Source organism: Gopherus flavomarginatus, chromosome 15 (assembly GCF_025201925.1).
Source record: "Gopherus flavomarginatus isolate rGopFla2 chromosome 15, rGopFla2.mat.asm, whole genome shotgun sequence".
In the NCBI taxonomy this organism is placed as follows: Eukaryota; Metazoa; Chordata; order Testudines; family Testudinidae; genus Gopherus; species Gopherus flavomarginatus.
Window position 1 is genome coordinate 735712 of NC_066631.1, and position 71564 is coordinate 807275.

The window sequence follows — 71564 nt, forward strand, 5'->3', positions numbered from 1 at the left end:
AGCTTTCGTGGGTGAATACGTTTGTTTTCATCCTCTGAGTACTGTCACGGATCCACAGGGTTTGGTCTATGCCCCAGCAGTCCCTTGGGAGTGACCTCTTCAGTGTGACAGTCCCCAAAGACCCTCACAGTTCCACAAAGGCAGGTCCACAGCCTCCAAGACTCTGAAACTGGGCCTTCAGGCCCCAGCAAACCCTGTCTCTCTCCATTGCTCCCTACAGTGAACACAGCCAGTCAGACTCCTGTGGCAGGTTTGTTCTACAGCTCTTCAGGGAGGGTACAATGCTCTCAGAGAGGATTTGCAGTGACACAGGAAGTCTTTCCAAAACAAGGTAACAATTTATTAGTCACCTGGCCTAAAGAATCTGAAAGGCTTTAGGTTAACAAAGAAAAGCAAAGGTTAAGACAGAGTTCAGCCTGGCCAACCGTAGGCCTGGGCTCCCTAGTGCTAAGTGTGTGTGAGTGTCTCTCCAAAGGCCAGCTCTTAACCCCACCACCTTACACCTTTCCTCTTCGTTCTCTGGCTGGAGCCTTTGTTCTGAGTACCTGTAGGGAGGTGGGGCAAATCTCCTTGTTGTTGGTTGCTAGATGTGAACAGTCCCACCCCCTGTGGTTTCCATTGTCTTTCCAGATCCTGCATTGATATGGGGCAGTTTCAGCCAATGCTTAACTACCTATAGCACCCCAGACAGATATGTGACACAATGCCTCAAGTCCCCTCCTGCCTCAAGAGCAGATTTTTAACCCTTTATGTTCCAGGCATAGCAATGCAAGCACAGAGGGAAAATGAGGCATGCGTAAGAATCATAAACATATTACCAAAATTCCCACTTTGTGATATTTACAACCTCAGGGAGGCAAACCGAGACCCTCTGAGGGGAGATCCCAGACCTCGCTGGGCTGATACAGGGGATGGATTCAGTCCTTCTCTTGTTTTTTGCCTTCAGACAGTTCATTGTTTGGCCAATTTAGCCCAGGTGCTTCCTTCTGGAAAAACCTAGAGATATTTTATTTTTCCTTGTATTAATCTTATTTATCACTCTGGGCCAGAAACTGCATGCAGCTCCAAGGGGGAAGATTATCACAGCTCCTCCAAGAACCAAAAATAGTGGGGGCATTTGAGGTGAATCACTCAGTTTGTCAACACCTCCAAAGAGGTGCCACCCCGGGGATGGTTGTATATACTGGCTTGAACTGGGTTTCCGAGAAACCAACAGACAAAGAAAAAGTTTTATATAAAAAAGCTGGGTTAAAACGGACTCGGGGCTGTCTTCTGCCCATGAGGTGCTTCAGCCCTTGTGAAAAGTTTGGAAAGACTTTGGCCTATTAGTACTCCATAAGACTAATTGGTGATTTCTGGTGTGTTTGGAGTGTTTAAATCTGTTTGTTGTTTTTATTATGGTTTCTCTGTAATGCTTTTGTCTTAAAAATAAATGTGCTTGTTTAGACGGAGCTTTGTGATAATGTGTAACTGCTGGCAGTACACAGTTCCTAGCCCTTGGAGAGAAAGCAAAGCACAGGCCGTTAGGCAGACTGGCTCGCTGGGAATATAACAGTGTAGGGTAGGAAGCTGTACAGCCCTAAATTCCCTGGTGAAAAGGAAGTTGGACAAGGGTCCCTGCCAAGAGGCAAGTGACTGCAGGAGAGCTGAAACCTGACTGAGCATTCCTGGAGTGTACCTCAGAGGGGGCAGACAGAAACAGGTGCAGTTACCCTGAAACTCTGACAACTATGCACCTGGGGATGGGTTAGATAGGACAACAGAGTTTTTTCCAGCTCCTATGATGCTGTGGTTGTGGTGTCCCACTGTTCCATGTATACATCCTTCCTGGGCACAACTGGTCTTCCTGAAGATCCTTTGGCAAGACATATCTAACCCATAGATGTTGGCTTTTTGTATTCATCCCATTTTGTTGTCTGAGTTCCACTACACAAACGAACGGTTCATCTGAAAAGTAGTCTTGTTCTTCAGAGACAAAACCAAGCAGGTGTAGAACTAGCAATGTAAGGCTGAGTTTGCTGCTTTCACAGGCTAGACAAGGTGGGGTGAGCAATTTAGCCACAAGCTCACCACGCAGGCTACACCTTGGTTGGAAGCTCCTTTCTTCACAGATGAATACCTTGATCTTTGCTCTCTCCCTTGTCTCTTCATCACCTCAGCAGCCCTAGGTGGTCTCTCAAGAACTGTACACCTGACTTTGAGATGCTGAGTGTTATCAGCTGCTGAAACCACAGCTTGAACCAAGAAAGCCTTTGCTCTCACTCAGTTAAACTAGTTGCACTAAGTAATATCAGCTCCAGGTGAGTTGACACTAGCACCATGACATACTCTTTCCAGGGGTGCTCAGTGACCAGGTGTTAACTGGTCAGCTGATGCAGTGAAGCATGTGTCCTGACAAGCTCAAGAACTTCAATGCAGAGGAAGCTTGGAATTTTTTCAGATCAGCTATACAAAAATTATTTGAAATTTGCATACTAAGGAAAGGGAACAAACAAGCAGGGAAAGGCATAAGACCCATGTGGATGAATAACCACCTCAAAACGGTTATTAGGAGTTGATCAGCAAAGACAGCTACATTGTGGAGGTTAGAAAATGTTGGAATAAAGTGAGAAAAATTAAAAATCAAGCTGAATGAGCTCCTGTCAACGAAAATGAAATAATAACGAGGGTTTTTTAGTTATATAAACAAAAAAAAAGAATACAGAAGGATGAGGTTGAGCCAGTATACAGTGTGGATGGGAAGGAGGTTAAACCTAATGTAGCTATGTCCCTAAAACTAAATGAAAAGTTTGCCTTGATTTTCAGTAACAATGATACTATGAAACATGTGCATGTAGGCAGTATGGCTGATGGAATGGAAATTACCACAGCGGAGGTGGAAAAAACTTAAAGATCCTAATGTGCTCAAAATTGGGGGTACCGGATTAACTTTTACCTCAGAATGTTGAAAGAACTTGAGCATAACATTGCTAGTCCAGGTGCGAAGATCTTTTAATAAATCTTTTTGGGGGTAGTCCTATATGCCTGGAGAATAGCTAACATCAAATTGTGACAGGATCCCCAGGGTGCAGCCAGGGACTGAGGGACCACAGTATCCTCTTAACTCTCTCCAACCTGGGCTGTCTCTCACAATGTTTTGCTAGTGACCAGCAGCAAACCCCTCCAGGTGCTGCTATCATTCAGCACAACTCTATGTGGAGCCCCACACCTACCTAGATTGCATGAATGCTCCCAAAGCCACTCATGATCACACAGAGAGAGGCACCAGAGCCAAATCACCCCAGCTCCCAGCACTGTACCTCAGGAATATACCGTCTTGCACTGCTCCGGACGAGCAATGCAGATTTATTAATTGGTTCACCACTTCATCAGTGAAAAGTAGATATACACCAGCCTTTGCAAAATCTGAGCAGATTTGCCACACACTTATTACAAACACACTGGTAAAGATAAACAGTAAAACAAAAGTATTGACTACAAAAGATACGTTTTAAGTGATATGAAGTGATAGGCAAAAAGTCAGAGTTAGTTACCAAAATAAAACATAAGCACAGAGTCTAAACTCTCAATCCTATTAGACTAGGCAACATCTAGATGATTCAGTTTTTCTCACCCCACTGGATACTGCAGTCCTTAATATACAGATTTATCCCTCAGACCTGGGCCAGTCCCCAGTTGCAGTCTTCAGAGTGTCCTTGTTGCTTGCAGCATAGGTGGGTGAAGGAGAAAGGCTAAGCATGGGCCCCCTGTGTTCAGTTTTATACCCTCAGTCCATGTGTTTGGAAAACACAAGTCCAGGTATGTCGAGGGGCATTGCTGAGTCTCCTGGCAAGGTTCAGCAATTTCCCTGGTGTGGCCTCATGCATGTGAGTCATTGTATTGTTGCTCTCTTGCTGGACAATAGTTGTTGATGGGTGGACACCCCGCCCAGGTGTTGGTTACTTTCCTTGCTGTTGCCTCTGAGGAGCTAATATCTGGCTGATTCTGCAACTTACAGCATGTTTTAGTGACAACTATACTACACAATTCTCATAACTTCATATGCATTAATGATACACGTATATGGATAGAGAAATGACTTTCAGCAGATCATAACCTCTCCCCCATTATCTTACAAGGTGTGCTTTATGTGTAAGACCGCGATTATATACAAATGAGGAATATGGAGGTTCCAAGATGCTCTCCCAAGGTATAGAATGGGACACATACCTATATTTTAGAAAAGGGGAAAATGTGATTTGGGGAGTTACCAACCTTTTAGTGTGACCTCAGTAGCATGCAAGGTTTTAGAACAAATTGTGAAGGAAAGACTAATTAAATTAATAGAGGTACATGGTAAAGGGGATGTAATTCAACATGGGTTTACCAAAGGTAGAGCATGCCACATACCCTAACCTGATTTCCTTCTTTGAGGAAATACCTGATTTTTTTAGATAAAGGAAGTGCAGTAGAGACAGGAAGGCCACAGGTTGTGCTGAAAGGTGAATTACTAGACTGGTGAGAGGTTACTAGTGGAATTCCTCAAGGACCAGTCTTGGTACCAATCTTATTCAATATTTTTATTTATGACCTTGGCTCAAAAAGCAGGAATCAGCTAATGAAATTTGCTGATGGCACAAGGTTGTGAGGCATCATCAATATGGAGGAGGATCAGAATATTATACAGGCAGATTTGGATGACCTTAAAGACTGGAGTGACAGAAATTGGATGAAATTCAATAATACAGAGTTCACTTAGGGTCTAATAATAAGAATTTCTGCTACCAGCTGGAGGTTCATCAGCTGGAAATGCTACAGGAGGAGAGAAACCTGGGTGTGTGGGTCGATCATAGGATGACTATGAGTCACCACTTGTGATGCAGCTATGAAAAAGGCAAATGTGATCCTAGGATGGATCAGGTGAGGCATTTCCAGTAGAGATAGAGAAGTATTAATGCCATTGTACAAGGCACTGGTAAAACATCATTTGGAATACTGTGTACAATTCTGGTGACCAATGTTTAAAAAAGATTATTTAAAACTGGAACAGATACAAAGAACTGCTACTAGGCTGAGCAGCGGAATGGAGGGCCTGTCTTATGAGAGGAGACTGGAAGAGTTTGACTTGTTTAGTCTTGCAAAAAAGAAGGCTGAGAGAGGATATGATTGCTCTCTGTAAATACATTAGGGGGATAAACACCAGGGAGAGTAAAGAGTAACTTAAGCTAAAGGACAATCATGATACAAGAACAAGTGGATATACACTGGCCATGAATAAATTCAGGCTGGAAGTTAGAAGGTTTCTAACCATCAGGTGGGTAAGGTTCCAGAACAACCTCCCAATAGGAGTTGTGGGGACAAAAAACGTCATTAGTTTTTAGAGAGAGCTGGATGCATGTATGAGTGCAATTGAATGATGGGGTTGCTTGTAATGGCAGGGGGAAGGGCTCAACAGCTTGTTTCTGGTTTATGTCTTCTGTTCCTAACGCTCATATTCCATTTCAGCTGGCCATCAGCAGGGACCAGGAAGGGATTATTTCCCCACCAGTGTATTCTGAGTTTTTTTTTTATCTCCTTCCTCTGAAGCTTATGGGATGGCCACAGTTGGAGATGGGACATTGGACTGGGCAGGTCAGGACTCTGAGTTGGCACTGAACATTCTCTCTCAGGTACTTGGCTGGCTGGTTCTTGCCCACATGCTCAGGGTCTAACTGATCGCCAGTATGGGGTTGAGAAGGAATTTTTCCCCAGGTCAGATTGGCAGTGACTTTGGGGCTTTTTCACCTTTCTGTCCAGTGTACGAGTACAGGTCACTTGCAAAGATTGGCTGGGTATATCTCACTTAAGTATTCTCCTGCCACTTTAGGAGCCTCGGGCATGGGTGCACTTCACTCCCTCCTCTTTTCTGTCCGTTGCACATAGTAAGCTAGTCTCCTGAGGGTCTCATTTACTTTGGTCTCATTTCTGTTGTTGTGTTTAATGTATTGTGCCGGGAGGTGTTGGTGGCCTGTAATAAACTGGAGGTCAGACTAGATGATGTAGGGGTCTCCTCTGGCCTTAACTTCTGTGATCTGTTCCTCATCTGGACCCTGGAGAAGAACTGGTGTTTGCTTTTCCCTCTCTGTACTTTCCACCTTAGTGATCTGTGAGACGAGATGTTAAACTGACATGCCACCTGCTGGTGTATTGGTTGGTCAGGTGCAGTTACAATTTCCCTCAACTGCTGTCAGAGCCATGGAGAAAAAGAAGACGAAGGGCTGAGAGATATGGCACTGAGATTAGAGGTCAAGCCAGCACCTTTTCTAAAACAGGAAAGGGCAGGTTGGTGGGAAATGGCCGGTACAGACATTAATCAAACCTCATAGACATGAAAATGGACAAGGCAGAAAATATGAAGCCTCTACTTCCTCCAGTAGGTCCCATTTCCTATGTACCCTGGTTTTGCCGAAGATCATTTGTCTCTGAATACTTTCCATGCAGCCCCACAAAGGTGCCTTGCAACAACACGCATAGGACAGGAAATATCAACTCAGGTATCTTGGCCTCCTGCTGGAGTGGTAAGGGCTGAGCCTTAAAGGAGCACTCCACCTTTGGCCCTGACAATAGGAGTTACTAGGTATCTGTCTCCAAGTATCACAAGAGTGTAAATACCTCATGGGGGGGGGGGGGAGTGCCATAATTGACAGTGTAACTAGAGGGAATAAAATTGGGATAAAATTGTGTATTGAAAAAAATGGCTGAAAATAAAGGGAAACTGCACTTCAATGAGCTGCATTTGGTTATGGAATGATCTCCTCGAGGGAACGGGTTGGAGAAAAATTATACCAGCTTCAGTAAATCTATTTTAAACCACTCCAGTTAAACTGGTGGAAAAACCTAAATAATACACATTTAAACCAGCTTACCACTTACTTAATTCACTTTAGTTTTTGTTGGTAAATTACCTACAGCAACTGTCTAGTGGGAACGACCCCTCACTGACAACTCCTTGGACCCTGATTCTGAAGGCTCAGGCTGAGAGATGATGCTGGACAACAGCAGAAGCTTCCCACAGTTCATTCCCAGCAGTGCACAGAAACATTTCTTTTTAGTCATTGGGTGATTAGTCAGGGCTCATTGGCTGGTTGAAGACAGGCTTTGGGTGTGCACTTCTGAGCAATCTCTGCTGATGCAACGTACTCCTGAGCAGTATCGCCACCTGCCCAGCACCACTCCTGCCGGTTCTGCCAATGGATCGCAATCATGAATGGTAGCATCCTCTGCTAGTCCAGCTCAGTGAGGAGCAATGGTAAAGCATCAGTGCAGTAAAATGCTATCAAATGAGAACACTCCAGTTGCTCACACTGGCAGCAGCATTTTACATCCTCTTTGCCCTTACTTTGCATCACTGAGTATTCAGGGTGTAGGGCAACAATGAATCAGTCTCTTGCTCTGTAAAATACTCTTTTTGCAGCACGTTCTCACTTTTTGCCTAGAAAGTAGGTGCTGGAACAAGGGGTGCTGGAGGTGCTGCCGCACCCTCTGCCTTAAGTGGTTTCCATCACATACAGAGTTTACAGTTTGGTTCAATGGCTCTCAGCACCCCCACTATACAAATTGTTCCAGCACCCCTGGCCTAGAGTCATTACATTTAAAGGTGTGCATAGAAAACAGAGTCATAGCCACATAGACTGGAATTTGCACCCGCACCTGACTGGTATCTCACCTAGCTAGGCACCTTGCACCAGGGCCCAGTGCTAAAGTTTGGGTTCCAATATATGAAGGCATCTAACCAGTGGCCTGAGAGACCTGCCATACCATAAGCCAACTCTCAGGCCATCCAGTGGAAGCGACTCAGGAATGGGCTCAGAGAGCATCGTCCTGACTCTCTGGTTTTGGCTGCTGTTAGCTTTCAGTTCCCCCTGAGTCCTGCCCTGAGCAGATGGGGGGCACTAGAATAGTTTGGGTCTTGGGGTCTTTGCACCTGCAGAGAGAGGAAATGTGGTTTCTTTAATGATCTGATAGATGCCATCCCATGAGCACAGAATGGAAGGGAAGGTGTGTTCAGCCCTTCATTCTTTCTTGCACGTTATATTTCCTGCTTTGTTTTTTTCCTTTAACCCTCAGGACTCTGAGGCCACAAAGGCTCAACCACCTTTTCCTCTCCCTCTCCCAGTCATGCCCAATGGATATCCCACCTTCCACTTTCCCCAACTCCCTCACATCTTAACTCTCCTAGCCCAGTTCCAGTCTCATCTCATTTATATAGGCCCCATTACCATTGTGTTAGGGCACCTCTCAGGTAATGTGGATTTATTCTCACAACACCCCTGGGAGCTAGGTCAGTATTAACGGATGAGGAAACTGAAGCAGAGAGAAGTGATCAGCACCCAGACACTCCGATTGCGAACCCCCACACTCATGGGCAGTGGATATCATAAGCTGGGGAAGGCTGTGCCTCCCCAAACAGCCAGGCATGACCCTGCCCATGCCCCACCCCTAGGTCCCCACCTGCTTTCCACTGTGGTCCATCCTTCCTAGTTCACCCGTGCAATGGCTTGGGCTTGGGCTGGGGCTCTGGGTGCAGCCCACCTGCCTGGTGCTCCAGGGCTGGCGAGGATGTGGCCATACCACCCACCCCCCTGGCACTTCAGGGCTGGGGGGCTAGGACTGCCCTGGGGATAGGGGCGCTAGCCTGAGATGGGGGCCAGCAGCTGTGGTGGGGGGTTCAGGGCTGTGGTGGTGGGTGGGGAGGTGGAAGGTGTTAGGATATAGATATTCAGGCCTGTCTGTAAAGGCCTATACTTTAAGAATTTAGGTATATGCTTATTATTTAGCTAGTTATAGAGACATAACAGAAAGAATGTAAGAGTCTTCTCTCACTGTGACAGTCTGAGGCCCTGTTCTTAGGCCAATGCCTTTGGCTAAGCAGCAGAGGCAGCCATAAACTGGGAAGCCTACGGTCACATCCTCACATTCCAAACCAGTCATATTGAAATAAGGCAATCTGGGGCTGTTAGAAAGGGGATCCGATCTATAACCTCTAGAGAAAGGGAAGAGCCTAGAAGATGTAAAAGGAAATTTAGTTTGATAGTTTTCTGTTTGGTAAGAACTTACTTATCAATAGACACAGCTGGAAAACCCTTATGTATTTATAGATGTAGTTGTGAAATCCTCGCTTCTGCATTGTTTTCTCATTATAGGTCCCACTTTGCTATTGTTTATTGCATGGTCTCTGTCTGGTTCTGTGATTGTTTCTGTCTGCTGTATAATTAATTTTGCTGGGTGTAAACTAATTACGGTGGTGGGATATAATTGGTTAGCTAATCAAGTTACAATATGTTAGGATTGGTTAGGTAAATTTCAGTAGAATGATTGGTTAAGGTATAGCTAAGACTATTATATAAATTAGGGGCAAACAGGAAGTAAGTTGGGATTCGAAAATAAGGAAAAAGGCACTTGGATTTAAGCTTGCTGGAAGTTCATCCCAATAAACATTGAATTGTTTGCACCTTCAGACTTTGGGTATTGTTGCTCTCTGTTCATGTGAGAAGGACCATGGAAGTGGGAGAGTGAAGGAATAAGCAAGCTCTCTAACATGTTGGTGCCATGACTCAGAAGGGGCGGGGCCTTGGACAGAAGGGGCAGGGTTGGGGGCTAACCTTCCCCAGTTTGCAGTCCATTGTCCTCCGATGCTCACACTCCCCTAATGGAGGCTGCTTAGTGCTGAGTACTTTTGAGAATTTGGTCTCACATGATTTGCCCCGTATCACAGATGGAGTTTGTGACAGAGCCAGGAACAGACCCCAGACTTCCTGAGTCTCAGTCCAGAGCTTTCAGCATAAGAGCAATCCTCCTGAAGGCAGCTCCTTGTTTCCCTTCTGACAGAGCAGGGTCACACTGTCCAACCTCTCTCCAAGTCTGTTAGCAGCAAATGAAGTTTCATTTTTTAGTTACACATTGACTCCTTGACTTGAAGTAAATACCAAAAATACTGAGCTGTGAAACTGACAAGGCTGACTGGCTCCCACAGGGAGTGGGCGGAGGGTCACCCTGGCTTCTCGCCCAAGCTCTCAGATGGGATCAGGGGGAAGCCCCTTGGCGCTTCTCACTCTGACTACCTGCCAGGAGCAGGATTCAGCTGCCCAGCTCTCCAAAGGATAGACACTGTGCCACCCTAACTACACCAACATAAGCCTTACGCCTCTCGTGGAGGTGGAGTTATGATGTCACTGTAGTAGAGAACTTACATCAGCAGGAGGAAGACTGTAGTGTAGACACTGATATAATTAGGATGACATAAGCTGCCTTATGTTGACCTAGTTGTGTAGTTTAGATCAGCCCTGCCCTTTGCAGGGGCCAGTCAGAGACAGCTGAGTCCCTGAAGTGGAGAGAAGGCAGTGTAGTGCACACGTGGAAGGGGCATAAACCTGGAGTCCAGCCTGGAGGTGCAGCACAGAAAGTGCAGCCATGGGGAAGGAGATGTCACTTTTGTGTCCTTCATGTTATGGGCTGTTCCAGGTCCATTCTGAGCTGCAGCACAGCACAGACTCCCTGAAGCACCATGTGCTACTGTACCCATCTGCCCCAGAACTCCTACACAAGGGCTTGTGATGGTGGCTGCTTAGGGCCACTATCTGCACTGGAGGAATTCTCCCTTGGCAGCTGTGACACATGAACAGCCCCTGTGTACCACTGGAATGAGGGTTAGAATCTGTCTCCTGCTTTCCTGCATCCTGCTACTCTCTGAGGCCTGGGAAGGAGTGAGTCTATTTCAGCCTTTCACTGCAGGGATTTCTGCTCATCCTAGTCAGGAGTTGTTGACAACTAAGTTCCTGTAAGCTGTGTGGCCATGCAGCCATCCGGCAGACTATTTATCGCTGCACAGGAGCCCAGGGAACCTACTCAGGGAATTACTGCAGCTGGGGGAGGGCTGTGGGGTGGCCATGGGGAAGGGGCGGCACGTCGGACTCTTCCGCGGCAATTCGGCGGCGGGTCCTTCGGTCCCTCTCGGAGGGAAGGACGGCTACTGAATTGCCGCCGAAGAAGAAAGCGGCGCGGTGGAGCTGCCGCCAATTGAATTGCGGCTTTTTTTTTTTCTGCTGCTGCTTGGGGCGGCAAAAATCCTGGAGCTGGCCCTGCTCAGGCCACAGTGCTGCCCGGATCCCTTCCCAGCTGCTATAGAAGTACATGGTGGTGGTTTTGTACAAGTTCTCCAGCAGCTCTGCATTCTCTTTGGCCTATAGGAAATCAGGGACACATGAGCTCTCTCTGGCTAGAAGTGCCCTTTGACTGCCAGCACATGCTTTTACAAACCACAGGTAAATAAGGGAAAGAAGAGGTGGTTGGGTAGAAGTGGGAAAAATGGGACTATGTGGCAGATTTACATTTCCCATCACCCTCCCTCAAATATCCCACCCTTACAGTTATTTACATTATCCATCACACATCCCCCCCACACACCTCTACACTTCCACAAGCCAGTCCAGTCAATAATCTCATACAGTTCAACCTGCAAATGTTCACCTGGATCTCTTTAGTCTTCAACGCGGCTGTGCTACCAAGGTGCTTATTAACTGCAGTTTGGAATCTCTTCAGACCCCAAAATGGGAAACAGAGGTGAAACGTAGCTCTGCATTCTTGAAAAAGAGTGTCACACCATTTAATTGTTCCCTACCGAGTGCTATGTTCATTCAATGAGAACTCATCTGCGTGACTGTTCATCTATTCCAGGATAAAAAAGGATTCATCTTGATGAAATTGGCAGAAAACATGCAGGAATGACTAATAGAGGGGAGAGCTTCCACTGAAACCCGGAGGTAGCATCAGTGTCTTTTGGGAACAGATATACCGATGAAAGCTGCTTCACCAGTCATAGCTGTGGTCTCTCTGTTCTGGGGAGGCAGGGGCCTGGGGTGCAGGACCGGCGCTAGGGTTTCTTGTGCCCTAGGCGCACAGCCATTTCGCCACCCCCCGTGCTGATCCAGTGGCTCTGATGGAGCTGCCGCAGTCATTCCTGCAGAGGGTCTGCCGGTCCACAGCTCCGGCTCCTGCAGTCATGGCTGCGGGAGGTCCACTGGAGCCACGCGAGCAGCCGACTGTCCGCAGGCATGACTGCGGCAGCTCCACCGGAGCTATTGCAGGAAGGATTGCTGGGAAGATATGGGGTCTGTCTGATCAAGAAGGAGAAGAACATCTTCATTCACTGACTCACCAACCTTATGAGAAGAGCTTAAAACTAAGTTCAGAGGGGGCAGGTGAAAAAAGCCATCAGGTGAAAAAAGGTAATCTTAATAGAGGACTAGATCTTTGGGGAGAAGTAGATGTGGAAAATTGGAGTAGAATTATAGGAGAAATGAGGGAAATCCATGGAGGCATCTGCTTAACATCTTAGATGTCTATACACAAATACAAGGAGTAATAATAATGGGGAATAAACAGTAAGAACTGGGAGTTTTAGTACATAAGTCATAACTGAGCTTAACTGGCATCACAGATACTCGATGGGCTAAATCTCATGACTGGAATATTCGTATAGAGAGCTATAGCTTGGTGAGGAAGGACAGGCAGGAAAAAAAAGAGAGGAAGTGTTGCATTGTACACTTGTTCTGAGGTCCAGAAGGAGGTGAGAAGCAGACCAGTCGAAAGTCTCTGAGTAAAGATAAAAGAAGGAAAAAACAGGGGTGGTGTCCTCGTAAGGGTCTATTACAGACCACCAAATCAGGAAGAGGAGGGAGATGAGGCATTTCTAGAACAAATATCAGGATTTGTGTTTTGGATATTTCTGTTAATAATGGGAGACTTTACCTACCCAGACATCTGTTGAAAAAGAAATATGGCAAAACACAAAATTATCCAGTAAGTTCCAGAAATATACTGAGGACAATGCTTTAGTTCAGAAAATGGAGGAAGTAACCAGGGGTACAGCCATTTTAGACATGATTCTGACCAACAGGGAGGAGCTGGTTGTGAAGGTGAAGGTGATTTGGGTGAAAGTGATCATGAATGACAGACTTCATGATTCTAAGGAAAGGAAGGAATGAGAATGATAGAAGAAGGACTACAAAAAACAGACTTTAACATACTCAGAGAATTGGTAGGTAGCCACCCATGTGGAAAATATCTAAGGCATAAAGGAGTTCAGGAAAGCTGGCAGTTTCTCAAGGAGACAATATTAAAGGCACAACCACCAATGCAAAGGAAAGATAGGAAGAATAGTAAGAGGGCAATATGGCTCCATCAGAAGTTTTTTAATGACCTGAAAATCATAGCAAGGGACAAATGTAATTGGAATTCTTTTTCCATATGGTTTACTGCAAAGAGTGTCATCACTCTGAATGCTTTAAAGGCAACATCACTTCCAAAATCAAGAGTTGACTCTACATATGGCCATACATATGACACCACACTATATTAAACACAATAAAAATTAATTTAGTTGATTTGTTTGGCAGGACATGGAAATTAAGTATAAATTTCAATTCATTGTAAAACAACATAAAGTCAATATTTTTAATACAGTTCAATAAGGTTTCATCAGGCTTTTTGATCAACCAAATTAAAAAGCAAAGGAGACCAACCAACCACACTCAAGGGTCACTGTGCATTCTCCAAGGCAGTTTCTTCTCTTTCTTTGTTTGGTGCTTTTGTTTTATATAAATTCAACCAGGAGCAGATTTTCAGATAAAACCAATATTGGAAAGTGTGGCAAACAGAGAGAGGGACTAAACCAAAATTCAAAATGATGTAGAGAGAATGAGAAATTCTACACTGGAGCAAATGTAGCCACCTATTGGACTGCTTACGTGTATAGGCCCAGATATTGAAATGTATTTAGGTTCCTAACAGCTACTGATTTCAGTGCGAGTTAGAAGCCTAAATATCTTTGAGGATCTTGTCCATGTAATTACCACACATACCTGGTCAGCCGCAGATTATGTGATATGCTACAGTCACATCGATGTCATAATAGTGCTTGCATAATCTGAACTGGCTATCCTGGCCATGACAGACTGAGAGGCAGCTGCCTATCAGTACGGGAGCTTTTTGGAGAAAGAACTGGAGGAAGTGTTGAGGAAAGATTAAAATAAATTTGTGACTGAGCAGGAGGTAACCGACAGAGGTAAGGGTCAGCATTGTATTTTCTATATCCATTCTATATTCACACACACACATTCAGAAAGCACAGGCATACAGATAGATTCGCTGTAATGTTCTCCATTTCTATGACCAGAACCTCAGCTGCTGTAAACTAGTGTCGCTCTGTTGTCTTCCTTGTAGCTGTGTTGATTTACACCAGTTGAGGAGTTGGCCTACAGCCTCTGGACCTGGAAACTTTCCTGAGAATCTGAGTTTCTATTGAATGTTATGGGGGAGGTCTTCCTTCTTTTGTCCCAGTTTATGTTTATTATGGGTACTCATTTTGTGTCTTCTGCATCCATGGAGCCAAGATCTAACTGTGGAATCCATCAGAGATGGGGGAAATTAGAACAAAAAATGCAGAAGGGCTTCTCCTCTGGCTGTCTAAATGAAGCTCTGCTAATATCTTAAATGCAGGATAAGAAAGCATGGGGTCACATTTCTTAGCAACACTAGTGCGCCTAAACCCACACTATCACTACTGCAACTAGATGGGCAGTGTAGGTTACAGTTCTTCTTCGAGTGATTGCTCATATCCATTCCAGTTAGGTGTGTGCGCCGCGCGTGCACATTCGTCGGAAAACTTTTACCCTAGCAACTCAGTGGGCCGGCAGGTCGCCCCCTAGAGTGGCGCCGTCATGGTGCTCGATATATACCCCTGCCGGCCCACCCGCTCCTCAGTTCCTTCTTACCGCCCGTGTCGGTCGTTGGAACAGTGGAGCGCGGCTTAGCTGACCTCCACTTCCCTAGCTACTCGTAGTTCTCGTATATGCAGTTATAATCCTTTTTTATATATATTTGTATAGTTATACATTTTTTCTTTGCTAACATAGTTAGTTTAGTAATAGTTAGCAGGGTTCAGGAAGTAGCCCCTTCCATGAACCCGGCACCGGAGCCCATGCACGGCTCACTGGGTTTTAAAATGGGCTCGGTCTACCAGAAGCCGAAGAGCCACACAACTCCTGTTTGAAGTGCCTCAGGGAATCACACTTGACAGCTAAGTGCCCCATTTGCAAGGCTTTTAAGCTGAGAACAAAAAGGAGCGGGACTTTCACTTACCCCTCCACCTTTGGCGCCGAGCGATGATCAAGCGGCTGGCAGAAGCGCCTCCTCGGCACCGGACCCCGCCGGTACCGCCAAGGCCTTTCAGCACCGGCCGTCGCCGGCACCGAAATCGACTCAGCACCGCTCCCTTCCTCCGAGGTCGAGAAAGCCTACGATTCCTGCTGGTGCCGGACAGCTCCCCGGCACGCGCCGCGGTTGAGCCCCCTGCTCCTGCTGATCCGTGTCACCTGCATCGCAGCCAGAGAGCTCGTCTGAGTCGGATTGCCCGGCACCGACACCTGCAGAGGCACCGATGACATCGGCACCGTCGATTCCAGTCCCCCAGGGCCATTGAATCCAGTGCCTGACAGCTCCCCGGCACGCGCCGTTGTAGAGCTTACTGCTCCCGCTGCTTCCGTGCCAACTGCACCGCAGCCAGAGAGCTCGTCTAAGTCGAATCGCCCAGCACCGACACCTGCTGAGGCACTGACGATGTCGGCACCGTCGATTCCAGTCCCACAAGGGCCGTCGAATCCGGTGCCTGTCGACTCCCCGGCACGCGCCGTGGTTGAGCTTATTGCTCCTGCTGCTTCAGTGCCGACGGCACCGCAGCCAGAGAGCTCGTCTAAGTCGGATCACCCGGCACCGACACCTACCGAAGCTCTGACGACCTCGGTACCGTCGATCCCGGTCCCACGAGGGCCGTCGAATCCGGTGCCTAACAGCTCCCCAGTATGCACTGTGGTTGAGCCTGCTGTTCCCTCCACGCCGGAGACATTACCAACGGCGAGGGATCTCATCGCCATGACAGAGTCGATGCTGCCTGACCCCGGCACCGCCGGTGCGGGTAATACAGTCTTTTCATATGACCGTCCTCTGTCAGCACAACAGAGCGGCACCGTTCATGAGCACGGTCCCGCAGACGCTCCAGGTCCCGTCGGCACACCCGACACCACTTGCAGTCCCGGTGCCGTTTTCCTCATCGGTACTGGTCGCACTCGCCGCACCGGTCGGTATCCCATTCGCCAACCCGCTATCGGCACCATTCCGACTCCCGGCACCGCAACAGGTACCTTGACTCCTGTAGCCTCTCCCCGAGCCTCGAGATCTCGGTCGACCTCCCGGCACCGTTCTGGTTGCAGGTCTGGATCTCGTTCCAGGTACTGGTACGCCTCCCGGTGCCGGTTCCCGGTGCCGAGTTGGGCAAGGTCAACCTGAGGTGGAGGAGGTCCCAGAGATAGAGGACCCGGTATGGGGCCCTCTAAGGGGTACGACTACTCGTCTGTCCGCTCTCCTCTCTGCTCACTTGTCTTTCAGTCTTTTAAGGAGAGGTATTGGTATGGCCAGCGGGCGCCAGCCCCGAAACCGAAGGAGGCTTGGCGAATGAACCTGCTGGGCCGCCAGGTGTACTCTGCAGAGGCCCTGCAGCTCTGGGTAGCAAAGCAACAAGCCTTGCTTGGCTGCTATAATTATAGCACCTGGGTGAAGGTAGTTTAGTTTATGGAGTTTCTCCCTCAAAACTCCCGCCAAGAGTTCGCTGCCGTCTTGGAGGACGGGGGAAAAAGGTACCCAGAGCGGCCCTCCAGGCCTCGTTGGACGCAGCAGACTCAGCAGCCAGGACTCTGGCCTTTGGTGTCGCCATGAGGTGCATCTCATGGCTTCAGGTTTCAAACCTCCGGCCGGAGCTGCAGTATGCCATTCAAGATTTACCCTTTGTTGGTAAAGGCCTCTTCGCGGCAAAGACAGCCCCAGGCTGCTAAGCCTGATGGACAATAGGGTCCTAATGCGCTCTCTCAGCATGCATATGCCAGCGACCAAACGCAGGCCTTTCTGTCCCCAGCCGCCATACTCTGTGCCTAGCCAGAGACAAGACTTTGGCAAACGGCGAGACCAAGGTGGTCGCAGACGAACGTCAGGACCCCTAAAGAGCCAAGGTCAAGGTCCCTCGCAATTACCACTGGGACCAACGACGAACCTTCCAAGGTGCGCCTGAGGGCGGTGTACCAGTCACAGGCCGGGATCCCAATCCCGCTTTCTCCTGGCATGGCCCCAGTTAATTTCAGATCGCTGGGTCCTGCGCACGGTGGAGCATAGGTACCACCTCTAATTTGTTCCAGCCCTGTCCCCCTTCAGGGACCCCTCTCACGAGCAATTCCTCATACAAGAGGTGCAGACGCCGACTGACGAAAGGGGCAAGGGGGTTTACTCCCGTTATGCCCTAGTCCCCCACTCGAACGGAGGTCTCAGACCTTCCTAGTCCTGCACGGACTCAACCAGTTTAGGATAAGGTTGAAGTTCTTCATGGTATCCCTGGGAACCATTATTCCATCCTTGCCTCCTGGGGGCTACTATGCCACCCTCGATATGAAGGACGCGTACTTTCGCAACGCCATCTTCCCTCCGCACAGGAGATACCTCCGCTTTCTAGCCAACCGTCAGTACTTCTGGCTTACGGCCATAGTCACCGCCTACCTTCGCTGATGTCGGATATGCGTTTTCCGTATCTGGAAGATTCGCTTATCCGAGGAGACTCCGAGACACAAACCACTCAGCACGTGGGCATCGTCACGGTCTTATTCACAGGTCTAGGCCTGATGATTACTATAGAGCAATCCACTCTGGTTCCCACGCAGAGGTTGGACTTCCTTGGGGCTATCCTGGTCTCCTACCTAGCCGGAGCCTGCTTATCACAACTTCGGTTTTAGGCGATGGCAACAATCATCCGAGGTCTGCAGGCTTTCCCAACGACCTCGGCTCGCACTTGTCTCAGTCTCCTGGGTCCATGGCTGCCCGCAAGTTTGTAACCAAACACGCCAAGCTCCGCCTCCCTCCTCTCCAAGTCCGGCTCACCTCGGCGTACCACCCGGACGGGGAGCCAATGGTCATGGTAGTCACCGTTCCCTCGAGCACCTTAGGCTCCCTAGAGTGGTGGCTAACTCCCTCCCTGGTGTGGGCAGGGATGCAGTTCCATCCGCCCCAGCCCTCACTGCCCCTGACGACGGACGCGTCATCTCTCTGCTCGAGTGCTCATGGTCACCTTCGAGCTTAAGGCCTTTGGTCTTCTTGGGAGCTGGCATTCCACATCAATGCCCCAAAAATGAGAGTAGTCCGCCTGGCATGCCAGGGGTTCCAACGGCAGCTGCGAGGCCGTGGTATCTCGGTGTTTACAGCCAACACAACGGCCATGTGCTTCATAAATAACCAGGGAGGGACATGGTCCTCCCCCCTTTTGTCAGGAGGCCATCCATTTCCGGGACTTTTGCATGGCCCACTCGAAGGAGCTGGTGACGTCCTTTCTCCAGGGCGTTCGGAACGTCTTGGCGCTTTGACTCAGCAGGTCTTTCCTGTCTTACGAGTGATCACTCTGCCCCATGTGAGGCGTTCTGCTTTCCAGAAGTGGAGATGTTTCCTCACATAGACCTGTTCGCTCACCGCGAGAGCAGAAAATGCCAGATGTTCTGCTCCGTCCAAGGTCTCTCCTTGGGATCAGTCTTGGACGCATTCCTGATGCCGTGGAAAGGCCAACTCCTTTATGCCTTCCCACTGTTCCCAATGGTTCATTAGGTCCTGCTCAAACTCCGCAGGGGCAGAGCGCGCATCATCATGATCACTCCAGAGTGGTCCAGGCAGCATTGACATACCACGTTGCTCGGCCTGTCAATAACCAACCCAATTACCCTGCCACCCCACCCAGACCTCATCACTCAGGGCAACGACAAGCTTCGTCACCCGGACCTGCAGCCTCTTCGCCTCACGGCGTGGCCGCTGCGTACTGAGCCGAGGTGACAGGAAGCCTTCCATCTGGTCAACGTACCGGGCCGAGTGGAAGCGTTTCTTCTACAGCTGCAATACGCTCGATCTTGCTCCTACTGAGGTCTCGATTCCCTCTATTTGGCCTGCCTCTGGCCTTCAGCGGCAGGACCTGGCGGTATCATCGCTGAGGGTACACTCGGCAGCCATCTCTGCCTTCCAGCCAGGCTAAGGTGGACGTTCCGTGTTCTCACACTCTATGGGTTCGAGGTCCCTCAAGGGCTTGGAGCGCTTGCACCCTCGGGTGCGCCGCCCAGCCCCAACCTGGGACCTCAACCTAGTTTTAACTAGACTTATGTCTCCTCCATTCGAGCCGTTCGCAACCGGCCCTCTGCTATACCTGTCTTGGACGACAACTTTCCTCGTAGCTGTTACATCGGCCAGTCGGGTCTCCGAGCTCAGACCTCTTACGGTGGTTCCGCCGTACACTAGGTTTCACAAAGACAAGGTGCAGTTATGACCGCACCCGGCTTTCCTCCGTAAGGTGGTTTCGGCCTTTCATGTTACCCACAGCTCAACGCAATGGGCGCAACCATTGCACTCCCTGGACATCTGTGGAGTGCTCGTATTTATATTGCGCTGACAGAACCATTTCGTAAGGTGCCCCAGCTCTGTCACGGTAGCAGACCAAAGGGAGGGCTTGCTTGTTTTCCTCTCAGAGGATCTCATCTTGGGTGATGGCGTACATACTTGTTATGATTTGGCTCATATTTCCCCAAGCCACATCACCGTGCATTCTACCAGGGCTCAGGCTTTATCTGCCGCCTTGCTGGCTCGTGTTCCTACCCACGAGATCTGTCGCGCAGCTCCATTGGTCCTTGGTCCATACCTTTGCTTCGCAGTATGCCCTGGTTCAACAGTCAAGAGATGCTGTAGCCTCTGGCTCAGCAGTTTTCATTCTGCCACATTTCACTCCGACCCCACCGCCTACGTAAGGCTTGGGATTCACCTAACTGGAATGGATATGAGCAATCACTCGAAGAAGAAAAGACGGTTACTGATCTTTGTAACTGTTGTTCTTCAAGATGTGTTGCTCATATCCATTCCACACCCGCCCTCCTTCCCCACTGTCGGAGTAGCCGGCAAGAAGGAATTGAGGAGCGGGTGGGCCGGCAGGGGTATATATCGAGCACCATGACGGCGCCTCTCTAGGGGGCGACCTGCCGGCCCACTGAGTTGCTAGGGTAAAAGTTTTCTGACGAATGTGCACGCGCGGCGCACACACCTAACTGGAATGGAAATGAGCAACACATCTCGAAGAACAACAGTTACAAAGGTGAGTAAAAGACGGTTACTCACCTTTGTAACTGTTGTTCTTCGAGATGTGTTGCTCACATCCATTCCAGTTAGGTGTGCGCGCTGCGCGTGCACGTTCGTCGGAAACTTTTTACCCTAGCAACTCCAGTGGGCCGGCAGGTCGCCCCCTGGAGTGGCGCCGCCATGGCGCTCGATATATACCCCTGCCGGCCCACCCGCTCCTCAGTTCCTTCTTGCCGGCTACTCCGACAGTGGGGAAGGAGGGCGGGTGTGGAATGGATGTGAGCAACACATCTCGAAGAACAACAGTTACAAAGGTGAGTAACCGTCTTTTCTTCTTCGAGTGATTGCTCACATCCATTCCAGTTAGGTGAATCCCAAGCCATACCTAGGCGGTGGGGTCGGAGTGAGAAGTCGCGGCATGGAGCACTGCAGATCCGAAGGCCGCGTCTTCTCTTGACTGCTGGACCAGGGCGTAGTGGGAAGCAAAGGTGTGAATCGATGACCAGGTCGCTGCCCGACAGATTTCCTGGATGGGCACACGGGCGAGGAAAGCCAGCGACGACGCCTGCGCCCTGGTAGAATGCGCAGTCACACGGCCCGTAGGGACGTGGGCCAAGTCATAGCAGGTCCTGATACAGGAAGTTACCCATGAGGATAACCTCTGGGAGGAGATAGGAAGCCCCTTCATGCAGTCCGCTACCGCCACGAAAAGCTGGGTGGATTTGCGGAAGGGTTTGGTCCTCTCCACGTAGAACGCGAGAGCCCTACGGACATCAAGGGAGTGGAGCTGCTGCTCCCTGCCTGAAGAGTGAGGTTTCGGGAAAAAAACCGGAAGGAATATCTCTTGGTTGATGTGGAAGGTTGAGACTACCTTGGGGAGAAAGGCAAGGTGTGGCCTCAGCTGCACCTTATCTTTGTGGAAGACTGTATACGGGGGGTCTACCACAAGAGCCCGGAGTTCCGACACCCGCCTAGCTGAGGTGATAGCTACTAGAAAGGCCGTCTTCCAAGAGAGGTAAAGCAGGGAGCAAGTAGCTAACGGCTCAAAGGGGGGCCCCAGGAGCCGAGACAACACCAGGTTAAGATCCCAGGTTGGAGCAGGAAGTCGGACGTTAGGGTATAAACGTTCCAGCCCCTTAAGGAATCTAGACACCGTCGGGTGAGAAAAAACGGAGCGACCATCCCCACCTGGGTGAAAGGTGGAGATAGCTGCCAGGTGGACCCACAACGACGATATCGCCAGACCCTGTTGTTTGAGGGACCAAACGTAGTCTAAGATATTGGCCACCGAAACTTCCATAGGGCGGAGACCTTTCTCCACGCACCAACAGGAGAAACGCTTCCACTTGGCCGAGTATGTCGCTCTCGTGGAAGGCTTCCTGCTGCCCAAAAGCACCTCCCGTACCTGTGTGGAGCAGCGCAGTTCAGAGCCGGTCAGCCACGCAGGAACCACGCCGCTAGGTGCAGCGACTGCAGGTCCGGGTGACAGAGAGACCCGTGCTCCTGGGTAATCAGGTCCGGGTGAAGGGGCGGGGGGAACTGGGTCGGCTATGGCCAGGTCCAGCAGCATGGGGTACCAATGTTGCCTGGGCCACGCCGGGGCTACCATGATCACGCGAGCCCTGTCCCTGCGCACCTTCAGAAGGACCCTGTGGACCAGAGGAAACGGGGGAAACGCGTAGTACAAGTGGGTCGTCCACGGAATAAGGAAGGCATCCGCTATAGACCCGAGCTTCCTGCCCTGAAAGGAGCAGAACGCCTGGCACTTCTTGTTCCCCCCGGACGCGAAGAGGTCCACACGGGGATAACCCCACCTCTGGAAGATGGAGAGGGCAACGTCCGGGCGAAGGGACCACTCGTGCGATAGGAAGGATCTGCTCAAGCGATCCGCCAGCGTGTTCCGTACTCCGAGGAGGAAGGAAGCCATGAGGTGAATGGAGTGGGCTACACAAAAGTCCCAGAGTCGCATCGCCTCGTGACATAGGGGAGAGGATCTGGTGCCGCCCTGCTTGTTGATATAGTACATGGTCGTCGTGTTGTCGGTGAATACCGGGACACAACGACCTCGAAGCTGGTGACAGAACGTTTGACAAGCAAGGCGGACCGCTCTCAACTCCCGCATGTTGATGTGCAACCTCACCTCCTGCGGGGACCACAGGCCCTGCGTTCTCAGGGTTCCCAGGTGGGCCCCCCAGCCGAGATGTGAGGCATCCGTTGTCAGGGACACCGAGGGCTGAGGTGGGTGGAAAGGGAGCCCCGCACACACTACGGACTGGTCTAGCCACCAGTCGAGAGAATCTAACACCCCCTGGGGGATTGTGATCAGCATGTCTAGCGGCTGCCTTGCCGGCCGGTAATGTTCGATGAGCCACAACTGGAGGGGCCTCATGCGGAGCCGAGCATAACCGGTCACAAACGTGCATGCTGCCATGTGGCCTAACAGGGTTAGACATGTCCGTACTGATGTCAAGGGGGCTGCCCGCAGCCGTTGAACGATCGCCGACAATGCCTGGATCCTCGGCAACGGCAGAAGAGCCCTGGCCACGGTGGCGTCCAGGACGGCCCCGATGAACTCCACCCTCTGCGTGGGGATCAGGGTGGACTTGTCCATGTTGATCATGAGGCCCAAGGTAGCAAACAGGCCGGTGATCACGCGGACATGACTGCAAACTTGCAGTTCCGACGTGCCCCGAATTAACCAATCGTCTAGGTAAGGGAACACGTGGATACGACTGCGCCGAAGATGTGCCACAACGACTGCCATGCATTTTGTAAATACCCTCGGGGCCGTAGAAAGGCCAAATGGGAGGACTGCAAATTGGTAGTGAAGGGGGCCCACCACGAAACGAAGGAAACGTCTGTGGTGTGGCCAAATGGCAATGTGAAAATAAGCGTCCTGCATGTCGAGGGCAGCGTACCAGTCTCCCGGATCCAGGGATGGGATAATGGTCCCCAGGGATACCATGCGGAACTTCAACTTCACCAGGTATTTGTTGAGCTCTCGCAGGTCGAGGATAGGCCTGAGGCCTCCCTTGGCCTTGGGGATCAGAAAGTAGCGGGAATAAAACCCCTTGCCTTTCTCGTTTTCCGGAACCGCCTCTATAGCTCCTTTGTTGAGGAGCGTCTGTACCTCCTGTTGAAGGAATTGCTCGTGAGAGGGGTCCCTGAAGAGGGACGAGGAAGGGGGGCGGGAAGGAGGAAACGATGTAAACTGCAGGCGGTATCCCGTCTGCACTGTACACAAGACCCAGCGGTCCGATGTTATTTGGGTCCACGCCGGAAGGAAAAACGAAAGGCGGTTGGAAAACGGGGGGGAAGGATCCGTGGGGGAAACTGTTACTGCGCCCTCGGGCGCACCTTCAAAATGAAGGCTTGGGTCCAGGCAGGGGCTTAGCGGAGCCTTGATTCTGCCCCCCTTGGTTCCCCGAATGCCTACGCCTTCCATTCCTGCCACGGCGCCTATTGAGGTCCTGCCGTTGGCGGAACTGGGGGTGTGGCCTGCGCTGCTGTTGCTGCTGTGGCCGGAAGGGTCTGCGCTGCGTTCCCGGCGTGTGCATCCCGAGGGAGCGCATAATGACCCGATTGTCCTTGAGACTCTTAAGTCTGGGGTCTGTCTTTTCCGAAAACAGGCCCTGGCCTTCGAACGGGAGGTCCTGGATGGTATGTTGGAGCTCCGGTGGAAGGCCAGAGACCTGCAGCCAGGAGATACGGCGCATCGTTACCCCCGAGGCGAGGGTGCGGGCAGCCGAGTCTGCAGCGTCCAAAGAAGCTTGCAACGATGTTCGTGCAACCTTCTTGCCCTCGTCTAGGATGGCCGCAAATTCTTGGCGGGCATCTTGCGGCAGCAGCTCTTTAAATTTGTCCGCTGCCACCCATGAGTTGAACGCGTACCTACTGAGCAGGGCTTGTTGGTTCGAAACCCTGAGCTGCAGTGCCCCAGCCGAGTAGACTTTGCGTCCAAGGTGGTCCATACGCCTGGCCTCCCTGGATTTGGGGGCTGGAGCTTCCTGCCCATGACGCTCCATGTCATTCACCGACTGCACCACCAGGGAACACGGTGTCGGGTGGATATGGAGGTACTCATAGCCTTTAGAGGGGGCCATGTACTTCCTCTCGACGCCCCTCGCCGTAGGGGGGATGGAGGCCGGTGACTGCCAGATAGTATTGGCGTTGGCCTGGATCGTCCTTATGAAGGGTAGGGCGACCCTGGTGGGAGCATCCGACGAGAGGATGGTGACAATCGGATCCTCGATCTCCGAGACCTCCTCGGCTTGTAGGCTCAGATTCTGAGCTACTCGCCTAAGGAGGTCTTGGTGCGCCCTGAGATCCAGCGGGGGGGGCTACTGGAGGAGGTGCCAGCCACCGCTTCATCAGGGGAGGAGGATGAGGAGACCCCCGGCAAGAAAGTGTCCAATGGGGGGTCCCCCTCGGCCCTCACCTCTGTCTCAGGAGCCAGAGCGGAGTCTTGCTGCTTGGACCCTTCCTCTCCATCCGGGGAGGGAGGGGGGCGAGACAACGAGGCTTCCGGCACCCTGTGCTCCGCCGTCGCAGGCCTAGCAGGAAGCTGTTGGGGGCCCTGGGCTTGATGGTATGCCCATGGGGTCCAAAACCTCCACTGCTGCGGGCCTTGGTCCTGTTGCGGCGGGTCTTGAAAGAGCGCCGCCTGCCGGTCGGTGCCCAGCGCATACCCGCTGTCTGTCTGCGAAGACACCGACGGCTGCCTAGAAGGCCATGGCGGGGCCGACCCTGGCTGGTAAGGGTCTGCGCGGGTCGGCAGCGAAGATCTTCTCGGTGCCGGGGATCGGTACCGGGAGTCATAGCGGTGCCAGGATCGGGACCGGGACCGGGTTCTGTCTCGGTGCCGGGATCTGGACCGGTACCGGCCGCCGCTTCGGTGCCGGGATCGGAACCGGGACCTGCCACCGACACGGTGCCGGGAGGTGGACCGGGACCTGCCACCAGCTCGGTGCCGGGAGGTCGACCGGTGCGGCGAGTGACGGCGGGACTGGTTCCTGGAGTCACGGTGCCGGTATCGGTGGCTGGAGTCAGACCGCGACCGTCTGGAGGTCGATCGGTGCCGCGAGTGCGACCGGTACCGCCGAGGGGAGCGGTGCCGGGACTGCGAGCGGCGATGGGATCTTGATCTGCCGTGACGTCGGGACCTGGACCGCGAGCGCGAGTCCCGAGACGGTGCCGACATCATGGGCTTGCCTCTAGATGCGACCCGCACCGGAGGTACCGGGGGTGGCAGCTGAGTAGGCTCCGTCAAGGCAATAAGGTCCCGTGCCGAGGCGAAGGTCTCCGGCGTGGATGGGACCAATAGCTCAACCCCAGATCTTATGGGGGAGCTTGGCGGCACCGGACTCGACGGACCCGCCGGGCCCGGAGTCGACAGTGCCGGCGGCGCCGCGGCCAATGTCGAGGCCGGGCGCTCCAGTCGGGTCTGCCTGGCTGGAGTAGCAGACGCTGACGGTCTCGGCTCTGCACCCGGTGCCGGAGAAGGTCGGTGCCGGGGAGTCTTCCCGGTGCCGGTGCAATCCGGTGCCGGCGCCGAGATCACAGCCTGCGAAGCCGCCGGGTCAAGTGCCGCCTCCATGAGGAGAGTCCAGAGTCTTTGGTCTCTCTCCTTTTTTGTCCTGGGCTTAAAAGCCTTGCAGATGCGGCACTTGTCCGATCTGTGCGATTCCCCCAGGCACTTCAGGCACGCGTCGTGGGGGTCGCTGGTAGACATAGGCTTCTTACAGGCCGCACACTGCTTAAAGCCCGGCGAACCAGGCATGAGCCCGGTGCCGGGTGCCGGGAAGGGCTACAGCCCCCGGCGAAAAACTATCTACAACACTATTTACACCTAATTACTTACTAACTATACTTAACGATCTAACTAACAACTATAACAATAACGAGAGATAACAAGGAGAGCTAGGGACGTGGAGGACAGCTATGCTGCGCTCCACAGTTCCAACGACCGACACGGCGGTAAGAAGGAACTGAGGAGCTGGTGGGCCGGCAGGGGTATATATCGAGCGCCATGGCGGCGCCACTCCAGGGGGCAACCTGCCGGCCCACTGGAGTTGCTAGGGTAAAAAGTTTCCGACGAACGTGCACGCGCGGCGCGCACACCTAACTGGAATGGATGTGAGCAATCACTCGAAGAAGAACCGTCTTTTATGATTCAGTTTGCATCTGGGCGTTAGAACTGAAGGATGCAATTTGCATAAAGGATGGACAATCACCTAACCTCAAGCAGTCTTTCCTGGTAAGGGGAAATCTTGTTAGTTCCTCCTTCATGCTTTGGAATGCTGTTACAATGGAGACAGATACATATGGCATTTCAGATTTCTTTTTAAATATTAAGGCTCTTGGAGAATTTCTGCCCACAGCTAAGAGATACATGGGAGATAAAATCCTGATTTTTTAAATACATCAGCTGTTTCATAGTTTCATAGAGTTTAAGGCCAGAAGGGACCATTAGATCATCTAATCTGACTTCCTGTATTTCAAAACCATTAAATTTGACCTAGCAACCCTACACTGAACCCAAAAACTTGTCTTGGACTAAAACATTTCAGTCTTTAGGAGACTAAACTGTTGTGTGCCATAGGCAGATGACAGGAGAGACTGAGGTTCCACCAATGCCTGAGGCCCTTGCAATGGTAGAGAATTGATTAGATCAGATATACCCAGATGATCCTAGTAGGTGATCAGTGCCCCATCCTCCCACCCAAAGGTCCCTGCCAGTCTGAGTAGGGGAAAATTCCTTCCCACCCACAACTCTGGAGATCAGTTGGACCCTGAGCATGTGAGCAGGACATCTAAGGAAACAGATTCTCTGACCCATCTCGGAGCACTGATCCACCCTACCAGGTGTCCCCATCTCCTGCAATGGTCAGTCCCTGATGCTTCAGATGAAGGTTGGAGAGAACTACCCCACCCCACTCACAGCATACACCTAGCCAATTGTGCATGGGGAAAAATTCCTTTATGACCTCTACAGGCAACTGGATGAACTCCATTCCATGAGTTTTCTCTGCAAATATCTAAACTACCATGAAATAAGATGAAAGGCTTTCTTCAAAACAGGGGGCCTAAAGTTAGGCTTCTAAATTCATAATGAGGTCTAGAAAAGTGGCCTGATTTTCAAGAGATACTGAGCCCCCAAAAGTTCCCAGCATAGCAAATGGGACATCTGGGTGCTCAGGATTTTTGAAAATGAGGCCCTGACTAAGCAAAACTCTTAAGCATGTGCTTAACTTTAGTCTCTTTGTTAGCTTAGAGTTAAGCATGTGACTAGGATGCTGAATCAGGGTGTATAGGTGCCTTAATATGGATTTAGGAGCTTAAATTTAGGCACCTAGTTTTGAAAATTTTGGGCCATAAATTATTATTCTGTATGCTATCAAACCTCATCAATTGATAGTAAAGAGAGAAAGGAAGATTATTTTACATGGGGATCTACTTGAAAGGAGCAAATTTTCTTCATTATGATTCCTCCCCTCAACACAGTGGGTCCTTCAGCAAACAAAGCTGGTCATCAGGAGGAAGGAAGAGGATTTACATGATTCCCAGGTCTACTTCTCTCAGTGTTTGGGTACCTGCAGAATCTTTACTAAATAGTAAATTAAAGAGGCCAGCACCAATTTCTACTATCAGTGGTAACCAGCTGAATCCTTTTATTTAATTTCAGGTGTTTATAATGAGGTTGTTTCCCTCTTGGCACATATGGATGACCAAGAGAAGGACAAAATTGCCCTCAGGATTGCCTTTATAGCTGAGACCAAGCTGGCTATTGTTGTTACCGTACTGCTAGAGAAACTGCAACAGGATGAGGTAGAGCAGTTTCATGAAATTACATCCGCTTTCCATGTGTCCACATCAAATTCTGCCTGACTTCATGGGGAAATGCATGGAGGTAATTCAGTATAGAACTTGGCCTGGCGCACCTTCAGCATAATCAATATTCACCCTTCTGTCCTCAGGCATGAACTCATCATGCAAAATGCTGTTATTACAGATCAGGATGATATAATGCTCTATAAAGAGAGCATTGTCCTTTTACACACAGTGGAGTACATGGGCTGTATACAGTAAAAGTACACTATAGGACTAGCAATAATCTCTTTTAATAATACTGTGCCCTTCTTTAGCATCTTCATCCAAAAATCTCAAAGCACTTACCTAATACTAGTGAATTAAGAATCTCAGCACCCTTGTGAGAATGGTAAACATGATCCCCATTTACAGATGATTTGTGTCACAGGGAATTAAGTTACTTGCTCAACACCACTTAGCAAGTTAGTAAAAGAATGTGAATAAAACCCAAGTGAACTGACTCCCTGCTCTTATTCCTAGCCAACACTCCTTTCTTATGATGACATATTATTGAGATTATAGCACTGAAGGGACCTTATCTATATATTTTCTACTGAGGGAATTCTGCAATAAAAAAATGATGCACACAATATTTTAACATTTCAGCAAATATACAATATAATTGCATCAGTTCAAATTACTTTTTGATGATTTATTTCAAAATCCCTGTCAGCAAGTATGTCTGTGTCAATACAGACAACAAAAAGGATTCAGGAAATGTTTTTTGACAAATAGATTCCTTAGTATGCATATTAATACAGAACTCTGAGTAACAATTCATTTCAACTCACTACAGAACCATATTTCTGGCACTTCTCAGCGTAGTGCAAAGGCTTGGTGGAGACAGGGGTGATGGAGGAGCTGAGGGAGAGGGAAGTAAATTGCTGGGAAGGAGCCTGGATGTGAACTTGGAGGGTTGCTGGGTATGGGTGGGAAAAGTATGGAACAGTTTTTTTGGGAGGGGCGGGGAGGAATTGTTAGGTAGCTCCCCCATGCAGACCCTGGCTGACCCCTAACCTCTCCCATTCAGTAAGGCACATCTGCCCCTGTCTCCATGTGTCCCCGCACCGCCTGGCCACATATGTCCTTCCACCCTCACTCAGACACCCACACCCCCCATCCCCATGTGTCCTTGTCCCCTCTCCCCCATTCCCATGTGTCTCTGTGCCTCCACCCAATCACCCCCTGTCCCTGTGTAGCTCTGCACCTCCATCCCCCTGTAACCCTGTGTCTCCACTCCCATTCAGCCCCTGCCCCAGTCTGCCATCCTCCACTAGCCCTTATGAGCAGAACTGAACTGCTTGTCTTGGCTTCCTTGTACTTTAATTATTTGAATTACTCGATTAATTATGAATCTCTTTTGGTTTTAAAGAATAAAATTGTTGCATAATCCAGAGCTACTTGAAGTACGTAGAGCTTATGTATTCATAAATTATCAGTGACAATTTTCAATTAAAAAAAATCCTCCTTACATTTAAAAATTAATGGAAGGAGCTTCTCCCCAGTGGAGCTGTGTTCTGATTGCAGTTTGCAGAAGCATCCCTTTTCAAGCAGCACCACTGGAATGTTTAGCCAGTCAAGAGATCTGATTGGCTTTGAACATTCCAAAGTGCTTTGTGACCTTGGCATGCAGGTCACATAGGTTTACAGACTCACAGGCGACAGAGCTGGAAAAGACATATTGGCTCATCCAGTCCATTTCCCTGCTAATGCAGGAGCATTCCCAGCAGCCATTTTCCACTGTTTTGGCCAAACTAATTTTAAAAGCCCCTAATGACTGAGCTTCCACTGTTTTCCTAGAAAGACTGTGCATAACCTTATAGACCTGTCTCGCAGATGGGGCATTTTTCTTGTTATTAAAGTCTAAATTGTATGTCTTCTTTTAGTTTAATCCCATTACTCCTACTTTTACCTAAATGTATTATACTAAAAAATTCCTCTCCCTCCTTGGTGTTCACACCCTTCAGATAGGTGGATGATATTATCATGTCTCTCTCATAGTCATCCCTTGGCCGCATCGGCCGTAGACAGCTCTGTCAGTCTGTCTTCAGAAGTAGAGGTCTGCTCGGGCCCAATTCTGAAGCCCAGCTTGAACGGGCCCCAAGCCCACTCACCTCACCCTGAGAGTGTTGAATCATTTCCAATCCTGGTCCCAACCCTTCCCCCCAAACTGGATACTGCCACCGCATCCTGCTCATGGGGCCGGCACAGGGGCAATAATGTGCAACAATGGCTTGATCCTCTGACACTTCCCCCTGCTGTGTTGATCCCATGGGCTAAAGGAGGAGAACTGAACTGACCTGAGCCCAAGAGAGTCCAGTTGTTTTCTCATCCAACCTGACCCTGATGCCTGTAGTCAGGCCCCATAGGATTTGGGTCAGGTTGCAGGGAATTCAGAAGTCAATTCTGCCACCCCCGTGCATTCTTTTTTGTTCTCCCATGAATTACTTCCAAATTGTTGATCTCTCTGGGAATGTGGTGCTAGAAAATGCAATAATCCAGATGCAGTCATGCCTCAGCTGAACAGAGAGGAACTGTCCTCTTCCTGCTTTGTGCCATGATCCCTGTCTGTAAAAGACCTAACTCACATGGCTCTTTGTGGTAGCCATCACCCCTTGCATATACATGTTGACTTTGTTTTTCACGGTCACCCCCAGGGCACTTGTTGCTTCCCACTTTTCTCCCTCCCATTGTGTCAGTTACTTCTACCTCCTTTCCAGATGTGCTAGTTTGCAGTTTTCTGAAAGGAATCTTGTTCTCTGCTCAGGTTTTTAATTTCTCTGTGTCCCTCTTTATTTTTAATCTGTCCCAGCTGATACTATCATCTGTGAATTTCTACACTGATGGGCCTCATAAAAGACACCTTCAAGTGTGCGACTGTCAATGTAGATCTAACTACTGAGCTAATTTCCCCTCGGAGCTGTTGAGGACTTACTGCGGGAATTGGGTATTTTGTAATTCAACATTTTCAAATTCTGTCTGGAGTGGATAGAGCAAGGGCAAAGTGGTCATTTTTATTGTTTGTTTTCAATAAATGAAACTCGATCAGGGGGCAGTGAAGGAGGCTTCTTCTGGCTCTTTTCTCTGCAGGAAGATTAAAATATTTCAATTGCTCCACTGCTTCTGAAGTGCTGCTAAATGCGGTGATTGTGGAGGGCATGGCATGTTTTACACCAATTAAGACAATGGATTAGTTGTGTGAGCATGCTGGCTGAGATGTCAGTGTGGCCTAGTGGATAGGACCCTGGATAATGACTCAGGAGACATGGATTCTCTTCTTGGCCACGAACCTGCTCTGTTATGATAAGACTTGGGCTAGTCATTTCATGTTTGGATTGGAAGCTCTTTAGGGCAGGGGCTTATTTGTCAAATTACTGTGTGGTCATCAAGAAAAACTTTTCCCGATTGTTTGTTCTCTTTTCTGGTTTGTCCCCAGCAAAACAGAGTAGACAATTACTGTGTCCTGGAGAAGGTCTTACAGCAGGACACCAGGGACCTGGAGAGAGGGCTACTGAACAAAACAATAACCCTAGCCTCAAACCACATGAGAGAAACTCAGGTAAGTTAGTTCTCCTGAGATATTAATCAAAGGATCCAAAGTTTTAACTAATTAAAACTCTCTTTTTTGGGGGGTAAACTATATATTGAAATGAAAATGTATTCTTCTGTTAGAGGCCCACAACGTCCTAGACAGCACTTGTAAACATGCATAAGATGGGAAAACTCACATGCGAAAGTTACACTTGTACTTAAGTGCTTTGCAGGACCAGGACCCGAGACACATGATATCAGACAGAGAGACAGGCCTATGGTTTCTTAATGAGCAAGTCTTTCCCGAAGTTTACTAGGGATTTCATTATTGATACTGATGTTATGTGGGAGGTGCTCTGGTACTATCGCAATAAGTGGCAGTATAAAGCCCTAAAACAGACAGACAATCTGAGCTATCTCCAAAAGAAGCAGCATTGGATTTAGAATCTAGTTTGCTAGCAGGAAAACCCATGGAAAAATCCCTCTCTTGTTCCAAAGGAAGTCAGTCCCCTTTTTGGAGACAGTTTATTCCAGGAAAGCTCTCTGAATATCTTTGAAGTGGCCCAGTCTGTGTCTCACTACCTCCTCAGGGAAGGGCAGAGCAAAATATCATGTGACCAGTCATCCACCACAAGGAGCTACTAGTGAATAGTCTAACTAAGCAGCTTGCAAGCAACTCAAAGGCTGAAAATCGTTTAGCCAAATGACTCAATGAATATTTATGACTAATGACTCTATCCACAGAAAGCTGGGTGGGTTCATTTGGAACTTATGCACAGAAATAAGGACTTGACTCATATAACAAATCAGGCTAGTGCAACCGGCATCAGTCACTTCAGTCTTTCTCTTTGAGATTTTTTTGGTTTTTTTAGGAAGCAACAAATGAAGTAAAAGTGGCAGCTAGTAACACGTTAGTGACTCTGGCAAGCTCCTATTTCGATCATGTCATGTCTGAGCTGCAGTGTCATCTGGAACCACCGAAGCTGCCTGAAGAGTTTATTTAAGTTACATTGGGCAACCTGTCATCAGCCTATGGTATGGTAACTTCCATCTTTTGTTTCAAAGTTATCGTCTTTCATTTAAGAACAGGGGATTACTCTCTTTACCTAAAAATGTTGCAGCTAAACAGAGCTCTGCTTGAGTGTGTGCATGCGTGCGTGTGTGTGTGGAGAGACACAGGATTAACTGCTCTTGCTAGTTCTGGCTTCCAGATCATGAGCTATCCGGACGGCGGTGCAAGCTCTAACTTCTGCCCCCAACTGAAGTTCCTTAGGGATGGGAATGAGTGGAAGATCAGGTCTGGTGGAGCTCTTCTCCACCCCACTTCCCATCCCGCCCCAGTGCTCTCTGCCCTTACGCTGGGAGTGAGTTGGGCATCGGGCACAGCTGTGCACTGGTGGAGGATTCCTCTCTTCAGGGTGAATCCCCCACTGGCTTTCAATGGCTGCTTTAAAGCCATTCTGCTCTGCTTACGCAGCGCAAAATGGCCCAGGAGCCCCTAGCATCCTGCCCCACAGTGTTTCTAAGTGTGTTCTAAGAAGGCGGAGAGCAGCCGATTATCTGTCTTCCTTCTTTTCCGGCCTTTCCCTGCAGCACTTAGGTGTATCCCTTCTATGGTACAGACCCTGCAGGTCATGTTCTCCATGCTGGAGTTAGTCAATGACAGCAGGATGAGACAAGCATTTTGTGGTGGTAAGTGCCAGCACTTACTGTAGGTGCCCAGAATGGCTATTGAGGGGGTCTCGGTACAGATTGGAGTGACTGACCAAGTCTGCAAACAGGCCCTGAACTGTGCTCCCTGCCCTGCATTGCACCAGGTGCTGTGTTCCTGGGCTCCCGTGGCACTCTGGGAAGCGGAGAGTGCTCCTCACTTTGCAGGAGGCACTGAGCATTTGTAAGTTCAGGCCCTTTATGACTCATGGATATAATTTAAAATAAACAGACACAAAGGCTGAAGCTGCCCGTCTGCCAGAAGGCTCCTGGGGGAGGAGGTGAAGGGAGCAGATTTCATTCCTGAACATTTAAAAATCTCATTTCCCACTCCATCACCCATTCTCTCCCCTTTATCATCATTTCCTTTCACCCTCTTTCTCTGTCTTCTCTTCCTCTCCACTTCTCGCTTACTTTGCTTTTCAGGTGATGATCAGTAAGGGGTTAATCCTGTGCCTTTGAGGTAAATGGGAATTTTGCCATCGACTTCATAGAGAACAGGATTGGGCCCTAATTCTTCTTAGCAAGGACACTAGATACACCTAATTTTAGGGCAAAGTGCTCCCCACTACCTTCAAATCCCAGTAAAGCCAACGGCAGATGGGGCACTCAACATCTTTCAGACAAACTGTAACTCAGGATGAAATCATCCAGTGTTAGGGTTAAATAAACAATAACTGCAGGGGACATGAGTCATTCAGAGGAGAGCTTGCTGAAATATTTTTATTTTTAATTATATTTTCCATAATTTTTCCCCAAATTTGATGAAAAACAAACTTGAAAAATGTCAATGACAAGTTTGATCAGGAAGTGTACATCCAGTGTTTTGGAGCATCTAAAGAGGTGGCTGAATTTTTTTTTATTTTTGAAAAATATAAATGATTTTTATACTTTGCAATTTTGAAAGAAAAAAACACTATCAGTAAAGATTTTTATTTGAATTTAAACTGCTTTTTCAAGCAGCTCTAATTAAGAGGTAACAAGGAAGGGAGAAAAAAATTGTCTTCAAATGATGGTAATTGAAGAAAGATTGAGAGATATGCAAATTAAAAAGCCTTTTGAGAAACAAGACATGGAATGGGGGGAAGAGAAATAGCTCAAAATTGATCTGGGATTTCGGCGTCTAGTCCTGAACTAAGCGGTAGCTGCCATGGAAATGTAGTAAACTTTAGGGCTAGGTGTATTCACTGGTAAAGCAACTTTTCCTCGTTACTAATATGTCCTTTTCACATTGCCGGTCTTCTCTCTCTCTGTCCATGCAGTTCTGGAAAAATGGTGAAGGGCAGTAAAGCTCTTTTTGACTAACTGGGAAAAGTGCCCATTCCCCAGAATGGGCAAATTGCGACTCTGCAATCATTTTCTTCCCGTCTATTCTCATGTGACCAGCAACTGGCTGACCTGTGAGGAGCTGGAGGTGAGAATTGCTGGCTTTCTAAATCTTTAGCAGAAATTGTTATGTTAAATTCTATGTGTCTGGCACTCTTTGTGATGATGGCATTTAATGGTAGGTCCTTTTGGATGGAACAGAGTGTCATGTAAAACATCTAAAACCCAAACATTTATAATGTCACCACATCATGGAAATGCTGTCTGTACACAGTGTACATGGATTCTAGTTTTATGCACCTGATGTGCAGATGAACACGGGATAGTGGGCTAAATTAATTCCTCCATTCAGCCCCAGTGGAGATCCAGCAGGGATGAGTTGGCCTAGAATGCATTCTTATCTGGGGAAATATCTTACCTGGTATAGTTGTGAGGTGCATTGGGATATAATCCTGAAACCAACTCTACGAGTCCCGGTTCTTTACCAGGAAATCTTGAGATAGGGCCGTTCCTACAGTGGAACAAGGGAAGTTGCAGGCATTAGAAGTAGAAAAGGTGTGCCCATTGGATGCTACTGAATGAATTAGTAGGAACATAAATTCTGTGTCTCATCTATGCAGCTCAAGCAGGCTATCATCAAAGCCCTTGGTCCCATGATGAGCCTCCTGCTACACAAATAGGAGTATCATGATCAGATATTTGAACCGATCTCATGGCTCCTTGAGCAATATAAGGAGGACGCTCATGTTTTTCACATCACCAAGGTGAGATACCAGTCCTTAAGGTAACTGTCTACGTGTCTGCATGTATGAACTGCATGAGGAATTTGCTGCCAGTGGGGTTTCCTGGTTGAGACAGTGACTTGTTAGAAAATAAATATACACACGAGTTCTGGGTTTATACACATGGTGAGTCAGGCAACAAGATTTGTAGGTAAATGCCTCTTATGAAAAAGCATCCCCTGTTTCCTGGGGAGGATGATAAGGAAATAAAAAACAAAACACTTGCCCTCCTCTCCAACAAGATACTCCCTCCTTGTGATTTCCTAATACATCCTGTCAACTCTGTGTCTATCTTTTAGTTCATAAGCTGCTCAGAGCAGGGGCTGCCATATGTTGTCTCTGGTCAGTACCAAGCCAACAGTCAATTGTTGAAAATTAATACTAAGGAGGCTTGAGAGTCATTGCTTTGGATTCTGTAACTAGATGGATCTAAAAGCATTGCCTGTCTATTTCATCTCCCGTTCTATGCAGTGCTGTTGTAGCCATGTTGATCCCAAGATATTAGAGCGCCAAGGTGGGTGAGATAATCTAATTAACAATATTGTCTCACTCTCCTTCTCTCTCTATTTCATCTACCCTGAGTACCACATGAGCAAGAAGAAAGGGGCCATATTCTGTCTTCAGTGGGGCTACACAGTTGTAAATGAAGTCACAAGACAGCTATAACTTCTTGGTAGTGATATTTACTCACCATCTCTATTGGTTGAAGCTTTCTGGTACAGAGTATGTGGTCACATTTGGGGTTGAAAAACCCATGATCTGGAGGGAACCAATACATCATGGACTTGTTTGATAGCATCAGGGCACTACACAAGTACTTAAATATAGTAAAAATATGTAGATGGCATCAAAGACATTCTGGAAGCTTGAAGCAACAAAGGAGAAAAGTGTTTAGATGCAGGAAGGAATTTGATTTTCAGCTTTTTTATCAATAACCTGGCAGAGGACATAAAATCATCCCTGATAAAGTTGGCAGATGAGATAAAAATTGGGAAGTGGTAAATAATGAAGAGGAGAGATTCAGAGTGATTTAGATCACTTGGTAAACTGGGCACAAACAAAGGTGTGTTTAAAAACGGCTGAATGTAACTGTGTGCATCTAGGCGCAAAGAATTTAGGCCATACATACATGATGGGGGATGCTGTCCTGGGAAGCAGTGACTCTGGAAAAGATTGTGGGGGTCATGGTGAATAATCAGCTGAACACAACTCAAGCTGAGGCCAAAAAAGCTAAAAAGCATAAAATGGAGACTCTCAAGCAGGAGTACAGTGGTTATTTTATCTCTAAGTCTGGCACTTGTGTGACTCCTGTTGGAATACTGTGTCCAGTTCTTGCACCCACAACTCAAAAAGGGTGTTGATAAATTGGAGAGGATATTGACAGAAGAGTCACAGTGACTACAGGATTAGAAAGCCTGCCTTACAGTGGTAGAATCGAGGAACTCTATCTATTTAGTTTAATAAACAGAAAGTGAAAGGGTGCGTGATGAGGTTTACCTACCCCTCATTGGTTCAACAAGGGTTAATCCTACTTTGTGGCCGAGGAGGCCATGGCCCCTCATCTCTGCTGGGCATGCTTCAGCTGGAACCAGGATATAAAAGAGAGCCGCTCAGCAGAGTCTGGGATGGCTGCCGAAGGGAGCAGAGGTGCACTGCAGGCTCCTGCAGAAAGACTGCCAGTGCTCCACGATTCGGTGGCCAGCCAGACTGTGGCTGCAACCCACAACCCCCAGCCACCCAGTGCCAGAGATGGAAGAGAGACCACAGAATCCCTGAGACCACCAGCTGCGGAAGAATGGGTGGGAAGTAGCCTAGGTGGACTAAGCACTGATCCAGCTGAGGAACCTGGCTTTGACGCGGCATGTTTTGAAAGGATCCCCGCTGAGTTTGTGGCAGATACCCCTGTGGCAAGACAGGGCCCTGGGCTGGGACTTGTGGAATAGGTAGGAGCCAGTGGAGAAGGGCTGGCCACTAGGCAACACTTCCCTGCCACAAAAGGTGGTTCTATTGACTCTGGCCACTAGGCAGCACTGCCATACCTAGAAGAGTAGCCCTAGTGACTCAGGCTGTTGGGCCGTGGACCCTAATAGAAGGGCTGCTGCGCTGATACCGACCATTAGGCTATGCTGCCCTAGGAGCCAGGACTCCTGTGGTGGCTAGGGAGACTAGGTCAGCTGGGCCGCCCGAGATCTACTTCAATTCCTCCACAGCCTGGTACCACCCTCACGGGTGGACCTGCCCTGTGACAGGGTGACTTAATTACACTCTCTAATATCTTACATGAGGGACTTATGTTTTATATTGGGCTCTTTAGTCTAGCAGAGAAAGGTGTAACTTGATCCAATGGCTAGAAACTGAAGTGAGACACATTCAGACTGGAAAATACCACGTACATTTTTAATGGTGAGATAATTAACCATTAAAACCATTTACCAAGGGCCGAGGCGGATTCTCCTTCACTGACAGTTTTTATATCGAGATTGGGATGTTTTTCTAAAAGCTCTGCTCTGGGAATTATTCTGGGCAAGGTCTGTGGCCTGTGTTATACCAGAGGTCAGACTAGATGATGGCAATAATCCGTTCTGGCCTTGGAATCCATGAATCCCCTGAATCTGCTTCAGTCACTACATATTGCTCCTGTGTGTGCCCCTATCTGACTTTCACCCTCTGTTGCAGAGTCTGAGCCAGCTCTTGGAGGTCTCTGGTGAATATAAGATCCCTCTCCCTAAAGGAAAGTTTCAAGCCATCTGCAGTGCTCTGCACAACCAGGTGAGGGGTAGTTTTGCTTGGATCCCTTGAGTTAGGCACAGCAGATCTGAAGCATATTAACAATCCAAATCTATCGAATGATAGTGCAGAGCCTGGGGACCGCCTCATGCCTTCCTGATTTCTGCAGGCTCAAGAGTAAGCAGGTTGCGGTCTCATTTTCTTAGCTAATATCCAGCTCAGTTTGTAAAGCAATTTCACCATAAGCCGATTATCAGGGGGAGTCAGAGTTGTACAGTAAAAACTGTGGCTGTGTCTTGATTCGATGAGCTCTGCTGCTCAAAACACTTTAGCTTCTCTTATCTAATGTATTGATTCATAGATTCTTAGACTCTAGGACTGGAAGGGACCTCAAGAGGTCATCGAGTCCAGTCCCCTGCCCTCATGGCAGGACCAAATACTGTCTAGACCATCTCTGATAGATATTTATCTAACCTACTCTTAAATATCTCCAGAGATGGAGATTCCACAATCTCCCTAGGCAATTTATTCCAGTGTTTAACTACACTGACAGTTAGGAACTTTTTCCTATTGTCCAACCTAAATCTCCCTTGCTGCAGTTTGAGCCCATTGCTTCTTGTTCTATCATTAGAGGCTAAGGTGAACAAGTTTTCTCCCTCTTCCTGATCTTTCTGTTTGATTCTTGCTGTGCATTCAGTACCATCCACATGGGGTTGAGACCTCCGGTTGGACATGTAGGAAGTGGAAGCTTAGAAATTAACTGAACATTTTCATTTCAATTGCTTCTGATTAGTTTTTCTTTGACCATTTCCCTCCTTCCCACAGATCTGTTCTCAAGCTAAGCCGCTCAGCACGGAAAATCACGCAGAGCTGGTCCATTGTATAGTTCTGCTAGGTAAGGGGAAGAGACTCTGAGTTACACAATGGTTTCCTTGTAACTTCCTTACCTTTGTAAGGTATGGTAAGAGTAAGAGTTCTGTCATCAGTGAGGACGTGAATTCTTCCCTTGCAGCCCGTTCTTCTCCAGAGGATCTGATAGCATTTCTGCACTCCCAGTTGAAGATTAAGAATGAGGCTGTTCGTGTCACGTCTTTGAATCTGCTCAGAGCTATTGCTGATGCTGACTGTAAGTAACACAGGAGCAACTATGCTAGCTTCCCTCTTGGCCGACATGCTGAGGATTGAGTTGCGGACACCCAGAGCTAAAAGCGTAGCTACTATAGACTGAGCTGAAGAACCAAGGCTTTGTAGGCATGGCAGGGCAGTAACAGACTCATTGCCTCCGCAAATGGGGCACAGAGGCTATATAACAAACAGTCACCAGTGCTCTGGATATCCACTAAGGGACCAAATGCTGCCCTAAGTTTACCCCCCTATGGCCACACAGAAATCAACAGGTTCAACTAAGTGCTGAATGTAGCCCAAGATATTTTTCAACTTCAGATACAGAAGTTGACTTGGGGCTAATGCACATTAACAATCATCCTGACTCGATAATCGTCAGTATTAGACACTATAGACTAGATTCTGAGTTCTGTTATACTGGTGTAAACACAGATAAACCTCAGTCTATCTAACTCTTCTTCTTCGAGTGATTGCTCACATCCATTCCAGTTAGGTGTGCGCGCCGCGCGTGCACGTTCGTCGGAAACTTTTTACCCTAGCAACTCCAGTGGGCCGGCAGGTCGCCCCCTGGAGTGGCGCCGCCATGGCGCCCAATATATATCCCTGCCGGCCCACCCGCTCCTCAGTTCCTTCTTACCGCCGTGTCGGTCGTTGGAACTGTGGAGCGCGGCATAGCTGTCCTCCACGTCCCTAGCTCTCCTTGTTTATCTATCGTTATCTCTATTGTAGTTGTTAATTAGACTGTTAAGTTAGATAGTAGTAGTTAAGTGTTAAGTAGTTGTAAATAGTTTTTCGCCGGGGGCTTAGCCCTTCCCGGCACCCGGCACCGGGCTCATGCCTGGTTCGCCGGGCTTCAAGCAGTGTGCGGCCTGCAAGAAGCCCATGCCTACCAGCGACCCCCACGACGCGTGCCTGAAGTGCCTGGGGGAATCGCATAGATCCGACAAGTGCCGCATCTGCAAGGCTTTTAAGCCAAGGACTAAGAAGGAGAGGGATCAAAGGCTCCGGACTCTCCTCATGGAGGCGGCACTTGACCCGGCGGCTTCGCAGGCCGTGATCTCGGCGCCGGCACCGGATCGCACCGGCACCGAGAAGACTCCCCGGCACCGACCTTCTCCGGCACCGGGGACAGAGCCTAGGCCGTCGAAGTCCATTACTCCGGCCAGGCACACCCGAGTGGAGCGCCCGGCCTCAGCATCGGCCGCGGCGCCGCCGGCACCGTCGACTCCGGGCCCGGCGGGTCCGTCGAGTCCGGTGCCGCCAAGCTCCCCCATGACATCTGGGGTCGAGATAGTGGTGCCATCTACACCAGAGACCTTCGCCTCGGCACGGGACCTCATAGCCATGACTGAGCCCACTCAGCTACCACCCCCGGTACCTCCGGTGCGGGTCGTGTCCAGAGGCAAGCCTATGATGTCGGCACCGTCCCGGGACTCTCGTTCTCGCTCCAGGTCCCGACGTCACGGTCGCTCCAGATCCCGCCGCCGCTCGCAGTCCCGGCACCGCTCCCCTCAGCGGTACCGGTCGCACTCGCGGCGCCGGTCGACACCAAGACGATCGCGGTCAGACTCCAGCCGTCGTTACCGGCACCGCGAGTCCAGGAGCCGATCCAGACGTTCGCCGCACCGGTCGACCTCCCGGCGCCGAGCTGGTGGCAGGTCCCGGTCCCGGTCGACCTCCCGGTACCGAACCGGTGGCAGGTCCCGATCCCGGCACCGAAGCGGCGCCCGGTACCGATCCAGATCCCGGCACCGTGGCAGAACTCGGTCCCGCTCCCGGCACCGTTACGACTCCCGGCACCGGTCCCCGGCACCGAGAAGATCGCCCGTGCCGGCCCGCGCGGACCCTTACCATCCAGGGTCCGCCCCGCCATGGCCCTCTAGACAGCCGTCCGTGTCTTCGCTGGCAGACAGTGGGTACGCGCTGGGCACCGACCGGCAGGCGGCGCTGTTCAGCGAGCCTCCACAGCAGGACCCAGCCCCACAGCAATGGGGTTTCTGGACACCCTGGGCATATCATCAGGCCCAGGGCCCCCAACAGCTCCCTGCTAGGCCGGCGACTGCGGAGCGCAGGGCACCTGAGGCCTCGTTGTCTCGCCCCCCTCCCTCCCCGGATGGGGAGGAAGGATCCAAGCACCAGGACTCCACTTTGGCTCCTGAGGCAGAGGCGAGGGCCGAGGGAGACCCCCCTTTAGACACCCTCTTGCCGGGGGTCTCCTCATCTTCTTCCCCTGATGAAGCGGTGGCTGGGACCTCCTCCAACAGCCCCCCCCCGCTGGACCTCAGGGCGCACCAGGACCTCCTCCGGCGAGTAGCCCAAAACCTGAGTCTACAAGCCGAGGAGGTCTCGGAGGTAGAGGACCCTATTGTCACCATCCTTTCGGCAGACGCTCCCACCAGGATCGCCCTGCCGTTCATACGGACCATCCAGGCCAACGCCAACACCATCTGGCAGTCTCCGGCCTCCATTCCTCCCACTGCGAAGGGCGTCGAGAGGAAGTATATGGCTCCTTCTAAGGGCTACGAGTACCTCCACGTACACCCGACTCCGTGTTCCCTGGTGGTCCAATCCGTCAATGATAAAGAGCGTCATGGCCAGGAGGCTCCAGCCCCCAAATCCAGGGAAGCCAGGCGGATGGATCTCCTCGGCCGTAAGGTGTACTCGGCTGGGGCGCTGCAACTCAGGGTCTCCAACCAACAGGCCCTGTTAAGCAGATACGCCTTTAACTCCTGGGTGGCAGCAGACAAATTCAAGGAGCTGTTGCCACAAGATGCTCGTCAGGAGTTTGCGGCCATCTTAGAGGAAGGCAAGAAGGTCGCACGCACGTCCTTGCAAGCCTCTCTGGACGCTGCGGATTCGGCTGCCCGTACCCTCGCGTCGGGTGTAACAATGCGTCGCCTCTCCTGGCTGCAGGTTTCCGGCCTTCCGCCGGAGCTCCAGCACACAATACAGGACCTTCCTTTTGAAGGCCAAGGGCTGTTCTCGGACAAGACAGACCCTAGACTCAAGAGTCTAAAAGACAACCGAGTCATCATGAGGTCACTGGGGATGCACACTCCAGTGACACAACGCAGACCCTTCCGGCCGCAGCAACAGCAACAACAGCGCAGGCCGTATCTCCAGTTCCGCCAGCGGCAGGACCTTAACAGGTGCCGCGGCAGGAACGGAAGGCGCAGGCACTCGGGGAACCAAGGGGGCCAAAACCAAGGCTCCTCTAAGCCCCCGCCTGGACCTAAGCCTTCATTTTGAAGGTGCGCCCGAGGGCGCAGTAACAGTTTCCCCATTGGATCCTTTCCCTCCGTTTTCCAACCGCCTTTCCTTTTTCCTCCCGGCGTGGTCCCTAATAACATCAGACCGCTGGGTCTTACGCACGGTGCAGTCGGGATACCGCCTGCAGTTTGTTTCATTTCCTCCTCCCCGCCCCCCTTCCTCGTCCCTCTTCAGGGACCCCTCTCACGAGCAATTCCTTCGGCAGGAGGTGCAGACGCTCCTCGGCAAAGGAGCTATAGAGGCGGTGCCGGAGAACGAGAAGGGCAAGGGGTTTTATTCCCGCTACTTTCTGATCCCCAAGACCAAGGGGGGCCTCAGGCCTATCCTCGACCTGCGAGAGCTCAACAAGTACCTGGTGAAGTTGAAGTTCCGCATGGTTTCCTTGGGGACCATTATCCCATCCCTGGATCCGGGAGACTGGTACGCCGCCCTCGACATGCAGGACGCGTATTTTCACATTGCTATCTGGCCACCCCACAGACGTTTCCTTCGCTTCGTTGTGGGGTCTCTGCATTACCAATTTGCAGTCCTCCCATTTGGCTTGTCCACGGCCCCGAGAGTGTTTACGAAATGCATGGCAGTTGTTGTGGCGCAGCTTCGGCGCAGTCGTATCCACGTGTTCCCGTATCTGGACGATTGGTTGATTCGGGGCACGTCGGAACAACAAGTCTGCAGCCATGTCCGTGTGATCACCGACATGTTCGCCACTCTGGGCCTCTTGGTGAACACAGACAAGTCCACCCTGGCCCCCACTCAAAAGGTGGAATTCATCGGGGCCGTCCTGGACGCCACCGTGGGCAGGGCCTTGCTGCCAGTGCAGCGGTTCCAGGCCTTGTCGGCAATCGTGCAACGACTACAGACAGCCCCCTTGACGTCAGTCAGAACGTGTCTAACTCTGTTAGGCCACATGGCGGCCTGTACTTTTGTGACCAATTACGCTCGGCTCCGCATGAGGCCACTCCAGTTGTGGCTCATCAGTCATTACAGACCGACAAGACAGCCACTAGATATGTTAATCACGATCCCTCAGAGGGTCTTAGTTTCTCTCGACTGGTGGCTGGACCAGTCAGTGTTGTGTGCGGGTCTCCCCTTCCACCCATCTCAGCCCTCGGTGTCCCTAACAACAGATGCCTCAGATCTCGGCTGGGGGGCCCACGCGGGGACCCTGAGGACGCAGGGCCTGTGGTCCCAGGAGGAGGTGGGGCTGCACATCAACATGCGGGAGTTGAGAGCGGTCCGTCTTGCTTGTCAAACGTTCTGTCATCAGCTCCAGGGTCGTTGTGTCGCGGTGTTTACCGACAACACGACGACCATGTATTATATCAACAAGCAGGGCGGCACCAGATCCTCCTCCCTGTGCCACGAGGCGATACGACTCTGGGACTTTTGTGTAGCCCACTCCATTCACCTCATGGCTTCCTTCCTCCCCGGAGTACGGAACACGCTGGCGGATCGATTGAGCAGATCCTTCCTGTCACACGAGTGGTCCCTTCGCCCAGACGTCGCCCTCTCCATCTTCCGGAGGTGGGGTTATCCCCGGGTGGACCTCTTCGCGTCCAAAGGGAACAGGAAGTGCCAAGCGTTCTGCTCCTTTCAGGGCAGGGAGCCAGGGTCGATAGCGGATGCCTTCCTCATCCAGTGGTCGACCCACCTGTACTATGCGTTTCCCCCATTCCCGTTGGTCCACAGGGTCCTTCTGAAGGTGCGCAGGGACAGGGCTCACGTGATCATGGTAGCCCCGGCATGGCCCAGGCAGCACTGGTACCCCATGCTGCTGGACCTAACCATAGCCGACCCAGTTCCCCTGCCCCTTCATCCGGACCTGATTACCCAGGAGCACGGGACCCTCTGTCACCCGGACCTGCAGTCGCTGCACCTAGCGGCGTGGCTCCTGCGTGGCTGACTGGCTCTGAGCTGCACTGTTCCACACCGGTGAGGGAGGTGCTCTTGGGCAGCAGGAAGCCGTCCACAAGAGCGACATATTTGGCCAAATGGAAACGCTTCTCCTGTTGGTGCGTGGAGAGAAATCTCCGCCCTTTGGAAATTTCAGTAGCCGACATCTTGGACTACATTTGGTCCCTCAAAGGGCAGGGTCTGGCCATATCGTCGTTACGAGTCCACCTAGCGGCTATCTCCACCTTTCACCCGGGTGCAGATGGTCGCTCTGTTTTTTCTCACCCAATGGTGTCTAGATTCCTTAAAGGGCTGGAACGTTTGTACCCTAACGTCCGTCCCCCTACTCCAACCTGGGATCTTAACCTGGTGTTGTCCCGGCTCATGGGACCCCCCTTCGAGCCGTTAGCTACTTGCTCCCTGCTTTACCTCTCTTGGAAGACTGCCTTTCTAGTAGCTATCACCTCAGCTAGACGGGTGTCGGAACTCCGGGCTCTTGTGGTAGACCCCCCATATACGGTCTTCCACAAAGACAAGGTGCAGCTGAGACCACACCCGGCTTTTCTCCCCAAGGTGGTCTCAGCTTTCCACGTCAACCAAGAGATATTCCTCCCGGTTTTTTTCCCGAAACCTCACTCCTCAGGCAGGGAGCAGCAGCTCCACTCGCTTGATGTCCGTAGGGCTCTCGCGTTTTACGTGGAGAGGACCAAGCCCTTCCGCAAATCCCCCCAGCTTTTTGTAGCAGTAGCGGACCGCATGAAAGGGCTTCCTATCTCCTCCCAGAGGCTATCCTCTTGGGTAACGTCCTGCATCAGGACCTGCTATGACTTGGCCCACGTCCCTACGGGCCGTGTGACTGCGCATTCTACCAGGGCACAGGCGTCGTCGCTGGCTTTCCTCGCCCGTGTGCCCATCCAGGAAATCTGTCGGGCAGCGACCTGGTCATCGGTCCACACCTTCGCGTCCCACTACGCCCTGGTCCAGCAGTCTAGAGAGGATGCGGCCTTCGGATCTGCTGTGCTCCATGCCGCGACTTCTCACTCCGACCCCACCGCCTAGGTATGGCTTGGGATTCACCTAACTGGAATGGATGTGAGCAATCACTCGAAGAAGAAAAGACGGTTACTCACCTTTGTAACTGTTGTTCTTCGAGATGTGTTGCTCACATCCATTCCACACCCGCCCTCCTTCCCCACTGTCGGAGTCGCCGGCAAGAAGGAACTGAGGAGCGGGTGGGCCGGCAGGGATATATATTGGGCGCCATGGCGGCGCCACTCCAGGGGGCGACCTGCCGGCCCACTGGAGTTGCTAGGGTAAAAAGTTTCCGACGAACGTGCACGCGCGGCGCGCACACCTAACTGGAATGGATGTGAGCAACACATCTCGAAGAACAACAGTTACAAAGGTGAGTAACCGTCTTTTTTAAAATATATCCATCATGGCAGTATGATGACACTATTTATAGAAACGGAATTATTTTAGATTTACACTGGTGTAACTGAGACCAGAGTCTGGTCCTATATTTTCCCCACTGATTCTGTATATGAGAGAAGCTTGGTACTATTCTTCAATAGGGTCTTTTGAAATTCAGGATTCATTCCACTGTGGAAAGTGAGTGTGTGGAACAAAGAAGTACTGTACACCTTTCCTTATCTTTCAGTGCCCGAGACAGGAGATAAAAAGTGTCTGATTGTGAAGGCAGTGAAATCCACTCTGGGTGATCAGAATGCTACGGTAAGAGTGTGTGTGGAGCAGTGAAATATTTCAATTTTTTTCAGTGATATGGCATGAATGGTTATCTGGGTGGAGCTTTCATTCAGATCCAGAGGAGAGACTGCAGACTAGAGAAGGCATGTCATTCTCCTGCCTGTGTTAAATGGATCCATGTTTATAAGCCAAGGAGATCAAATCAAAAGCATAAGGACTCTCATATCCTATCTCTATTTCAGGCAGAAGGGATAACAAAAACTCATGTGTGTCATCTCTACCCTTGCAGGTGAGGAAGGCAGTTCTTCATTTCACCAGGAGGCTGCTCAGCTCAGAAAGTGTGGAGAATTGTGCAGCATGGGATATGGTAGCACATGTTTTCATGGAGTTCATTGTATCCACCAGCAAACTGGCAAGGAGAGTTCTTAACACTTAGGACTCCGTCCTACCATTCTTGCATGCTGACTGCTCCCCTTGCCTTCAGTGGGAGTTTTGATTCAAGGACAACTGGACTGAATGATTAGAGCCAGAATCTGATCAGTTATATTGGTGTAAAGTCAAAGTACTCCACTGACTTTAGTGGCGTTACTCTGGATTCGTACTAATGTAACAGAGATCAGACTCTCACACTGGGTATTTACATCTAACAGAGTCATCTAGGTTACTCAACCCTCTGATGAGTCATTGAAAATTCTGAAAAAACACCATTTTTCAGTGAAATATTCTAGTCCAAGGAAGCACATCTCTTTGTTTGAAATAGACTCTCCAGAGAACATAATGATGCCCAATTCTGTGGCTGTTGAAGCAAACATAAACTATCAGCAAAACACCAAGGTTATGCAGGTTGCATCATGGACTGTCAGGAGACTGGAAAAGCTTGCTGCATATTTCCCTCACTACATGCTCTAATCTACATGTACTAGTTTAAAAATATCTTCAATCCATATTTCTATACATGGACACAGCCAGGGGCTCCAGACACTTTGTGCTCCATTATTGGAGCCATGATCTGTATTAACATAAACAGTTCAACTTTACAGTAAGTTGTCGAAGATCTTAGCTCTGCCTGGCCCCTTTTCTACAAAGTTGAAGCTTGTGGCAATACTCTCCAAGGGCCTTTCTCTCTCTCTCTCTCTCTCTCTCTCTCTCTCTCTCTCTCTCTCTCTCTCTCTCACACACACACACACACACACACACACCTTAAGGAAGGCTGCTTTTTCTCATTGGGCCAGTTTTGCTCTCCTTCAAACTAAAATCAGTAGAGCCAATCAATATTTAGTCCGGTGTAAGTAAGAGGAGAATTAGGCCCGTTGATAGAATCACACTCACTACACACGAAATGACCAAGCTGGTTGGGGCATCAGAACAAACAGAGTGGATCCCCTTGGTTCTGCATATTGATTCTCACTGGGCAGAGTCTGAATGTTTTTCCTCAGAGATAAAAAGATGAAACAGTTTTTCAGATTTAAAGAAAATTAACCCTGTTGGGGAAACTCTTTTGTTTCAGTGAATCATTCCCTTCACTTGAGGGTTTTCCTAAGCCTGGGATCTGACCCACCAGTTAGGAGTTTCTATTATTCCCTTCCCTCCAGATGGTTGTGCACTTCCAGTGCAATATAAAAGCAGGCATAGGTCAATGTTCAAGATGGCTTTGTAAGAGAAGGACACTGATTCTCTAGCCAGTGTCTTGCTACTAGCTAATAAGTTCTATAGAGCTATCTCACAGCAGGGTACAACACTTCTCACCCAGGCTATTCAGGAAGAAAACACTATCCAAACCCTGTGCATTGACATCCTGCAATGTCTGGACACCTCAGTCACTGGAATGACCCAAGTAAGTGACCTGTTGCTACTGCTTCTTAAAATAGGGACGGACTTCCTTACATTCTTTGTACGTCCCCACAAGGAAGCTTTTTGAACACTCATCATAATGGGGGAACAGTATGTCAAATTCATGTCAGGGATGGTGTGACCCCCTCATCGTGGAGTAAGTGGTTCACATCAGAGAAAAGATAAAAAGCCATTTAACTGGAAGGAATCATGTTGCAGAGATCTTCTCTTCATTCTTTCCACTGTCTGAGTGCAACTCCCCCTTAGATCCTCCATGAATACTTCTGATCTTTAGATTTGGTGATTCTGGATTTGAACAGATCTTAGGGCTGGGAGTGTGCCTTATCTAGGTCTGTAAAGTTCTGGGTGAGTTGATGGTGCTATCTAAATAGCTCCATAATGCTGTAATGCAGGGAAGGAGGATTCATCTCTGAGTGAGAGCCAAATTGCTCACCAAAGAAGGCAGTGTATTTAAAAGACAGAGTGAGGAGGCACCAGACAGGTAGAGTGAGATGATGGGGAGAGAGAGAGATGAGGTGATAGGTAAGGGAAGGGTCAGTGATGAATAAAAGGAGAAGCTACATGAGAGGGAGGGATTCAGACAGCAGGATACTGGAGGTGGGGGAATGGAAATAGCTGTGTACTGAACAGTCTCGCTCTTCTCTGCAGGTGCTATGGCCAAGGCTTCTAGAATATGTGGTGCCAGCTCAGTACAGTGGTACTTTGAAACCTCTCTGCAGATGCCTTAGGGAACTGGCTGAGAAAAAGCAGCAGGAAGGAGAAGAAGCTGCTTGCCTCAACTACGGTGGAGGGACACTATTAAGGGCCCAAAAGCAAGCTATTCCGATGGTTAGGAAAGATAGAAAATGTGGCAAAAGACCACCTTGGCTTAACCACGAGATCTTGCATGACCTACAAAATAAAAAAGAGTCATATAAAAAATGGAAACTAGGTCAGATTACAAAGGATTAATATAGGCAAATAACACGGGAATGCAGGGGCAAGATTAGAAAGGCAAAGGCACAAAATGAGCTCAAACTAGCTATGGGAATAAAGGGAAACAAGAAGACTTTTTCTCAATACATTAGAAGCAAGAGGAAGACCAAGGACAGGGTAGGCCCACTGTTCAGTGAGGAGAGAGAAACAGTAACCGGAAACTTGGAAATGGCAGAGATACTTAATGACTTCTTTGTTTCGGTCTTCACTGAGAAATCTGAAGGAATGTCTAACAAAGTGAATGCTTATGGGAAGGGAGTAGGTTTAGAAGATAAAATAAAAAAAGAGCAAGTTAAAAATCACTTAGAAAAGTTAGATGCCTGCAAGTCACCAGGGCCTGATGAAATGCATCCTAGAATACCCAAGGAGTTAATAGAGGAGGTATCTGAGCCTCTAGCTATTATCTTTGGAAAGTCATGGGAGATGGGAGAGATTCCAGAAGACTGGAAAAGGGCAAATATAGTGCCCATCTATAAAAAGGGAAATAAAAACAACCCAGGAAACTACAGACCCAGTTAGTTTACCTTCTGTTTCAGGGAAGATAATGGAGCAAGTAATTAAAGAAATCATCTGGAAACACTTGGAAGGTGGTAAGGTGATAGGGAATAGCCAGCATGGATTTGTAAAGAACAAATCATGTCAAACCAGTCTGATAGCTTTCTTTGATAGGATAACAAGCCTCGTGGATAAGGGAGAAGTGGTGGATGTGGTATACCTAGACTTTAGTAAGGCATTTGATATGGTTTCGCATGATATTCTTATCGATAAACTAGGCAAATACAATTTAGATGGGGCTACTATAAGGTGGGTACATAACTGGCTGGATAACCATACTCAGAGAGTGGTTATTAATGGCTCCCAATCCTGCTGGAAAGGTATAGCAAGTGGGGTTCAGCAGGGGTCTGTTTTGGAACCGGCTCTGTTCAATATCTTCATCAAGGACTTAGATGCTGGCATAGAAAGTACGCTTATTAAGTTTGCAGATGATACCAAACTGGGAGGGATTGCAACTGCTTTGGAGGACAGGGTCAAAATTCAAAATGATCTGGACAAATTGGAGAAATAGTCTGAAGTAAACCGGATGAAGTTCAACAAAGACAAATGCAAAGTGCTCCACTTAGGAAGGAACAATCAGTTTCACACATACAGAATGGGAAGAGACTGTCTAGGAAGGAGTATGGCAGAAAGAGATCTAGGGGTCATAGTGGACCACAAGCTAAATATGAGTCAACAGCGTGATACTGTTGCAAAAAAAGCAAACGTGATTCTGGGATGCATTAACAGGTGTGTTGTAAACAAGACACGAGAAGTCATTCTTCCGCTCTACTCTGTGCTGGTTAGGCCTCAACTGGAGTATTGTGTCCAGTTCTGGGCACCGCCTTTCAAGAAAGATGTGGAGAAATTGGAGAGGGTCTAGAGAAGAGCGACAAGAATGATTAAAGGTCTTGAGAACATGACCTATGAAGGAAGGCTGAAAGAATTGGGTTTATTTAGTTTGGAAAAGGGAAGACTGAGAGGGGCATGATAGCAGTTTTCAGGTATCTAAAAGAGTGTCATCAGGAGGAGAGAGAAAACTTGTTCACCCTAGCCTGTAATGATAGAACAAGAAGCAATGGGCTTAAACTGCAGCAAGGGACATTTAGGCTGGACATTAGGAAAAACTTCCTAACTGTCAGGGTGGTTGGACACTGGAATAAATTGCCTAGGGAGGTTGTGGAATCTCCATCTCTGGAGATATTTAAGAGTAGGTTAGATAAATGTCTATCAGGGATGGTCTAGACAGTATTTGGTCCTGCCATGAGGGCAGGGGACTGGACTCAATGACCTCTCAAGATCCCTTCCAGTCCTAGAGTCTATGAATCTATGACATAATAAGAAAAAACAAGCTAAGAAATGAATGATCAAAGCCAATAATGTGTAAATGTTAAGTAAATCTTATGTAAAATGTGAAATATCACAAAATCTGAACATATTTGCTCTAGGTACGTTGGAGTGTTATTATTTCCATGTGATTATTCTACTATGTAATGAAAAACCTCTTGTAGTCTGAGCTTGCGGGATAAAGGCCTTTTGATGGCTTCTGGTAGAGAAAGGGAACAGATGTGGAGTTTTTAGTTCAATGAAACTGTTTCAAAGTTCATTCAGTTGTCAGTAAAACAAACACCACACCAAGGCGACTGGTCCCTGGCACCTCCCCTCAGAGGACCCCGCAGCACTTTGGCCTCTTTCTTTTTCACAGCCTCTGAAGTATTGAGGTGCATGCTGAAAATGGGGAAACTGAGGCAGAGAGGGAGGACGGGACCTGTCTACACAGGCACAAAGCACACATCCATGGCAGAGCTCAGGATAGAACACACCTGTCCCGACTCCCAGCCCGCCCTGCTCTGAGCCACTGGATGAGTTATTTTCAGCGAGGGGCCCGCAGCTGCCTAGGGGTCCACAGCCTGTCTGAGATTTCCAGAGGAGTTCCCCACACCTCCATTCAAAATGTTTTTTTAGAGGTCTACAAATGAAAAAAGATTGAAAATCACTGCACTAGACCCCACTCCCCTCCCAGGGCTGGGAATAGACCCAGGAGTCTGGGCTTGCACCAGTGTTCCAACAAGGGCCTTGTAGGCACGTGGAGGGGGCACCGACCCCCATTGGCCACTGCCCTTCACCAGCCCCCTCTGTTCCCACTCATGCCCAGGGCAGCATGGACAATGCCTCCCACCTTCCCAGCGCAGGGCCCGACTCGGCCACTAGGTGTCACTGGAGGACAGGGTTAGGGAGCCACTGGCCCACGGGCTGTGTGCAGGAGAAGGGGGCGGGGGGATAATGGAGCCGCCTGCAGGAGGGGCGAGGTGGCGCGTCCTGACCACCTAGCACTCAGTAATTAATGGATGGCAGGGGCAAGAAGAGAACCCAGGAGTCCTGGCTCCCAGCCCCTGCAGTTAATGGCATCCCAGCATCTGTGTAAATTGCTCTCTGAAGGAAGCTCTGCCCCAGCCTAATTTGCTTCACCCCCCACAGCCAATCATGCCCTCCCTTTCCCTGAAGTCTCTCTCCTTCTCCACTGCAATTCCCACCCCATGGCCTGCTGCCCCCTTGTGACATTATTGATATAAACCGGGACCATATAGAACATGGGTTGCAACCAAGGTCCTGTAGTGGCACCAAATCCTAGGTAAAGGGGGTCATATAAGGTGTCTAAGACCAGGTTACGGATTACTGGTTATGATTATGTTGTCTGTATCATTTTGGTAGTTGAAGTTATGAATATTGGCTGTATGCTGTCTGTATTTCAAACTTGTGTTGTGTTACTGGGAAAGATCCCAGACAAGTTGGTGTCAGCTCTGTTTAGCCTGCTTGATGGCCCATTAAGGACCATCACCTACACAATTGTCCCATCGAGAGAAGGCAGTTACGCCCTGTGACTCAGCAGGGTGTGCAGAAACTGGCCCATGTGACTGCAAACTCCATTTTGCTGTAACTTTCCACAGTGGGAACAAAGGAGTGTTCTTCTTCGAGTGATTGCTCACATCCATTCCAGTTAGGTGTGCGCGCCGTGCGTGCACGTTCGTCGGAAACTTTTTACCCTAGCAACTCCAGTGGGCCGGCAGGTCGCCCCCTAGAGTGGCGCCGCCATGGCGCTCAATATATATCCCTGCCGGCCCACCCGCTCCTCAGTTCCTTCTTACCGCCGTGTTGGTCGTTGGAACTGTGGAGCGTGGCATAGCTGTCCTCCACGTCCCTAGCTCTCCTTGTTATCTCTCGTTATCTCTCGTATTGTTATAGTTGTTAGTTAGATTGTTAAGTATAGATAGTAGTAATTAAGTGTAAATAGGTTGTAAATAGTTGTTCGCCGGGGGCTTTAGCCCTTCCCGGCACCCGGCACCGGGCTCATGCCTGGTTCGCCGGGCTTCAAGCAGTGTGCGGCCTGCAAGAAGCCTATGCCTACCAGCGACCCCCACGACGCGTGCCTGAAGTGCCTGGGGGAATCGCACAGATCGGACAAGTGCCGCATCTGCAAGGCTTTTAAGCCAAGGACAAAAAAGGAGAGAGATCAAAGACTCCGGACTCTCCTTATGGAGGCGGCACTTGACCCGGCGGCTTCGCAGGCCGTGATCTCGGCGCCGGCACCGGATCGCACCGGCACCGAAAAGACTCCCCGACACCGACCTTCTCCGGCACCGGGGGCAGAACCAAGACCGTCGAAGTCTGCTACTCCGGCCAGGCAGACCCGACTGGAGCGCCCGGCCTCAACATCGGCCGCGGCGCCACCGGCACCGTCAACTCCGGGCCCGGCGGGTCCATCGAGTCCGGTGCCGCCAAGCTCCCCCATGAGATCTAGGGTTGAGATATTGGTCCCATCCACGCCGGAGACCTTCGCCTCGGCACGGGACCTCATTGCCTTGACTGAGCCTACTCAGCTGCCACCCCCGGTACCTCCGGTGCGCGTCGCGTCTAGAGGCAAGCCCATGATGTCGGCACCGTCTCGGGACTCGCGCTCGCGGTCCAGGTCCCGACGTCACGGCAGGTCGAGATCTCATCGCCACTCGCAGTCCCGGCACCGCTCTCCTCGGCGGTACCGGTCGCACTCGCGGCACCGGTCGACCTCAAGGCGGTCGCGGTCGGACTCCAGCCGCCGATACCGGCACCGTGACTCGAGGAGCCAGTCTCGCCGTCACTCGCCGCACCGGTCGACCTCCCGGCACCGAGCTGGTGGCAGGTCCCGGTCCCGGTCGACCTCCCGGCACCGAGCTGGTGGCAGGTCCCGGTCCCGATCCCGGTACCGAAGCGGCGGCCGGTACCGGTCCAGATCCCGGCACCGAGACAGAACCCGGTCCCGGTCCCGGCACCGTTATGACTCCCGGCACCGATCCCCGGCACCGAGAAGATCTTCGGTGCCGACCCGCGCAGACCCTTACCAGCCAGGGTCGGCCCCGCCGTGGCCTTCTAGACAGCCGTCGGTCTCCTCGCAAACGGACAGTGGGTATGCGCTGGGCACCGACCGGTAGGCGGCGTTCTTTCACGACCCGCCGCAACACGACCAAGGCCCGCAGCAGTGGGGGTTTTGGACACCCTGGGCATACCATCAAGCCCAGGGGCCCCAACAGCTTCCTGCTAGGCCTGCGACGGCGGAGCACAGGGTGCCGGAAGCCTCGTTGTCTCGCCCCCCTCCCTCCCCGGATGGAGAGGAAGGGTCCAAGCAGCAAGACTCCACTCTGGCTCATGAGACAGAGGCGAGGGCCGAGGGAGACCCCCCATTAGACACTCTCTTGCCGGGGGTCTCCTCATCCTCCTCCCCTGATGAAGCGGTGGCTGGTACCTCCTCCAGTAGCCCCCCCCCCGCTGGATCTCAGGGCGCACCAAGACCTCCTCAGGCGAGTAGCTCAGAATCTGAGCCTACAAGCCGAGGAGGTCTCGGAAATAGAGGATCCGATTGTTACCATCCTCTCATCGGATGCTCCCACCAGGGTCGCCCTACCCTTCATAAGGACCATCCAGGCCAACGCCAATACCATCTGGCAGTCACCGGCCTCCATCCCCCCTACGGCGAGGGGCGTCGAGAGGAAGTACATGGCCCCCTCTAAAGGCTATGAGTACCTCCATATACACCCGACACCGTGTTCCCTGGTGGTACAATCGGTGAATGACAGAGAGCGTCATGGGCAGGAAGCTCCAGCCCCCAAATCCAGGGAGGCCAGGCGAATGGACCTCCTCGGACGTAAAGTATACTCGGCTGGGGCGCTGCAGCTCAGGGTTTCGAACCAGCAAGCCCTGCTCAGCAGGTACGCTTTCAACTCCTGGGTGGCAGCGGACAAATTTAAAGAGCTGCTGCCGCAAGACGCCCGCCAGGAATTTGCAGCCATCTTAGATGAGGGCAAGAAGGTTGCACGCACATCCTTGCAAGCTTCTTTGGACGCCGCAGACTCGGCTGCCCGCACCCTCGCGTCGGGGGTAACGATGCGCCGCATCTCCTGGCTGCAGGTCTCTGGCCTTCCTCCGGAGCTCCAACATACCATCCAGGACCTCCCATTCGAAGGCCAGGGCCTGTTTTCCGAAAAGACAGACCCCAGACTTAAGAGTCTGAAGGACAATCGGGTCATTATGCGCTCCCTCGGGATGCACACACCGGGAACGCAACGCAGACCCTTCCGGCCACAGCAACAACAGCAGCGCAGTCCATATTCCCAGTTCCGCCAACGGCAGGACCTTCATAGGCGCCGTGGCAGGAATGGAAGGCGCAGGCATTCGGGGAACCAAGGGGGGCAGAACCAAGGCTCCTCTAAGCCCCCGCCTGGACCCAAGCCTTCATTTTGAAGGTGCGCCCGAGGGCGCAGTAACAGTTTCCCCCACGGATCCTTCCCCCCCGTTTTCCAACCGCCTTTAGTTTTTTCTCCCGGCGTGGACCCAAATAACATCGGACCGCTGGGTCTTACGCACGGTGCAGACGGGATACCGCCTGCAGTTTGTATCATTTCCTCCTTCCCGCCCCCCTTCCTCGTCCCTCTTCAGGGACCCCTCTCACGAGCAATTCCTTCGGCAGGAGGTACAGACGCTCCTCAGCAAAGGAGCTATAGAGGCGGTTCCGGAAAACGAGAAAGGCAAGGGGTTTTATTCCCGTTACTTTCTGATCCCCAAGGCCAAGGGAGGCCTCAGGCCTATCCTCGACTTGCGAGAGCTCAACAAGTACCTGGTGAAGTTGAAGTTCCGCATGGTATCCCTGGGGACCATTATCCCATCCGTGGATCCGGGAGACTGGTACGCCGCCCTCGACATGCAGGACGCGTATTTTCACATTGCCATTTGGCCACACCACAGACGTTTCCTTCGCTTCGTGGTGGGCCCCCTTCATTACCAGTTTGCAGTCCTCCCATTTGGCCTTTCTACGGCCCCAAGGGTATTTACGAAATGCATGGCAGTTGTTGTGGCACATCTTCGACGCAGTCGTATCCACGTGTTCCCTTACCTAGACGATTGGTTAATTCGGGGCACGTCGGAACGGCAAGTTTGCAGCCATGTCCGCGTGATCACCGGCCTGTTTGCTACTTTGGGCCTCTTGATAAACATGGACAAGTCCACCCTGATCCCCACGCAGAGGGTGGAGTTCATCGGGGCCATCCTGGACGCCACTGTGGCCAGGGCTCTGCTGCCGTTGCAGAGGTTCCAGGCATTGTCGGCGATCGTTCAACGACTGCGGGCAGCCACCTTGACATCAGTGCGGACATGTCTAGCCCTGTTAGGCCACATGGCGGCTTGCACCTTTGTGACCGGTTATGCTCGGCTCCGCATGAGGCCCCTCCAGTTGTGGCTCATCGATCATTACCAGCCGGCAAGACAGCCGCTAGACATGCTGGTCACGATCCCCCAAGGGGTGGTAGATTCCCTCAAGTGGTGGCTAGACCAGTCCGTGCTATGTGCGGGGCTCCCTTTCCACCCACCTCAGCCCTCGGTGTCCCTGACAACGGATGCCTCAGATTTAGGCTGGGGGGCCCACCTGGGAACCCTGAAAACGCAGGGCCTGTGGTCCCCGAAGGAGGTGGGGTTGCACATCAACATGCGGGAGTTGAGAGCGGTCCGCCTTGCTTGTCAAACGTTCTGCCATCAGCTTCAAGGTCGTTGTGTCGCGGTGTTTACCGACAACACGACGACCATGTACTATATCAACAAGCAAGGCGGCACCAGATCCTCTCCCCTGTGTCACGAGGCGATGCGACTCTGGGACTTTTGTGTAGCCCACTCCATTCACCTCATGGCTTCCTTCCTCCCCGGAGTACGGAACACGCTGGCGGATCGCTTGAGCAGATCCCTCCTGTCGCACGAGTGGTCCCTTCGCCCGGACGTCGCCCTCTCCATCTTCCAGAGGTGGGGTTATCCCCGTGTAGACCTCTTCGCGTCCGGGGGGAACAAGAAGTGCCAGGCGTTCTGCTCCTTTCAGGGCAGGGAGCCCGGGTCGATAGCGGATGCCTTCCTTATTCCGTGGTCGACCCACTTGTACTACGCGTTTCCCCCGTTCCCACTGGCCCACAAGGTCCTTCTGAAGGTGCGCAGGGACAGGGCTCGCGTGATCATGGTAGCCCCGGCGTGGCCCAGGCAACATTGGTACCCCATGCTGCTGGACCTGGCCATAGCCGACCCAGTTCCCCTGCCCCTTCACCCGGACCTGATTACCCAGGAGCACGGGACCCTCTGTCACCCGGACCTGCAGTTGCTGCACCTAGCGGCGTGGTTCCTGCGTGGCTGACCGGCTCTGAGCTGCGCTGCTCCACACCGGTGAGGGAGGTACTTTTGGGCAGCAGGAAGCCTTCCACGAGAGCGACATATTCGGCCAAGTGGAAGCGTTTCTCCTGTTGGTGCGTGGAGAGAAATCTCCGCCCTATGGAAGTTTCGGTGGCCAATATCTTAGACTACGTTTGGTCCCTCAAACAACAGGGTCTGGCGATATCATCGCTGCGAGTCCACCTGGCAGCTATCTCCACCTTTCACCCGGGTGCGGATGGTCGCTCTGTTTTTTCTCACCCGACGGTGTCTAGATTCCTTAAGGGACTGGAACATTTATACCCTAACGTCCGACTCCCTGCTCCAACCTGGGATCTTAACTTGGTGTTGTCTCGGCTCATGGGACCCCCCTTTGAGCCGTTAGCTACTTGCTCCCTGCTTTACCTCTCTTGGAAGACTGCCTTTTTAGTAGCTATCACCTTAGCTAGGCGGGTGTCAGAACTCCGGGCTCTTGTGGTAGACCCCCCGTATACAGTCTTCCACAAAGATAAGGTGCAGCTGAGGCCACACCCTGCCTTTCTCCCCAAGGTAGTCTCGTCCTTCCACATCAGCCAAGAGATATTCCTTCCGGTTTTTTTCCCGAAACCTCATTCCTCAGGCAGGGAGCAGCAGCTCCACTCGCTTGATGTCCGTAGGGCTCTCGCGTTCTACGTGGAGAGGACAAAGCCCTTCCGCAAATCCCCCCAGCTTTTCGTGGCGGTAGCGGACCGCATGAAAGGGCTTCCTATCTCCTCCCAGAGGCTATCCTCTTGGGTAACGTCCTGTATCAGGACCTGCTATGACTTGGCCCACGTCCCTACGGGCCGTGTGACTGCGCATTCTACCAGGGCGCAGGCGTCGTCGCTGGCTTTCCTCGCCCGTGTGCCCATCCAGGAAATCTGTCGGGCAGCGACCTGGTCATCGGTCCACACCTTTGCTTCCCACTACGCCCTGGTCCAGCAGTCAAGAGAGGATGCGGCCTTCGGATCTGCAGTGCTCCATGCCGCGACTTCTCACTCCGACCCCACCGCCTAGGTATGGCTTGGGATTCACCTAACTGGAATGGATGTGAGCAATCACTCGAAGAAGAAAAGACGGTTACTCACCTTTGTAACTGTTGTTCTTCGAGATGTGTTGCTCACATCCATTCCACACCCGCCCTCCTTCCCCACTGTCGGAGTAGCCGGCAAGAAGGAACTGAGGAGCGGGTGGGCCGGCAGGGATATATATTGAGCGCCATGGCGGCGCCACTCCAGGGGGCGACCTGCCGGCCCACTGGAGTTGCTAGGGTAAAAAGTTTCCGACGAACGTGCACGCGCGGCGCGCACACCTAACTGGAATGGATGTGAGCAACACATCTCGAAGAACAACAGTTACAAAGGTGAGTAACCGTCTTTTCTTACACCTGGAAAAGCCTATATAAGGCAGAAGCCTCATCTCCATTTTGTCTTCAATCCTGCTTCTTACTTCTGGAGGGACTTTGCTACAAGCTGAAGCTCTACACAAGGGACTGATGACCCATCCCAGCTGGGGATGTACTCCAGAGACTTGATTTGAACCTGCAGTTTACTCCATCACTGCTACAAGCCTGAACTAAGAACTTTGCCATTACTGTATGTAATTGATTCCATTTAACCAATTCTAGCTCTCACATCTATCTTTTTCCTTTTATGAATAACCCTTTAGATTTTAGATTCTAAAGGATTGGCAACAGCATGATTTGTGGGTAAGATCTGATGTGTATTTTGACCTGGGTCTGGGGCTTGGTCCTTTGGGATCAAAAGAACCTTTTTCTTTTACTGGGGTGTTGGTTTTCATAACCATTCATCCCCAGGACGGGTGGCACTGGTGGTGATACTGGGAGACTGGAGTGTCTGAGGAAATTGCTTGTGTGACTTGTGGTTAGCCAGTGGGGTGAAACCGAAGTCATTTTTGTCTGGCTGGTTTGGTTTGCCTTAGAGGTGGAAAAACCCCAGCCTTGGGCTGTGACTGCCTTGTTTGAGCAATTGGTCCTGAATTAGCACTCTCAGTTGGGTCCCGCCAGAACCGCATCGTCACACTAGCCAAAGGCTCAAAAAATAACAGCAATTTTTTTAAAAGTACATTAGAAGCAGGAAGCCTCCTAAACCACCAGTGGAGCCATGATGGAGATGCTAAAGGAGCACTCAAGGACAATAAGGCTATTGCGGAGAAATTAAATGAATTCTTTGCATCGGTCTCTAGGGAGAATGTGAGGGAGATTCCTAAACCTGAGCCATCCTTTTTGGGTGAGAAATCTGAGAAACTGTCCCAGACTGAGGTGTCATTAGAGGAGGTTTTGGAACATATTGATAAATTAAACAGTAATAAGTCACCAGGACCAATTGGTATTCACCCAAGAGTTCTGAAGGAACTCAAATGTGAAATTTCAGAACTAATAACTGTGATATGTAACCTGGAGGATAGCTAATGTGATGCCAGTTTTTAAAAAAGGCTCCAGAGGTGATCCTGGTAATTACAGGCTGGTAAGCCTGACTTCAGTACCGGCCAAACTGGTAGAAACTATAGTAAAGAAAAGAAGTGTCAGACAAGTAGATGAACACGATTTGTTGGGGAATAGTCAACATGTTTTTTGTAAAGGGAAATCATGCATCACCAATCTACTAGAATTATTTGAGGAGGTCAACAGGCATGTGGACAAGGGCATCCAGTGGATATAGAGTACTTAGATTTTCAGATTGCCTTTGACAAGGTCCTTCAGCAAAGACTCTTAAGCAAAGTAAGCTGTTATGGAATAAGAGGGAAGATGCTCTCATGGAACAGTAACTAGCTAAAAGATAGAAAGCAAAGGGTAGGAACAAATGGTCAGAATGGAGAGAGGTAAATAGTGGTCTCTCCCAGGGATCTGTACGGGGCCCAGTCCTATTCAACATATTCATAAATGATCTGGAAAAAGGGGTAAACAGTGAGGTGGCAAAAATTGAAGTTAATGCAAAACAACTCAAAATAATTAAGTCCAAAGCTGACTGTGAAGAGTTACAAAGGGATCTCACAAAACTGGGTGACTGGGCAACAAAATGGCAGATGACATTCAATGTTGATAAATGCAAAGTAATGCACATTGGAAAACAGAATCCCAACTATACATGTACAACGGTGGGATCTAAATTAGCTGTTACCACTCAAGAAAGAGATCTTGGAGTCATTGTAGATAGTTCTTTGAAAACATCCACTCAGTATGCAGCGGCAGTCAAAAATTAATAGAATGTTGGGAGTCATTAAGAAAGAGATAGATAATAATAAGAAAGAAAATATTATGTTGCCTCTATATAAGTCGATAGTATGCCCACGTCTTGAATACTGCGTGCAGATGTGGTTGCCCCATCTCTAAAAGGATATATTGGACTTGGAAAAGGTACAGAAAAGGACAACAAAAATTATTAGGGGTATGGAACAGTTTCCATATGAGAAGAGATTAATAAGACTAGGCCTTTTCAGCTTGGAAAAGAGACAACTAAGGGGGGATATGATAGAGGTCTATAACAGTGGGTCTCAAACTATTTTTACTGGAGACCCCTTTCACATAACAAGCCTCTGAGTGCGACCCCCCTAATAAATTAAACACCCTTTTAAATATATTTAACATCATTATAAATGCTGGAGGCAAACATGGTTTGGGGTGGAGGTTGACAGCTCCCGACCTCCCATGTAATGACCTTGCAACTCCGTGAGGGGTCCCAACCTCCAGTTTGAGAACCCCTGGTCTATAAAATCATGACTGATGTGGAGAAAATAAATAACGAAGTATTATTTACTCCTTCTCATAACATTAGAACTAAAGGTCTCCAAATGAAATGAATAGGCAGCGGGTTGAAAATAAACAAAAGGAAGTATTTCTTCACACAATGCACAGTCAACCTGTGGAACTCTTTGCCAGAGGATGTGGTGAAAGCCAAGACTATAAAAGGGTTCAAAAAAGAACTAGATAAGTTCATGGAGGATAGGTCCATCAATGGCTATTAGCCAGGATGGGCAAGGATGATGTCCCTAGCATTTCTTTGCCAGAAGCTGGGAATGGGCAACACGGAAAGGATCACTTGATGACTGCCTGTTCTGGTCATTCCCTCTGGGGCAGCTGGCATTGGCCACTGTCAGAAGACAGGATACTGGGCTAGATGGACCTTTGCTCTGACCCAATATGGCCACTCTTATGTTCTTATGTAATAAATAACATACATTGCCCTGCACCATGGGGCCCTGGGTGCTGCCAGAATGCCCCTAATTACTAACGTACAGCACCTACTACCATGGGGCACTGGGTGCTACTGTAATACACCTACGTGACTCTCTGTGCCTCGGGGGAATATCCTGCACCCTGCATGTTCATCCTTATAGAATGATTGTGCGGTATCCAGTGCAAAGTTTGTCAAGTCACGTGTTTTCGGAAGGCTCATGATGCACTGAGAATTGTTGTTATAATGATGTTATAGCAATGTTATAGGTTGTAATTTCATGTATATAGTTAAGAGGCTGAAAATGTGTCCTCATGGCTTAAAACAAGCCCAGGCAAAACCTCTCCAGGAACAGAGGGGCAGTTCACACTTCATCAGGGCATGTATGGGACAAACCCAGCCCAGCCTCACAGGGACAAAGGACACTGGCCTAGGCAGCAACAAAGTATCTGTTGGACTCTCAAGTGAGTCACCCCCCTTCCCTTGGTCAGTTAGGGACTGTGATGAGGTAATGCTCACTTGACTCTGAAAGGAGGGGGAAAAATCAAGAGGGAAGAAATAACATGATAAAAGAGAGTGATGTTTGCCTGCTCTTCCTCTCTTTTCCACCTCCATCAACACACATCACCACCAAGCGACTGATCAAAGGGGAGAGCCTGGCTGGCTGAAGGGCAACCAGCCAGCCTGTGGTGAGATGCATCTAAGTTTGTAAGGGCACTGGAAGTGTTAATATCAGCTTAGAATGTGTTTTGCTTTTATTTCATTTGACCAAATCTGATTTGTTCTGCTTTGACTTATAATCACTTAAAATCTATGTTTATATTTAATAAATGTGATTGTTTATTCTACCTGAAGCAGTGTGTTTGGTTTGAAGCATGGCAGAGGCTCCCCTTGGGATAATAAGCCTGGTACATAACAATTTCTTTGTTAACTTGATGAACTCATATAAGCTTGCAGTGTCCAGCGGCCATAACTGGACACTGCAAGACAGAGGTTCCTAGGGTTGTGCCTGGGACCGGAGATACTGGCTAGTGTCATTCGGTTGCACAGTCCAAGGAGCAGCTTACATGCCAGAGGCTGTGCGTGAACAGCCCCGGAGTGGGGTTCTCACAGCAGAGCAGGGTAAGGCTGGATCCCAGAGTCAAGGATTGGAGTGACCTAGCAGATCACGGGTCCAGATAACACCAGAGGAACGTCACAACCTAATAACTAATTTACAGCGCCTAGCACAACAGGGCCCTGGGCGCTATCGTAATACACCTAATAAATAACATATGGGGCCTAGGACTACAGGGCCCTGAGCACTACCATAATACAGCTAATAAATAACATGCCGGGCCTAGCACTATGGGGTTTTGGGCCAGGGTTGAGGTTCCTAGACACTGTTTGTGGAAAAATGCCTCTTTGTGCATTGAAACGCAGCCTTCTCAGATCCCATTACTGAAGAAACCACAGAGCGCCCTCTAGTGCCATGCTTGGGCATTGCCATCTGGTTTAACTAGACAAAACCTCACCCCCATTAGGTCATCTGTTTTGCCCCTCCCTCCTCCCCCAGCACTGCACCTGTTCTTGGGAGTCTGTAGATCTTTAGACCCAGCCTTGTTGGATCTGATGAGCTCTCAGTCCAAGGTGAGGTGGCCACAGGCCTTTTACCAGTTCGCTTTCCCCCTACCCCCACCCCAATCCTGCTGAGACTATCCCAGTGCCCACACCTCAGGCCTGGCTTCTAATGAGCTGCACTTGTTTTTGTAAAACAGGTGTTTACGCAAACCAGGGTCTCCCCTCCACTGGAGCGTGATGGCTGCAGTTCGTGGGGTTTTTATTCTAGTCCCTGTGGGTATGTTTGCCACCTGCCAGGGCTCTCAGAGAGAGGAACCTTTAAAGCTCAAAGCGAGTGAGAATGTGGTAATATCTGAAGCCTATAAACTTTGTAATATAGTTTGGGGGAAATAATTTTACCCAGAGGATTGGAAGAAAGGTGTGATCTGTAAATTACCAAAGAAAGGCAACTACTTGGTGATAACGGGCCAGAAATAACATTATTTTCAGTACCTGGAAAAGTGTTTTATAGTCTACTGTTGGATGGAATGAAATTAGTCATATATGAAAAACAGTAATGAGCATGCAGGTTTTAGACTGAAAAAATAGGGTGTGGAGCCCAAAGATTTGCCCTGAGATGACGGAGAAAGGGCTTGCCTGGCAGAGAAAATTAGTCTTGCGTTTCATAGAATGCATCAACATTTTTGATTGCATTCAGACAGAGTTGCAATGGAAGATCTTGCAACAATATGGCTTCCTAGAAAGATAATATCACTAATTACAATGCTGCACAAAGGGTAAAATGCTAGGTAAGGACAGAAAGTGGGGAGATCGATTGAGCTGATTATCTTTGCTGGAGCGCAGCACAGTTGCATCTCTTCACCCCTTCTTTTCGACACGATGCTAGATTATGCGATGCAAAAGCGAAATGCAGCATCAAAGGGAGATACAGGAGTTATGTCAAGCAGAGGCAAACTTCAAGATCTCGATTTTGTTCCATGGGACACAGGTGATGACACCATAGAATAGATCCTCCCCAAAGTCAAACATGAGGCAGCCAAAACAGGATTAAGAATTAGCCAAAAGAAAACAAAAGTTGTGCGAGTTGAAAGGGGAACCAGCAATGATGGGGCATCTGTGAGTGACAGCAAAGAATATGACATGGCTAACAAGTTTGTATATCTTGGAAGCACAACCCGTGTTGATGGCCAAGGAGGTGGAAGTAACATCTAGAAAGGGCAGCGGAGCTGTTCTGAGACTGGCAAATATATGGGAAAACAAGGAGCTTGACCCAAGACCCAAGATGAAGATGTACCATACGGCTGTGATATCCACAGTGGAATATGCCTCTGGCACTTGGGAGAGGTGAGCTGCCCCCAGTAGGAAACAACATATTCCATCAGAGACGCTTGAGGAGAATAGTTGGGGTCCACAGGTGGGAAATCATAACAAACGTTGCTGTGTCACAAAGGCCTGGCCAACAGCCATAAAGCCAATCATTTGAGAAAGAAGGCTGACATGGTTTGGGCCTATTGCATGGATGCCAAGGAAATGTATTCTTAGACGAGCCCTTGACCACTTGGTAGAAGATGAAAAAGAAGACAACAGCTGCCATATAAGAAATCCCGGCAGCCCAAGCCTCACAAAGTAGGACTCACCTTCAGTCACTCTGTTTTCTGGCACCTAAAGGGCAAGGCTGTGGGCTGGGTTCCTCTTCTGCTAACGGAGCCCACAGCTGGGAGTCGGGCGTGGTACATATGGTAACGTGGGCAGTGACCCATGGCGGGGGTGGGGGAGGAAGGAAGTCACAGGCATGTGAAAATCACAGAGCTCCTGACAGAGCCAGGCTGTCACTGGTCCCCACAGACGTCCTTCGAGTCCATCCGTGGGGGATCAGCATGGCTCACCTGAGCGACTACGGGAACTGGATGGGTCATTTGCAGTCAAGAAGCAAGAAGCCGGCAGAGCGCAGAGGTAAATGGCCAGTGATCTGAGTGGAGGCCTGGCTACTGGGCCTGCCGGGGGCTGTTGGTTTGGCAGTTCTTACGTACTAGCTACTTGGATGGGATAGGAGGCCTCAGAGGAAAACCCAGGCTGTTGCCGGGATCATGGTGGGGAAATAAGTAGGAGCTCTCTCCCCTGCTAGTCTGTGCTACTCTGATGTCCCGGCATGGTGCTAGGAGATGCTGTGTTGCAGGGTGGGTACTCGCCCACCTTGTCAGGGTTGGCCCCAATGCCCCAGCATGGTGCTAGAGGGTGCAGGGCTGCCTTTCCCACAAGTTGTATACCCAAAGTCTTGATCACATGTGGTTGTTAAAGATCCCTTGGCCCCTTCCATAAGAGTCAGGGTGTTACCCATTGTGTCCTGGCGAAATTCCAGCCTAGGCAATTCCCATTGTCCCCCCAAAGCCCCATTGTGGTTCAACTGAACACTGGATTTGTCCTTCCCACCCTGCCTAGCTGTTAAATAGCCCCCAGTGCCCCCACCCCAGAGATGGCTGCATCTCAGTGCTGGGTGAAGAATCCCTGTGTAAACAGCCCCTGAGTCCCACCCCAGAGGTGGCTGCATCTCAGTGATGGATGAAGGATCCCTGTATAAACAGCCTCTATGACACATCCTAGAAGCAGTATCATCTCAGTGCTGGGTGAGAAAGCCTTGTATAGACAGCTCTGGTCCCACCCCAGAGGTGGCTGCATCTCAGGGTACGTCTACACTACCTGCTTGATCTACCAGGGACCGATTTATCGTGTGTAGTGTAGACGCGATAAAGCAATCCCTGATCACTCTCCCATCGACAGCTGAACTCCGGAAGTGCGAGGGGTGGAAGCAAAGTCGATGGGGGAGCCGCGGCCGTCGATCCAGCACCACGAGGACGCAAAGTAAGTAATTATAATTCGATCTAAGATACATTGACTTCAGCTACGCTATTCTCGTAGCTGAAGTTGCGTATCTTAGATCGATTCCCCCCCCTACACACACACCCCAGTTTAGACTAGGCCTCAGTGCTGGATGAAGGATCTCTGTGTGTAAATAGCCCTACACCCCACTCCAGAGGTGGCTGCAGGATCCCTGTATAAACAGCCTCTGTGCCACACCCCAGAGGCAGCATCGTCTCAGCACTGGGTGCAAGAGCCTTATATAAACAGCCCTGTGTCCCACCCCAGAGGTGGCTGCATCATAGGCATGAGTGAGGTGATACATCAGTAGAAATACACGCAGAGCCCATGAAGTGCCTTGGGATGAAATGGAGAGTCAAGAGACTGTATCAGTGTGTGTGAGCACACTCCCACCCTGGGTGAAGCAGCCCCCTCCTCCAGCTCGTCTGCTGCCCAAAAAGAGCCCCCACCTTCCTTCTTCCTTCCCACCCAAGGGAGGGTTTTGACCAGCCGGCCATCTTCCCATGGCTAGCTCCCTCCTGTGGAGATCTCCCATTGCCCCCATGCTGGTCCAGCCTGTCCCAGTGAGACTGAGTGGCTCTGTAATCTCCAGGCATGGCTGCTGAGTCCGACAATGAGGACGACTACGAGAATGTGTCCCTGGAGAACTCTCCCAAGCCCCGGCCCCTGCTGTGCGGGAAGAAGGTGAAGGTGGCCGCGCCAAACCAGAAGTACAAAGGAGCAGCAGGTACCAGGGAGCCCCAGCTGCCCCGCTCTGTGCGAATTGCTCTTGCCCCACTGCTCAGGGGCTGGGGAGGGGGTATCAGCGCAGAATTTAGCATCCAGCCCCGAGCCACCTTTGGGTCCATGGGAGCTGGTGAATCTGGGCCTGGCTCCGCTGCTCACAAACTGGCCTGGCTGGGAATGGCTGGGCAAGCCCATAGTGGGTGGTGGTAGCACAGAACAAGCAGGCTGGTTACATAGAGGGGAAGGCCAGGCCTGTGGCTCACTTGTGGGCAGGTGGATTCAGTTCCTGACCCCTGGGTACTGCCCGGGTCCCTGCCCCAGATGCACAAACTCAGATGCCCACCTCTGTTAGGCGCCACCAGCCAGACTCACCCATCTCTCTTCTCTCCAGGTCTGGCAGCGACACCAGGCAGACCCCCCAAAACAGGTGAGAAACATTCCAGCTTTTTGCTAGGGAGCAAGTGAGGCCTGGGTACAGAGCAGTGCCCCCATCCAGCTGCTGTTCCAAGCAGCTGAGAGTGCGTCACGTATGGGCAGCATTGGGGGACAGAACTCGTGACCTTCTGTTCCCATGCTGCTGGCCTAACGCAGCTGTGACATGTCCCGGCCTGCAGGGGGCAGCGCCACATTCCTGAGCTGCTTTTACACGTCCCAGCTGTGCAGCCTCTCCCTCCCCCCATTTCCAGGACATCGCCGGCTTTACCTTCCTGGCCCCCCGTTTCTCACTACGGCACTGGAAGGAACATCCCCCGCCCCAGAGTTCAGGGCTGCCCCTCCCCCACACAACCCCCCATCCCTGCGCTGGGACCTTGCACGGTATAATTCCTCCTGTTTCCTTTCAGACCTGTCCATTTCAGTGATCTCGGGGGACCCGGTCCTTAGGACTGCCAAGCTCGGTGAGGACTCAGAGCTCTGCTTGGCTTGCGGCCGAATGCCCCCTGCTCCCCCCACCCTGGCCCAGGGGCAGGCAGGAGCAGTCCCTGCAGTCTGTTCCCTGGGGCTATCAATCCCGGCTAGTCAATCCCTTGGGGCCCCATTGCTTCCTGGGTGGCGGGTGTAGCTGAGCTCTGGGGAGATGGGGGGTCCCAGAAGGAGCACCCCAGTAGGGGCACAGACTAGCCCAGAGCAGCCAGCCAGAGTGGGTGGGGAGGGTGAAGCCCAGCAAGGTCGGGGCTGTGTGTGCCCTCTGCAGCCCAGGATGGAGAGTAGGATTTCGTGGCCTTTGCAGCAGAGCTGACAGATTTAATGCTCTTTGTCCTCCACTCCCAGGGCTGGACCTGTCGTCCGCAGCTGTGGCAGCTGCCTTCCAGTCCCCAGGAGGAGGTGAGTAGAGTCTGCCAGGGCAGGGGGGCGCCCTCATGCACCCCTGGCTCGGGGCACAGGGTGCATGTGACAGGAGCCTGAAGCTGAACAGAGCCAGGCCGGGTGTGGACTTGCAGGGGAGAGTGAAGGAAAATTCACGCTGGTCCTGGATTAGGGGTTCAGTTAGGGGGTCTCTTCTCTCCTGGACAGAGCTGACCCCAATGCAGCACTAGGGGGCGCTATGCTGCAGGGAGTGGGACGGGGGCTCAGTAGGGGGCGCTCTCCCCTCACTGTCAATACTGACCCCCAATACCACAGTGCAGCGCTAGGGGGCTCTCTCCCCGCAATCAGTGCTGGCTCCAGTGCCATAGGGGGCACTGTGCTCTCTTTTAGGCAAGGCATACAATCAGTCAATTAGCAAAGCTCCTGGGGCAGTTACAGGTAGAGTCGGGATGCTCACCCCAGTGTCCTGCCCAGGACCAGCGCTTACATTTAGGCAGCTTAGGCAATCACCTAGGGTGCCAGCATTATTAGGGGGCGGCATTTTGCCGGAAGGGGCGGCAGGTGGCTCCGGTGGAGCTGCCACAGTGGTGCCTGCAGAGGGTCCGGTAGCCCGCAGCTCCAGTGGAGCTGCCGCAGTCCTGCCTGCAGACGGTTGGCTGCTCGCGCGGCTGCGATGGACCTCCCGCAGGCACGACTGCGGCAGCTCCACCGGAGCCGCGGGAGCAGCCGACCATCCGCAGGCAGGACTGCGGAGCCAGGGGACCAGCTCTCGGGGCGGTGAAATGGCCGTGCACCTAGGGTGCTCAAACCCCTAGTGCCGGTCCTGGTCCTGCCCATTGCAGGGGAATTCCATTCCCCCTCCCTGGATTCCCTCTTCCCTGTCAACTGCTCAGGAAACTCTCCTTCCAGCCGGGCCCTATGTTACACAACTCTCCAATGGCCGCAGCACTCCACCCCAGAGGTGGCTGCACTGAAGTGCTGGGAGAAGCGATCCCTGCATGGACACAGCTGGGCAGAGGGAACGGGGGGTCTGGCTTCTTGCTCTCGCCAAATGGAGGTGCTCTCTGTGGAGTTATCCAGGTATCTGGTGGGATGCCCGTAAACCTCTCCTCCTTTTCATAAACCCATTTGTACCAGCAGGTACCTCCTGCCGACATTTCAGAGTCACCCACTCGAGGGAGAGTCCTTCGCTATATCCTGCCCTACCCAGCCCTCCCTGCTTAGCTTCCCCACTGTCCTGATCCCTTATCCCTGCAGACAGCTAACTGCTGCTATTCCCCATAGATCTTCCCCTCCCTAAACCTGCCTCACGGAGAGGTTTCCCTGAAAGGTCTCTGCTGATCACCTACATCCTGCTGGGGGTTTGCTTTCTCATGTGCAGCGTGTTCCTCATCCTGGCCCTCATGAAACGTGAGTGTGGGGCGGTCCCGGGTGTGTCAGGACAGCTGCAAATGGGATCATGCAGGCTGGGCTCTGCGGGCCAGGAATGATTCCTCATGGGGGCGGGGCTGCTCAGGAATTTCCCATTGAGACTCTGGGCCACAAAATTGAGGTTTTGATTCCACTAATTTCACAAAAATGCGTAGGTTTCCACAGCCATTTTTTGCCTCTTTCAGAGAAAAACCAAACACTGGAAAGAAGAAATATTGTGATTCAGAATTGCTGCCATGGTGCCTCAAAGGAGCTGAGTTCAGTTAGCACGTGTCCCCATTCTCCTCTCTGGGCTGAGCTCCTCAACTGAACTACACCTCCCAGGATGCACCCCTGCCAGGGATTCCCATGATGCATTGCCTCCACTTTCCAAGAGGGGAGACTGCAGTGCGTCATGGGGGAGAGATACCTCATGGTCATAGTCACTGGTCTAGGGAAGGCTCCCTGGTTGGCCCATTAGAATCTCATGTGTGACAGTCTCCCCTCTTGGAGAGGGCAGCCAGTGCATCATGGGGTCCGGTGGTGTTGCATCATGGGAGATGAAGTCTGGGTGGGGAGAAAAGTCCCTACTATGGAAGAGGGCATGAGGCATCCAAACTTCAACTCCCATAAGATGCCAGGGCAGAATTTCCAAATCAACGTTTTTCAGTATTTGGATTTCCACCATAGGAAGAAAAAAGGACTTAAAAATGAATTTTCCATGAATTTTAGTAAAAAAGTAAGGGGGTTTTTTTGTGTATGTCTGTAAAAAAGTCTGTGGGACAAGTCTGGCATTTTCCAGCAAGCTCTGTCCACAGACAAGGCCACCGGGACTTGGGCATCACCAGATCTGAAGGGGGTGGGGGACGTAATTAACTTTACCAGAATTTTGATGGCTTTTTACTACTAACTCCTGCTTTCAAGCACTGAAAGAAAAGCACTTCTTATAGTGCCCCTTAGAGCCTAATAGGGTTTCGATTACATAGCACTGTCTACATTCTTTACACTCCATGCTCTGACTCCTGCACCCCCTCACACATCCTCATCCTCACCCTGAGCACCAAATATGGGAGCTCCTGCACAGACACACCCACATTGCCATTTGCATCCCTCACACCAAATGGGAGCTGCCCAGGTAAGCACTCCACACCCAAATGTCCTGCCCCAAACCTGAGCCCCCTCCTGCATCCTAAAACCTGGCCAGACCCTGCAGCCCAATCTCCAGCCTGCTCCTGCACCCTAACTCCCTCCCAGACCCTGCACCCCCTGCCCTGACTCCTGCACCCCCCTTCAAACCCCCAGCCCTTACTCCTTCACCCCTCACAAACACACCCCAGTTCCCTACCCTCCCTGATTCCTGCAACCACCCATACCGCCTTCCCTCCCCCACCCCAGCCCCCTGCTACTCACACACCCCCAGCTCTGACTCCTGCCCCCTCCATCCCCACCTGCATTGCTTGCATGAAACAAGAGCTGCTCCAGGTAAGAGCTCCACACCCCAACCACCTGCCCCAGCCCTGAGCCCCCTCCCACACCCTAACTCCTGGCCAGACCCTGCACTCCAATGTTTTTAATTTTTTTTAATAATAAATTAAAAAGCACTTTACAATAGTTAGCGAACAGTACAAACAATATTTGGAAAGATCATTAAGTGGTGCACCAAGACTCTCAGCGATTTTCAAGTGGTCTGTGGAAAAATCAGTTGGAGTACAAAAACAATCAAGGTACCTCATTTTATTTTCATTTACTTACTATTACTTATAGGAGGAGGATGAAGAAAAAAATGAATGAAAAATGGGGGTTGGGGAAGATAAGAGAATGTTCTTTTTCTTGCCTGGGTCCCAAGGAGGGACCCCAAAAATGAAGCTGGGCACAGGGCCCCACTAATGCTAAATCCGCCACTGAGCTTCCTTCTCTGGATACCCCCAGCCAGCATTCAAGGATGCACAGACTGTCTGTGTGATAAGTAACCCTGGACCACCAGCTCTGACTCCAGCAGGCTGCTTGTTACACCTCAAGCACATTCAGGTCTGGGTGGAGAAGGCTTAGGGTTTGAGAGGTCAGGGGTAGGAAGCTTCTGCTGGTTATGCCGCACCTAACCCTCAGTTCTTCTTCAAGTGATTGCTCATACCCATTCCAGTTAGGTTTGCTCACCGCGCGTGCACGTTCGTCGGAAACTTTTTATCCTAGCAACTCCAGTGGGCCGGCAGGTCGCCCCCTAGAGTGGCGCCGCCATGGCGCTTGATATATACCC

The 71564-nt window shown here is 50.6% G+C and overlaps 1 protein-coding gene across 1 annotated transcript; it reads left to right on the top strand.

Moving 5' to 3' along the window:
- The first annotated feature begins 27930 nt into the window (after window positions 1-27930).
- LOC127034936 (maestro heat-like repeat-containing protein family member 2A) lies at window positions 27931-46587 on the top strand. Its single transcript, XM_050924354.1, has 8 exons — window positions 27931-28038; window positions 31517-31639; window positions 35328-35431; window positions 38051-38198; window positions 38982-39051; window positions 39169-39282; window positions 46105-46178; window positions 46441-46587. The coding sequence occupies exons 1-8, from the start codon at window positions 27931-27933 to the stop codon at window positions 46585-46587; spliced, it is 888 nt and encodes a 295-aa protein (XP_050780311.1).
- The last annotated feature ends 24977 nt before the right edge of the window (window positions 46588-71564 follow it).

What these genes read in the sequence shown, in the direction of transcription:
- LOC127034936 (XM_050924354.1), top strand. Translation starts at nt 27,931, where the DNA reads ATGGATGACCAAGAGAAGGACAAAATTGCCCTCAGGATTGCCTTTATA. An exon ending in CCATTGTATAGTTCTGCTAG is followed by an intron (nt 39,052 to 39,168) that starts GTAAGGGGAAGA and finishes CTTCCCTTGCAG; the next exon opens with CCCGTTCTTCTCCAGAGGAT. An exon ending in AGCTATTGCTGATGCTGACT is followed by an intron (nt 39,283 to 46,104) that starts GTAAGTAACACA and finishes CTTATCTTTCAG; the next exon opens with TGCCCGAGACAGGAGATAAA.